Source organism: Oncorhynchus masou, chromosome 18, assembly GCF_036934945.1.
Source record: "Oncorhynchus masou masou isolate Uvic2021 chromosome 18, UVic_Omas_1.1, whole genome shotgun sequence".
In the NCBI taxonomy this organism is placed as follows: Eukaryota; Metazoa; Chordata; class Actinopteri; order Salmoniformes; family Salmonidae; genus Oncorhynchus; species Oncorhynchus masou.
The window spans coordinates 74,314,678-74,386,766 of NC_088229.1; the positions used below are offsets into that span (position 1 = coordinate 74,314,678).

A 72,089-nucleotide genomic window follows, 5' to 3' on the forward strand; every position below is an offset into this window, starting at 1 on the left:
CACTCTAGTTGTTAAGAGTGTAATTGGTTTTATATGGAATAGATTTAACAGTGATAAAAATAATTACGGTAGAGTTATGTAAATACCGTGATTATGGTAGAGGGTAGGGGCAGCAGGGTAGCCTAGTGGTTAGAGCGTTGGACTAGTAACCGGAAGGTTGCAAGTTCATATCCCCGAGCTGACAAGGTACAGATCATCTGTCGTTCTGCCCCTGAACAGGCAGTTAACCCCACTGTTCCTAGGCCATCATTGAAAACTGACTGGCCTAGTTAAATAAAATAAAAAATAAAATGTAAAAACCTGTTAAGGATAGGGTGTTAGGGGAAGGGTGCTAGGTGGAAGGGTGGAAGGGGTAGGGTGCTAGGTGTTAGGGGTAGGGTGCTAGGTGTTAGGGGTAGGGTGTTAGGGGAAGGGTGCTAGGTGGAAGGGTGGAAGGGGTAGGGTGCTAGGTGTTAGGGGTAGGGTGTTAGGGGAAGGGTGCTAGGTGGAAGGGTGGAAGGGGTAGGGTGCTAGGTGTTAGGGGTAGGGTGCTAGGTGTTAGGGGTAGGGTGCTAGGTGGAAGGGGAAGGGTGCTAGGTGGAAGGGTGCTAGGTGGAAGGGGAAGGGTGCTAGGTGGAAGGGTGCTAGGTGGAAGGGGAAGGGTGCTAGGTGTTAGGGGTAGGGTGCTAGGTGGTAGGGGTAGGGTGCTAGGTGGAAGGGGAAGGGTGCTAGGTGGAAGGGGAAGGGTGCTAGGTGGAAGGGGAAGGGTGCTAGGTGGAAGGGGAAGGGTGCTAGGTGGAAGGGGAAGGGTGCTAGGTGGAAGGGGAAGGGTGCTAGGTGGAAGGGTGCTAGGTGGAAGGGGAAGGGTGCTAGGTGGAAGGGTGCTAGGTGGAAGGGTGCTAGGTGGAAGGGGAAGGGTGTTAGGGGTAGGGTGCTAGGTGTTAGGGGTAGGGTGCTAGGTGTTAGGGGTAGGGTGCTAGGTGTTAGGGTAATCTCATTCCCAGACACTTCCGCCTAAATGCGCAATGAGTCTGGTAGACCATTAGCCAATACAGAAAGCCGGGAGACGCTCCCAGTGGATAGACAGTAATTTGCTTAATATACCAACCAATCATCTCCCACAACACCTTCCCCCTAACCCTCCCCACGCCTCATAGTTGTGTGATTTGCTAAAATTAACTAATGACAAATACTTTGATCAGGTCATACACATAGAATTCTATGGTCACTCCCACTAAGGCCAACTTTGAATGGATGAAATCCCATGCTTGAATGGTTGATATCCTACTGTGTGCAATAGCCTGGGGACGAGGTTACGGTTAGGTTGAAATGGGAGACAGAGACAGCAACATCTATCTTAACAAACCAGACCCCCCCACACACAAAGAGATGAATACCTTCAGTCTGTGAGCAGGCTGAGGAGAAATGAGAGAGAGGATTCATGTCTGTAACCAATATGACTTTAGAAACAGGGTTTAGTCTGTTGCATTCAGAACCTTTAGGGCACCACCTTGAAAAATAAGAGATACAGTGGGGTAAAAAAGTATTTAGTCAGCCACCAATTGTGCAAGTTCTCCCACTTAAAAAGATGCGAGAGGTCTGTAATGTTCATCATAGGTACACTTCAACTATGACGGATAAAATGAGAAAAAAAAATCCAGAAAATCACATTGTAGGATTTTTAATGAATTTATTTGCAAATTATGGTGGACAATAAGTATTTGGTCAATAACAAAAGTTTATCTCAATACTTTGTTATATACCCTTTGTTGGCAATGACAGTGGTCGAACGTTTTCTGTAAGTCTTCACAAGGTTTTCACACACTGTTGGTGGTATTTTGGTCCATTCCTCCATGCAGATCTCCTCTAGAGCAGTGATGTTTGGGGGCTGTTGCTGGGCAACACGGACTTTCAACTCCCTCCAAAGATTTTCTATGGGGTTGAGATCTGGAGACTGGCGAGGCCACTCCAGGACCTTGAAATGCTTCTTACGAAGCCACTCCTTCGTTGCCCGGGCGGTGTGTTTGGGATCATTGTCATGCTGAAAGACCGAGCCACGTTTCATCTTCAATGCCCTTGCTGATGGAAGGAGGTTTTCACTCACAATCTCACGATACATGGTCCCATTCATTCTTTCCTTTACACGGATCAGTTGTCCTGGTCCCTTTGCAGAAAAACAGCCCCAAAGCATGATGTTTCCACCCCCATGCTTCACAGTAGGTATGGTGTTCTTTGGATGCAACTCAGCATTCTTTGTCCTCCAAACACGACGAGTTGAGTTTTTACCAAAAAGTTATATTTTCAAGGTTCAAGGTTTTACTGCTAACTTACCGCTAACCTACAAAGCATTACATGAGCTTGCTCCTACCTATCTCTCTGATTTGGTCCTGCCGTACATACCTACACGTACTCTACGGTCACAAGACGCAGGCCTCCTAATTGTCCCTAGAATTTCTAAGCAAACAGCTGGAGGCAGGGCTTTCTCCTATAGAGCTCCATTTTTATGGAACGGTCTGCCTACCCATGTCAGAGACGCAAACTCGGTCTCAACCTTTAAGTCTTTACTGAAGACTCATCTCTTCAGTGGGTCATATGATTGAGTGTTGTCTGGCCCAGGAGTGGGAAGGTGAACGGAAAGGCTCTGGAGTAACGAACCGCCCTTGCTGTCTCTGCCTGGCCGGTTCCCCTCTTTCCACTGGGATTCTCTGCCTCTAACCCTATTACAGGGGCTGAGTCACTGGCTTGCTGGGGCTCTCTCATGTCGTCCCTGGAAGGGGTGCGTCACCTGAGTGGGTTGATTCACTGATGTGGTCATCCTGTCTGGGTTGGCGCCCCCCCTTGGGTTGTGCCATGGCGGAGATCTTTGTGGGCTATACTCAGCCTTGTCTCAGGATGGTAAGTTGGTGGTTGAAGATATCCCTCTAGTGGTGTGGGGGCTGTGCTTTGGCAAAGTGGGGGGGGTTATATCCTTCCTGTTTGGCCCTGTCCGGGGGTGTCCTCGGATGGGGCCACAATGTCTCCTGACCCCTCCTGTCTCAGCCTCCAGTATTTATGCTGCAGTAGTTTATGTGTTGGGGGACTGGGTCAGTTTGTTATATCTGGAGTACTTCTCCTGTCCAATTCTGTGTCCTGTGTGAATCTAAGTGTACGTTCTCTAATTCTCTCTCTCTTTCTCTCTCTCGGAGGACCAGAGCCCTAGGACCATGCCCCAGGATTACCTGACATGATAACTCCTTGCTGTCCCCAGTCCACCTGGCCGTGCTGCTGCTCCAGTTTCAACTGTTCTGCCTTATTATTATTCGACCATGCTGGTAATTTGTGAACATTTGAACATCTTGGCCATGTTCTGTTATAATCTCCACCTGGCACAGCCAGAAGAGGACTGGCCACCCCACATTGCCTGGTTCCTCTCTAGGTTTCTTCCTAGGTTTTGGCCTTTCTAGAGAGTTTTTCCTAACCACCGTGCTTCTACACCTGCATTGCTTGCTGTTTGGGGTTTTAGGCTGGGTTTCTGTACAGCACTTTGAGATATCAGCTGATGTACGAAGGGCTATATAAATAAATTTGATTTGATTTGATTTGATATTTTGGTTTCATCTGACCATATGACATTCTCCCAATCTTCTTCTGGATCATCCAAATACTCTCTACGAAACTTCAGACGGGCCTGGAGATGTACTCGCTTAAGCAGGGGGACACGTCTGCCACTGCAACACCAGGCAGGTCCTCATCAGACATCACAGGCAACAACGTTGCATATGGGCACAAACCCACCATCGCTGGATCAGACAGGACTGGCAAAAAGTGCTCTTCACTGACGAGTCGCGGTTATGTCTCACCAGGGGTGATGGTCAGATTCGCGTTTATCGTCGAAGGAATGAGCGTTACACCGAGGCCTGTACTCTGGAGCGGGATAGATTTGGAGGTGGAGTGTCCGTCATGGTCTGGGGCGGTGTGTCGGACTGAGCTTGTTGTCATTGCAGGCCATCTCAACGCTGTGCGTTACAGGGAAGACTTCCTCCTCTTTCATGTGGTACCCTTCCCACAGGCTCATCCTGTCATGACCCTCCAGCATGACAATGCCACCAGCCATACTGCTCGTTCATGATTTCCTGCAAGACAGGAATATTAGTGTTCTGCCATGGCCAGCGAAGAACCCGGATCTCAATCCCATTGAGCACGTCTGGGACCTGTTGGACCAGAGGGTGAGGGCTAGGGCCATTCCCTCCAGAAATGTCAGGGAACATGCAGGTGCCTTGGTGGAAGAGTGGGGTAACATCTCACAGCAAGAACTGGCAAATCTGGTGCAGTCCATGAGGAGGAGATGCACTGCAGTACTTAATGCAGCTGGTGGCCACACCAGATACTGACTGTTACTTTTGATTTTGACCCCCCCTTTGTTCAGGGACACATTATTCCATTTCTGTTTGTCACGTCTGTGGAACTTGTTGAGTTTGTTTCAGTTGCTGAATCTTGTTATGTTCATACAAATATTTACACATGTTAAGTTTGTTGAAAATAAACGCAGTTGACAGTGAGAGGACATTTCTTTTTTTGCTGAGTTTAGTAGTGAAATGGAACATTTGTCCTGTGTTAAGCAGGTTCATTTGATACCAAAACATTACTGTTAGGGAATGTGAAGTCCTCATTCTGTATGGGAGAAGAACAATGAAGATTCTCTCTCCCCAACGGCTTTATGGGAAACATATGTTTACATGAAATAGATAATAAACCAAATATTAACAGTAAACACTACACTCACAAAAGTTCCAAAAGAATAAAGACATTTCAAATGTCATATTATGTCTATATACAGTGTTGTAACAATGTGCAAATAGTTAAAGTACAAAAGGGAAAATAAATAAACATAAATATGGGTTGTATTTACAATGGTGTTTGTTCTTCACTGGTTGCCCTTTTCTTGTGGCAACAGGTCACAAATATTGCTGCTGTGATGGCACTCTGTGAATTTCACCCAGCCTCAAGTCTTCTTGGGTATGACGTTGTAACGTCTTGGCACACCTGTTGGCTATTATCTTGGCACACCTGTATTTGGGGAGTTTCTCCCATTCTTCTATGCAGATCCTCTAAAGCTCTGCCAGGTTGGTTGGGGAGTATCGCTGCACAGCTATTTTCAGGTCTCTCCAGAAATGTTAGATAGGGTTCAAGTCCGGGCTCTGGCTGGGCCACTCAAGGACATTCAGAGACTTCTCAGGATGGCACTCCTGCACTGTCTTGGCTGTGTGCTTAAGGTCGTTGTCCTGTTGGAAGGTGAACCTTTGTCCCAGTCTGAGGTTCAGAGCGCTCTGGAGCAGGTTTTCATCAAGGATCTCTCTGTACTTTGCTCCGTTCATCTTTTCCTCGATCCTGACTAGTCTCCCAGTCCCTGTCGCTGAAAAACATCCCCACAGCAAGATGCTGCCACCACCACCATGCTTCACCGTAGGGATGGAACCAGGTTTCTTCCAGATGTGACGCTTGGCATTCAGGCAAAAGAGTTCAATCTTGGTTTCTCAGACCAGAGAATCTTGTTTTCATGATATGATAGTCTTTAGGTGCCTTTTGGCAAACACCAAGAGAGCTGTCATGTGCCTTTTACTGAGGAGTGGTTTCATCTGGCCACTCTACCATAAAAGGCCTGATTGGTGGAGCGCTGCAGAGATGCTTGTCCTTCCGGAAGGTTCTCCCATCTCCACAGAGGAACTCTGGAGCTCTGTCAGAGTGACCATCAGGTTCTTGGTCACCTCCCTGACCAAAGCCCTTCTCCCCCGATTTCTCAGTTTGGCTGGGCGACCAGCTCTAGGAAGAGTCTTGGTGGTTCCAAACTTCTTACATTTAATAATAATGGAGGCCACTGTGTTCTTGGGGACCTTCAATACTGCAGAATGTTTTGGTACCCTTCCCCAGATCTGTTCCTCGACACAATTCTGTCTCAGAGCTCTACAGACAATCCCTTCGACCTCATGGCTTGGTTTTTGCTCTGACTGTGGGACCGTATATAGACAGCTGTGTGCCTTTCCAAATTATGTCCAATCAATTGAATTTACCACAGGTTGGACTCCAATCATGTTGTAGAAACATCTCAAGGATGATTGATGGAAACATGATCTACCTGAACTCAATTTGGAGTCTCATAGTAAAGGGTCTGAATATTTATGTAAATGAGGTATTTCTGTTTTTATTTAATTATTTCTAAAAACCTGTCTTAATTTTGTTATTATAGGGTAGCGTGTGTAGATTAATGAGGTAAAAATTGGAATTTACTCAATTTTAGAATAAGGCTGTAATGTAACAAAATGTGGAAAAAGTTAAGGGGTCTGAATACTTTCTGAACTCTCTCTCTCATTCCCCTTAATGGAACATCTAATATAAACATTAACCAACATGGACAACCCAGTAGTGTTTAGTATGCCAAAGCAGTTCTCAAACACTTGACTGGCATTCTAATGAGAGAGAGAGAGAGAGAGAGAGAGAGAGAGAGAGAGAGGACACAGAGAGTGAGAGACACAGAGAGAGAGAGAGACACACACAGACAGACAGACAGACCTAGAGAGAGAGACACACACACAGAGAGAAACAGAAAGCGAGAGAGACACAGAGAGAGACACACACAGAGAGACACAGAGAGAGAGAGACAGACAAAGAGAGAGTGTGAGAGAGAGAGAGAGACACAGAGCGAGAGAGAGACACACACAGACAGACAGACAGACAGACAGACCTAGAGAGAGACACACACACACAGAGAAACAGAGAGCGAGAGAGACACAGAGAGAGACACACACAGAGAGAGACACAGAGAGAGACACAGAGAGAGAGAGACAGACAAAGAGAGAGTGTGAGAGAGAGAGGTTCGCCTGGGAAGCAGCAGGTCATTGGCGTGAATAGACTGAATGCCATAAATCCATGAAGGTGGGGAGGGAATCTGAAAGTGTGCCTCGGAAATGGCACCCTATTCCCTATAGGTCCTGGTCAAAAGTAGTGCACTGTTAAGTGAATGGGGTGGCATTTGGGAGGCAACTGAGTCACATAGAGAGTACTCTGTTCAGTTCTGGAGGGAGGAATCCAACTTATCTACACAACAGCGTCGTAAAATCACTTGTTATACACAGTTACAAGCGGAATCAATGTTGTGTTTGTCACACCCTGACCATAGTTTGCTTTGTATGTTTCTATGTTTTGTTTGGTCAGGGTGTGATCTGAGTGGGCATTCCATGTTGTGTGTCTAGTTTGTCTGTTTCTGTGTTTGGCCTGATATGGTTCTCAATCAGAGGCAGGTGTTAGTCATTGTCTCTGATTGGGAACCATATTTAGGTAGCCTGTTTGGTGTTGGGTTTTGTGGGTGATTGTTCCTGTCTCTGCGTTAGTTTGCACCAGAATAGGCTGTTTCGGTTTTTCCACAGTTGTTGTTTTTGTATTATGTTCATGTTTAATTGTCTTATTAAAAAACATGAATAGTAACCACGCTGTGTTTTGGTCCTCCTCTCCTTCAAGTCAAGAAAACCGTTACAGTGTTAGTGCTCGACTTGGGCTGTAGCTCACTAGAACTGAGTACTGCCCCCTCAAATGTTCTACCGCTTGAGTTCCTGCACCTCTTCTAGAATATTAGCTTAAAAGTGTTCTAGAGTTCCTACAGCTCTTCTAGAATATTAGCTTCAAAGTGTTCTAGAGTTCCTACAGCTCTTCTAGAATATTAGCTTAAAAGTGTTCTAGAGTTCCTACAGCTCTTCTAGAATATTAGCTTAAAAGTGTTCTAGAGTTCCTACAGCTCTTCTAGAATATTAGCTTCAAAGTGTTCTAGAGTTCCTGCAAATATAAACAGTTACGGCAACAAAATGTGTACCGGCACCTATTTCTGTTATGTACTTGAGTGAAGACCCAAAAGCGGTTTTAACAGAAAACAGAGTTCTTTAATGAAAAAACAGGAATGGCATAAATCCTCTTCCAACGTGGTCAATGGAACAAAAAGAACGTTAGTATAATGCAGGATGCACCTGCCAGGCAGACTCCGACAGGATAGGACAAGGTGGAAGCAAACGCGACGACAGCTTGCTTCTGGCATCAAAAAACACAAACAAGAATCAGACCCTGAAAGTAGCAGGAACAGAGAGAGAAATAGAGACCTAATCAGAGGGGGAAGAGAGAACAGGTGTGAAAGAGTGAATGAGCTAGTTAGAGGAGATGTAGAACAGCTGAAGAATGAGAGACAGAGAAGGTAACCTAAAAAGACCAGCAGAGAGAGACAGAGTGAAGAGAAAGGACAGGAACAGACATAACAAGACATGACAGTACCCCCCCACTCACCGAGCGCCTCCTGGCGCACTCGAGGAGGAAACCTGGCGGCAACGGAGGAAATCATCGATCAGCGAACGGTCCAGCACGTCCCGAGAGGGAACCCAACTCCTCTCCTCAGGACCGTACCCCTCCCAATCCACTAGGTACTGATGACCACGGCCCCGAGGGCGCATGTCCAAAATCTTACGAACCCTGTAGATGGGTGCGCCCTCGACAAGGATGGGGGGGGAGGGACGAGCGGGGCGCGAAGAACGGGCTTAACACAGGAGACATGGAAGACCGGGTGAACGCGACGAAGATAGCGCGGGAGAAGAAGTCGCACTGCGACAGGATTAATGACCTGAGAAATACGGAACGGACCAATGAACCGCGGGGCCAACTTGCGAGAAGCTGTCTTAAGGGGAAGGTTCTGAGTGGAGAGCCATACTCTCTGACCGCAACAATATCTAGGACTCTTGGTCCTACGCTTATTAGCGGCCCTCACAGTCTGCGCCCTATTACGGCAAAGTGCCGACCTGACCCCCTTCCAGGTGCGCGCAACGCTGGACAAAAGCCTGAGCGGAGGGGACGCAGGACTCGGCGAGCTGAGATGAGAACAGCGGAGGCTGGTACCCGAGGCTACACTGAAAAGGGGATAGACCGGTAGCAGACGAGGGAAGCGAGTTGTGGGCGTACTCTGCCCAGGGGAGCTGTTCTGACCAAGACGCAGGGTTACGAAAAGAAAGACTGCGTAAAATGCGACCAACAGTCTGATTGGCCCGTTCGGCTTGACCGTTAGACTGGGGATGAAAGCCAGACGAGAGACTGACGGAAGCCCCAATCAAACGGCAAAACTCCCTCCAAAATTGAGACGTGAACTGCGGGCCTCTGTCGGAAACGACGTCAGACGGAAGGCCATGAATTCGGAAAACATTCTCGATAATGATCTGAGCCGTCTCCTTAGCAGAAGGGAGCTTATCGAGAGGAATGAAATGAGCCGCCTTAGAGAATCTATCGACAACCGTAAGAATAACTGTCTTCCCCGCTGATGAAGGCAGTCCGGTGATAAAATCTAAAGCGATGTGAGACCACGGTCGAGAGGGAATGGGAAGCGGTCTGAGACGGCCGGCAGGAGGAGAGTTCCCAGATTTAGTCTGCGCGCAGACCGAACAAGCGGCGACAAATCGACGCGTCACGTTCCCGAGTGGGCCACCAGAAACGCTGGCGAATGGAAGCGAGCGTACCCCGAACGCCGGGGTGGCCGGCTAACTTGGCAGAGTGGGCCCACTGAAGAACGGCCGGACGAGTAGGAACGGGAACGAACAGAAGGTTCCTAGGACAAGCTCGCGGCGACGGAGTGTGAGCGAGTGCTTGCTTTACCTGCCTCTCAATTCCCCAGACAGTCAACCCGACAACACGCCCGTCAGGGAGAATCCCCTCGGGGTCGGTGGAGACCTCAGAAGAACTGAAGAGACGAGATAAAGCATCAGGCTTGGTGTTTTTTGAGCCCGGACGATAAGAAATAACAAACTCGAAACGAGCGAAAAACAGAGCCCAACGAGCCTGACGCGCATTAAGTCGTTTGGCTGAACGGATGTACTCAAGGTTCCTATGGTCAGTCCAAACGACAAAAGGAACGGTCGCCCCCTCCAACCACTGTCGCCATTCGCCTAGTGCTAAGCGGATGGCGAGCAGTTCGCGATTACCAACATCATAGTTACGTTCTGACGGCGATAAGCGATGAGAGAAAAACGCGCAAGGATGGACCTTGCCGTCAGAGAGAGAGCGCTGAGAAAGAATGGCTCCCACGCCCACCTCTGACGCGTCAACCTCAACAACAAACTGTCTAGAGATGTCAGGTGTAACAAGAATAGGAGCGGATGTAAAACGATTCTTAAGAAGATCAAAAGCTCCCTGGGCGGAAACGGACCACTTAAAGCACGTCTTAACAGAAGTAAGGGCTGTGAGGGGAGCTGCCACCTGACCGAAATTACGGATGAAACGACGATAGAAATTAGCGAAGCCCAGAAAGCGCTGCAGCTCGACGCGTGACTTAGGAACGGGCCAATCAATGACAGCCTGGACCTTAGCGGGATCCATCTTAATGCCCTCAGCGGAAATAACGGAACCGAGAAAAGGGACAGGCGGCATGAAAAATGCACTTCTCAGCCTTCACATAAAGACAGTTCTCCAAAAGGCGCTGGAGGACGCGTCGCACGTGCTGAACATGAATCGAGAGAGACGGTGAAAAAATCAGGATATCGTCCATGTAAACGAAAACAAAAATGTTCAGCATGTCTCTTAGGACGTCGTTAACTAGTGCCTGAAAGACAGCTGGAGCGTTAACGAGGCCGAAAGGAAGAACCCGGTATTCAAAGTGCCCTAACGGAGTGTTAAACGCCGTCTTCCACTCGTCCCCCTCCCTGATGCGCACGAGATGGTAGGCGTTACGAAGGTCCAATTTGGTGAAAAACCTGGCTCCCTGCAGGATCTCGAAGGCTGAAGACATAAGAGGAAGCGGATAACGATTCTTAACTGTTATGTCATTCAGCCCTCGATAATCCACGCATGGGCGCAGGGACCCGTCCTTCTTCTGAACAAAAAAAAACCCCGCTCCGGCGGGGAGAGGAGGAGGAGACTATGGTACCGGCGTCGAGCGAAACCGACAAATAATCCTCGAGAGCCTTACGTTCGGGAGCCGACAGAGAGTATAATCTACCCCGGGGGAGTAGTTCCCGGAAGGAGATCAATACTACAGTCATACGACCGGTGTGGAGGGAGAGAAGTGGCCTTGGAACGACTGAACACCGTGCGCAGATCGTGATACTCCTCCGGCACCCCTGTCAAATCGCCAGGCTCCTCCTGTGAAGAAGAGACAGAGGAAACAGGAGGGATAGCAGACATTAAACAGGTCACATGACAAGAAACATTCCAGGATAGGATAGTATTACTAGACCAATTAATAGAAGGGTTATGGCGCACTAGCCAGGGATGACCCAAAACAACAGGTGTAAAAGGTGAACGAAAAATTAAAAAAGAAATGGTTTCGCTATGATTACCAGAGACAGTGAGGGTTAAAGGCAGCGTCTCACGCTGAATCTTGGGGAGAGAACTACCATCTAAAGCGAACAAGGCCGTGGGCTCCCTAACTGTCTGAGAGGAATGTCATGTTCCCGAGCCCAGGTCTCGTCCATAAAACAGCCCTCCGCCCCAGAGTCTATCAAGGCACTGCAGGAAGCAGATGAACCGGGCCAGCGGAGATGGACCGGAAAAGTAGTGCGTGATCCAGAAGGAGAGGCCTGAGTAGTTGCGCTCACCAGTAGCCCTCCTCTTACTGATGAGCTCTGGCTTTTACTGGACATGAGGTGACAAAATGACCAGCGGAGCCGCAGTAGAGACAGAGGCGATTGGTGATTCTCCGTTCCTTCTCCTTGGCCGAGATGCGGATACCCCCAGCTGCATAGGCTCAGCATCCGAGCCGGCGGAGGAGGGTGGCAGTGATGCGGCAGGTGGCAGTGATGTGGAGAGGGAGCAGCGGAGAACGCGAGCTCCTTTCCACGAGCTCGGCGACGAAGATCAAACCGTCGCTCTATGCGAATAGCGAGAGCTATTAAGGAGTCCAGACTGGAAGGAACCTCCCGGGAGAGGATCTCGTCCTTAACCTCGACGAGGAGACCCTCCAGAAAACGAGCGAGCAAAGCCGGCTCGTTCCAGTCACTTGAGGCAGCGAGAGTGCGAAACTCAATAGAATAATCCGTTATGGATCGATTCCCCTGACATAGGGAAGACAGGGCCCTGGAAGCCTCCTCCCCAAAAACAGAACGGTCAAAAACCCGTATCATCTCCTCCTTAAAGTCTTGATACTGGTTAATACACTCAGCCCTCGCCTCCCAGACTGCCGTGCCCCACTCACGCGCCCGTCCGGTAAGGAGAGAAATGACGTAGGCGATGCGGGCTGCGCTCCTGGAGTAAGTGTTGGGCTGGAGAGAGAACACCACATCACACTGAGTGAGGAATGAGCGGCACTCAGTGGGCTCCCCAGAGTAACACGGCGGGTTGTTGATCCTGGGCTCCGGAGACTCGGAAACCCTGGAAGTGGGCGGTGGATCGAGGTGGAGTTGGTGAACCTGTCTTGTGAGGTCGGAGACTTGGACGGCCAGGGTCTCAACGGCATGTCGAGCAGCAGACAATTCCTCCTCGTGTCTGCCTAGCATCGCTCCCTGGATCTCGACGGCGGAGTGAAAAGGGTCCGGAGCCGCTGGGTCCATTCTTGGTCTGATTCTTCTGTTATGTACTTGAGTGAAGACCCAAAAGCGGTTTTAACAGAAAACAGAGTTCTTTAATGAAAAAACAGGAATGGCATAAATCCTCTTCCAACGTGGTCAATGGAACAAAAAGAACGTTAGTATAATGCAGGATGCACCTGCCAGGCAGACTCCGACAGGATAGGACAAGGTGGAAGCAAACGCGACGACAGCTTGCTTCTGGCATCAAAAAACACAAACAAGAATCAGACCCTGAAAGTAGCAGGAACAGAGAGAGAAATAGAGACCTAATCAGAGGGGGAAGAGAGAACAGGTGTGAAAGAGTGAATGAGCTAGTTAGAGGAGATGTAGAACAGCTGAAGAATGAGAGACAGAGAAGGTAACCTAAAAAGACCAACAGAGAGAGACAGAGTGAAGAGAAAGGACAGGAACAGACATAACAAGACATGACAATTTCAGTTAAAGGCAAAAACTGAAATTCTGTTTGTGTCTGAAAGAAACAAATCACATATCCTTCTCCTCAGGGACATAAGGTCAGACTGTGAGAGTGCGACTCAGGCTAGTTTCACTCACTATGAGCCAAAGTCTCTCCATTCTCAGAGAGCAGCTGATTTATGCAGTCCTGGAGTCAAGTCATGCATAGGGCCTTCGTCCTAGTCCCGGACTCAACTTCAACAAACGCTCCAAAACAACTAGACATGAGCCTGTAATCCAACCAGTGGGCTCCTCGGTTCTGTGGGTGTAACAGAGGACTCCTCAGTACTGTGGGTGTAACAGGACTCCTTGGTACTGTGGGTGTAACAGGGGACTTCTCAGTGCTGTGGGTGTAAAAGGACTCCTCAGTGCTGTGGGTGTAACAGGACTCAGTACTGTGGGTGTAACAGGACTCCTCAGTTCTGTGGGTGTAACAGGACGCCTCAGTACTGTGGGTGTAACAGGACTCCTCAGTACTGTGGGTGTAACAGGACTCCTCAGTACTGTGGGTGTAACTGGGGGCTCCTCAGTGTTGTGGGTGTAACAGGACTCAGTACTGCGGGTGTAACAGGACTCAGTACTGTGGGTGTAACAGGACTCCTCAGTACTGTGGGTGTAACAGGACTCAGTACTGTGGGTGTAACAGGACTCAGTACTGTGGGTGTAACAGGACGCCTCAGTACTGTGGGTGTAACTGGGGGCTCCTCAGTACTGTGGGTGTAACTGGGGGCACCTCAGTACTGTGGGTGTAACTGGGGGCTCCTCAGTACTGTGGGTGTAACTGGGGGCTCCTCAGTGCTGTGGGTGTAACAGGACTCAGTACTGCGGGTGTAACAGGACTCAGTACTGTGGGTGTAACTGGGGGCTCCTCAGTACTGTGGGTGTAACTGGGGGCTCCTCAGTGCTGTGGGTGTAACAGGACTCAGTACTGTGGGTGTAACTGGGGGCTCCTCAGTACTGTGGGTGTAACTGGGGGCTCCTCAGTACTGTGGGTGTAACAGGACTCAGTACTGTGGGTGTAACTGGGGGCTCCTCAGTACTGTGGGTGTAACTGGGGGCTCCTCAGTGCTGTGGGTATAACAGGACTCAGTACTGTGGGTGTAACAGGACTCAGTACTGTGGGTGTAACTGGGGGCTCCTCAGTACTGTGGGTGTAACAGGACTCAGTACTGCGGGTGTAACAGGACTCAGTACTGCGGGTGTAACAGGACTCAGTACTGTGGGTGTAACAGGACTCAGTACTGCGGGTGTAACAGGACTCAGTACTGTGGGTGTAACAGGACTCAGTACTGCGGGTGTAACAGGACTCAGTACTGTGGGTGTAACAGGACTCCTCACTCATAACAAACTAGTGTGGAGGTTCAGAGAAACATGACACTGGCTGATTTATGTGTAAAAGTGTCTAATATTACTGCAAAATACACAATGATATATTTATAACTTTTTATAAATTCCTCAGTGTGGTTTTGTTTCAGATTAACAAAATATTATCTCTGAGAGTTTTGGAAATATTTGTATTTTTATTTAATTTAAATTTAAATCATCCTCCTTCAAATTTTACCTGATTAACCCTCCTGTTGTGTTTGTTTCATGTTAATTAATTCTGTGTTCCCGGTCCAAAATGACCATCCCATTATAGCTGATTATAAATCCATAATAATACACATATTATCACCTAATGTTGTGTTAGGTCTTTTTACCAACTTCAGTTCTTGTGAACATTACAAGTTTTGAACTTCTATTTGCTATTCATGGACTGTAGGCCTCATTGACCTGAGTTCACAACTAATTTTTGAGTAAAAATAAATAATGTATGGATTATTTTCACTATAACAAATACCCAGATGAAACATATTGTGCTATTTATCACAGACTACTTTGTGTCAAAGTTGAACAAGGACTCTCTCCTCCTCACCAGTGTCATGATCAAAGATATGATCAAGAGCCTCACATACAGTATATCATTTGGTCAATGTGCTGCCACAGAATGAATTGTGAGCAAGAGCCTCACATACAGTATATCGTTTGGTCAATGTGTATATAAGATTTATATACCAGAGCTGCGAGAAAAGTTCTATATATTATTGAAACAATGTTGCGATTGTTTATGAGAATGCCAATGGGTGTGGTTCCCATGGGGGAAAGATTCTATTGGGTTAAGGTTCCGGTCGGGGTTGCCATGGAAGCCAAGAAGGGGAGTGAGGTGTGTGTGTTTACACGCTCAAACACACATGCATGTGGGGGTCTGGGAGAGGACGTTTGTCCATCTGATGAATGGGCATGTGGCTGAACTCAATTTTATACACTAATTGTAGTCTCACCCATTAATTTCTAATGACCGGTCGGGAACTCCACAGGTGTACAAAAATGAAACACCCAAAATGTCATTAAATTCATCAAAATGTATTTTGTGTGTTCAGATCGCATAAATCTCAGTACTGGGTGTTTAACGTAGAACGTTGCAACGCGGTTGTGGTGCGGCGACAGAAGCGCAAGTTCCGTACGTTCGGTCAATACTACTGCGCCCGGAAAACCCAACCCCGTCCGTCGGGGGAGGGGCGCATGGACCGTCTCAAAGCTGGCCACATGCATGGTGCGCTTATAGGACTAAAAACTATAGATACAAGTTCGAAATAAAACAAGACACTATAATAATAATGGTGTTTATTAGCTTTGAGACATATAGAAAGGATTTTCTTTTCAAAACATGACCAAATGAGCAACACAAATCTGCATAAAAGGATCGGAACTCCGTGATACATTTATCACACAAGTATAATCTGTAAGCAACTTTCAATAGGCCTAGACAGCTAGGCTACATCTAATAAAACAAATAAAGATTTAAAACAGGATGTGATGTAATACCGTGTTTTCAAAATAAACGTCTATAAAAAGGCACTTTGGTTTCATGATTTGCAGAGGGCTCTCTTGCGCTCCTGGCTTCAATTTTTGTAAAAAACAAATTGTGGCACATAAAGTTGACAGATTTACAGACTTCTTTTTATGTCTGCAGTGTTCTAGATCATGGTAAATGACAACCACTGAAAATAGAAAAACAGAACAAAAACAATACATTAGAACTGGAAAAACACCAACAACAACATAAAAGCTGTCTTTATGAGTTGATTATAAAAGTAAGCTGAAGGTTCTCACCTGATGGATATCCAATTCAATAGAGCCAGTATTAGCCGTGTCAATCTTCATGAAGACTTCTGCAGGGTAGAGAGAGAGAGAGAGAGAGAGGTATAGGCATAAGAGAGTCTATAAACACACACTCTACCCTCTCAGAAGAGAGAAGTCTCCACATGACCCCGACACGGTAAGACAGGAAGAGAACACTGATGACTTTGTTGCCTGGATATGGCTATGAATTAAAATATACATTATGACATATTTATATCCCATAAATCCTATCTGTGGAGAGTCAAACTGTCTGCTTGTAAACCTGAGCTGAAATTAAATAGATAAAAGAGAAGAAAAGCATACCCCCCCCCAAAAAATAAGTAACCCACACATTAAAAAAAGGTACAATCTGCAATATTTACTGCTGTTCCACTCCATGGCCATTACTCAGCTTTATTGGAAAACAAAGTGCTGCCGTTTGGGCGAAAAGCATAAATTCAGGATTGTGGCTTTAAAACAGGACGTCGTTGTACTTACTGAACATCATCTCCAGTCGCATGATGCAGGCGACAAAGTTATCAAAGTCGATGGTCATGTCAGCCTCTCCATACCGAACAACCAGAATCTGGTGGATGGCGTTGTTCAGACTGAAACCTGGTGGGAGATAGAATATTACTGTGGGGTCCCAAATGATTGACAGCCTTGATAAAGATGAGTAATAATAACTGAATTAAATTAACTATTCAAATACTAAGCTATATTTTTTATGCTTCAATTTGGGGGGGGCGGGTGCCTTGTTCAGGGGAACAGTGGGTTAACTGCCTTGTTCAGGGGAACAGTGGGTTAACTGCCTTGTTCAGGGGAACAGTGGGTTAACTGCCTTGTTCAGGGGAACAGTGGGTTAACTGCCTTGTTCAGGGGAACAGTGGGTTAACTGCCTTGTTCAGGGGAACAGTGGGTTAACTGCCTTGTTCAGGGGCAGAACGACAGGTTTTTACCTTAGTGCCCCTCAGTGATCCCTGTGGGAATGTAACCCATAGAGCAGTGGTTCCCAAACTTTTTATAGTCTCGTACCCCTTCAAACATTCAACCTCCACCTGTGTACCCCCTCTAGCACCAGGGTCAGCTGTACCCCCTCTAGCACCAGGGTCAGCTGTACCCCCTCTGGCCCCAGGGTCAGCTGTACCCCCTCTGGCCCCAGGGTCAGCTGTACCCCCTCTGGCCCCAGGGTCAGCTGTACCCCCTCTGGCCCCAGGGTCAGCTGTACCCCCTCTGGCCCCAGGGTCAGCTGTACACCCTCTGGCCCCAGGGTCAGCTGTGTACCCCCTCTGGCCCCAGGGTCAGCTGTGTACCCCCTCTGGCCCCAGGGTCAGCTGTGTACCCCCTCTAGCACCAGGGTCAGCTGTGTACCCCCTCTAGCACCAGAGTCAGCTGTGTACCCCCTCTAGCACCAGAGTCAGCTGTACCACATCTAGCCCCAGGGTCAACTGTACCCCATCTAGCACCAGGGTCAGCTGTGTACCCCCTCTAGCACCAGGGTCAGCTGTGTACCCCATCTAGCCCCAGGGTCAGCTGTACCCCCTCTAGCCCCAGGGTCAGCTGTACCCCAACTAGCACCAGGGTCAGCTGTACCCCCTCTAGCCCCAGGGTCAGCTGTACCCCCTCTAGCCCCAGGGTCAGCTGTGTACCCCATCTAGCCCCAGGGTCAGCTGTACCCCCTCTAGCCCCAGGGTCAGCTGTACCCCAACTAGCACCAGGGTCAGCACACTCTCTAATGTTGTTTTTTGCTAACATTGTAAGCCTTCCACACACACACTATACGATACATTTATTAAACATAAGAATCCGTTGTGAGTTTTTGTCACAACCCGACTCGTGGGAAGTGACAAAGAGCTCTTATGTGACCAGGGCACAAATGATAATAATCAATACTTTTGCTCTTTATTTAACCATCTTACATATAAAACCTTATTTGTTCATCTATAATGGTGAATAACTCACCACAGGTTAATGAGATGGGTGTGTTTGAAAGGATGCACATAACTCTGCAGGGTTGGGTTGTATTGGAGAGAGTCTCAGTCTTAAATCATTTTCCACACACAGTCTGTGCCTGTATTTAGTTTTCATGCTAGTGAGGGTCGAAACTCCACTCTCACATAGGTACGTGGTTGCAAAGGGCATCAGTGTCTTAACAGCGTGATTTGCCAAGGCAGGATACTCTGAGCGCAGCCCAATCCAGAAATCTGACAGTGGCTTCTGATTAAATTCCATTTTCACAGAACCGCTTGTTGCAATTTGTGCAATTTCTATGAGGCTCTCTTGTGCAGATATGGGTAAGTGGACTGGAGGCATGAAAGGGATAACGAATCCAGTTGTTTGTGTCGTCCGTTTCGGGAAAGTACCTGCGTAATTGTGCAGCCAACTCACTTAGGTGCTTCGCTATATCACATTTGACATTGTCCGTAAGCTCGAGTTCATTTGCACACAAATCATACAATGATGGAAAGACGTGTGTTGTCCTTGTTAAATGCAGACAGAGAAGGGCTCCAACTTTTTAATCATAGCATCAATTTGGTCCCGCACATAGAATATAGTTGCGGAGAGTCCCATGTAATCCTAGATTCAGATCATTAAGGCGAGAAAAAACTTCACTCAGACAGGCCAGTCGTGTGAGAAACTGGTCATCATGCAAGCGGTCAGACAAGTGAAAATGATGGTCAGTAAAGAAAACATGAAGCTTTGCCCGTTGATAACCAGCGCACTTCTGAATGTTGTAAAAGCGTTTCATGGTTGATGCCTACATCATTGCATAGTGCAGAAAATACACGAGAGTTCAGGGGCCTTGCTTTAACAAAGTTAATTATTTTCACTGTAGTGTCCAAAACGTCTTTCAAGCTGTCAGGCATTCCCTTGGCAGCAAGAGCCTCTCGGTGGATGCTGCAGTGTACCCAAGTGGTGTCGGGAGCAACTGCTTGAATGGGCGTTACCACTCCACTATGTCTCCCTGTCATGGCTTTTGCACCATCAGTACAGATACCAACACATCCTGACCACCAAAGTCCATTTGATGTCACAAAGCTGTCCAGTACTTTAACAATATCCTCTTCTGTTGTCCTGGTTTCCAGTGGTTTGCAGAAGAGGATGTCTTCCTTAATTGACCCACCATAAACGTAACGGACATATACCAGGAGCTGTGCCAGGCCCGCCACGTCTGTTGACTCATCCAGCTGTAAAAGACATATACCAGGAGCTGTGCCAGGCCTGTTGACTCATCCAGCTGTAACAGACATATACCAGGAGCTGTGCCAGGCCCGCCACGTCTGTTGACTCATCCAGCTGTAACAGACATATACCAGGAGCTGTGCCAGGCCCGCCACGTCTTTTGACTCATCCAGCTGTAACAGACATATACCAGGATCTGTGCCAGGCCCTCCACGTCTGTTGACTCCTCCAGCTGTAACAGACATATACCAGGAGCTGTGCCAGGCCCGCCACGTCTGTTGACTCATCCAGCTGTAACAGACATATACCAGGAGCTGTGCCAGGCCACGTCTGTTGACTCATCCAACTGTAACAGACATATACCAGGAGCTGTGCCAGGCCATGTCTGTTGACTGATGCATCGTGAAACAGTGTTATTTGATGCAGGCATTGTCTGTATAGTTTTCTGGGCCTTTACCACCCAGTATTGTCCCAGCCATATCTGTGGCAGCAGGAAGAATGAAGTCCTCCCCAATAGTAAGGGGCTTGTCTGTCCTAGCCACTCGGTAGCTCACCATATAGGACTCTTCTAGGCCCTTCTTATTAATGGTATCTGTTGCTTTTATACATGTCTTACTACTCGAAATCAGTCTTAATTCTCACTCAACATTCTCCTGTGGATTATTTTTCAAATTGGCATGTTTTGTTTCTAAATGACTGTGCAGGAGTGAAGGTTTCATCGAGTTGTGAGGTGATACTTTTGCACATATAACACACTGTGGTTGAGGAAAGGCACTACTCCCAATATAAGTGAACCCCAAAATCAATGTAATTCTCATCATATTTGCGCCGCTTTGATGGTCCAACGTCCCTGTCTGTTGTTCGGTGCTTTCTCTGGTAAGGGGGCAGTAGCTCTTCGGCTGCATCAGATTCACAACTGTCAGTGTCCATGCTAGCTGGGCAAACAACAAATGTAGAATTACTGATGCTAGCATTGGATGTGCTCATGGAAGCAGAACAGCTCGTGTCGTCGACAGGTGCAGGTGTAGAACTGCTGGTAGTAGCAGTACTACCAGTAGAGATGGTATGTGTCTCTATGGACGTGGGCCTTACTAAATGGACTCTTTGAAAATGCGAAGAACGTATGTTTTTTTGTATTTTTTTATATATATTTTTTTAAATAATATTTTTTTTTTATGGCAGTTATGGAATATCTTCATAGATTAGTTATTTTAAAAAATGATGTTTTACCCCTTTTTCTCCCCAATTTCGTGGTATCCAATTGTTAGTAGCTACTATCTTGTCTCATCGCTACAACTCCCATATGGGCTCGGGAGAGACGAAGGTTGAAAGTCATGCGTCCTCCGATACACAACCCAACCAACCCGCAAGCCAGCCGCACCACTGTGTCGGAGGAAACACCGTACACCTGGCAACCTTGGTTAGTGCGCACTGCGCCCGGCCCGCCACAGGAGTCGCTGGTGCGCGATGAGACAAGGATATCCCTACCGGCCAAACCCTCCCTAACCCGGACGACGCTAGGCCAATTGTGCGTCGCCCCACGGACCTCCCGGTCGCGGCCGGTTACGACAGAGCCTGGGGCGTGAACCCAGAGTCTCTGGTTGCACAAAATTCAGTTTATTTTATGTCCACAAACCTGCATCCTTCAAGGCCATCCTCATTTCTGGGGTACTCATGATGCCAGAGTTATCCATGTCATTCTTCTTATAAATGCACTAGAGGAAGGAAGGGATGGAGAGAGGGATGGAGGGTCAATAAGGAAGGGATGGATGACGGGATGGAGGGGAATAAGGAAGGGATGGATGATGGGATGGAGGGGGAATAAGGAAGGGATGGATGACGAGATAGAGGGGGAATAAGGAAGGGATGGATGACGGGATGGAGGGGGAATAAGGAAGGGATGGATGACGAGATAGAGGGGGAATAAGGAAGGGATGGATGACGGGATGGAGGGGGAATAAGGAAGGGATGGAGGGGGAAAAGGAAGGGATGGATGACAGGATGGAGGGGGAATAAGGAAGGGATGGAGGGGGAAAAGGAAGGGATGGATGACGGGATGGAGGGGGAATAAGGAAGGGTAAAGCACACACAACACTGTAAAACACACTACACTGAACACTGTAAAATACACACACACACACACACACTACACTGTAAAGCACACACGACACTGAACACTGTAAAACACACACTACACTGAAACACACACACTACACTGAAAAATACACACTACAATGTGAACACTGTAAACACTGTAAAACACACACTATACTGAACACTAAAACACACACTGTGAACTCTGTAAAACACACTACACTGTAAAACACACACTACACTGCAAAACACACACACACACACACACACTGCAAAACACACACTACACTGACGAGATAGATGGGGAATAAGGAAGGGTTATAATCAGATTGCACTGTGTAAAACACACACTACACTGTAAAACACACTACACTGAACACTGTAACACACACACAACTCTCTGTAAAGTAAACACTCGTATATAGGCTGTCCATTCTTACACAACACAAATAATACAGAATTAGCTCTGGTCCAAGGGGTTACGTGCAGCTTGCGGACGCTGAAGTTGTACGTAACACCATGGACCAGAGCTACCACAGCAGTAACACAAACACTAGAACCTCACCAAGTATCTCTGGATCTTCTTCCACAGTGTCGCAAATTCTCCCAGCCCCAGTTGTCCGTTACCATTGTCCTGTAGGGCGGTTAAGGCTCAACAAGTATCCGGACATCAGGAAGCCCAAGAAACCAGAACATTCCAAACTAAAAACTTTCATGTGTCAAGTTATGCACAGTGTGCAGATCTCAAGCTAGAATACCATTCTAGATCTAGAACACCATTCTAGAATACCATTCTAGATCTAGAATACCATTCTTTATATAGACACAGACACAGTATATAAATCACTGTGATGTAGCCATACCTGGGTTCAAATACATGTGTATTTGAGAATCTGGTACTTAAAATACCATTTTTTGAGGGTGTATTTGTGTATTTTCAGAAAACACAGCCCAAAACAAGTAATTTTATTTGAGTATTTTAACGGTTATTTCTAAAAAAAAAAAATAATAGTTGACCAAATTGTATTTACAATTATTTTCTCAAACTTTTTTCACATACCATTTTGAAATACCAGGGTTAAACACACAGGAGTGTGTTTGAGTCACTGTATTTTCCAAATACAATTTCAAATATTAAACTACTTGTCTTTTCAAATAAAATACATCTGGATACTAACTTTCTGAAAGTAACTGAGACATTGTAAATAGTATTTAAACCCAGGTCTGAATCTAGTGGCGCTGTGAATTTATTTATATTTTACCTTTATTTAACTCGGCAAGTCAGTTAAGAACAAATTATTATTTTCAATGACGGCCTGGGAACAGTGGGTTAACTGCCTGTTCAGAGGCAGAAGGACAGATTTTTACCTTGTCAGCTCGGGGGTTTGAACTTGCAACCTTCCGGTTACTAGTCCAACGCTCTAACCACTAGGCTACGCTGCCGCCTCTACACTCTAACCACTAGGCTACGCTGCCGCCTCTACACTCTAACCACTAGGCTACCCTGCTGTATAGGATACGTCCATGAGGTTGACCATGACTCTGGCTGTTTCCAGGCTGAAACCGTCCGTCTTTATGTCCGTTCCTGTAGAGGAGACAAAGAGTTAGGACTTCTGCAGACTTCCACTCTACATAAAACAGTGTGCAGTATATGTACGGTACAAATACGAATCATGACGGGAAAGAAAGCATATATATATGCACTTCACTCACGTTTAGCTATGATTTTGTTGAGAATCGACTGGAGCTCAGCTGCTGAAATCTCCATGTCCTAGAAACAAGTGACAGTCACAAAAATTACAACTCTTATGTAAGGTTTCCCTCACACGGGAAAAGAGACATTTTCAACAAAATAACGGAAGCCAATCTTTCCCCGTTGAAAGCATTTCAGCCAAGCTTGAATTGAACAACAACAAAATATTAACGAATATAATAAACGAACAACAACAAAATATTTTTATTTTTTATTTTTATTAAAGATGGATTATCGCTCCTGATCAAAATGTCGTGAATGATAGATATTCATGTCGTAGTCACGAGTCAACTGCATTACCCTCAAAAGTTACTTCAACCAGTGAATGCTAGCAACAGCTAGCTATTCAGCCTGTCTTAATTAATGAGTGTTAGCATGCTAATAGCTAACCCCGCACACAAACGTTTATATTTTTATTAAGGGGTAGGTAGTAAGTTGATAACGATATCACCAAAGTATGTTGTATTGGACATTTCAAAAAATCATTCCAAGCTAATGTGAAAACAGTCATGGTATTTAGTTTAACAAGGCAACCTTGCGGCTAATTTGAAATGGCCGTCAACGGTAGATTTTTGGGGGGGATTTATGCGTCCGTACCCCAGTAAGACCCACATGGCCGCAGTGACGAGGTTTATGTCACAGGGTGGAACTGTTGAGTTGTGAACACAGAGCTTCTTTCTCGTTGCCAGGTGTAGTTGATTGTAAATTAAGGGTGTGGCTTTCTGTATTTAACCTGTCTGTTTGCTCCTCTTCAGCAGATTCCCATTACTGTGTGTAGGTTGGCGTGCACAGGGAGAACAAGAACGGTGAGAGAAGCAGCTGTGTGATTGTAAAGTACAGTATGTTGTTTCTGTGGTGTCAGTGTCATTGACCTGCTCCACTTCTCCCTGGTCACGCCCTTCTATATATATATATAAAAAAAACTAGTGTTGCACAATACCTCTATAAATGAGTTACATTTGTTCGACGTATTGAATTGTTGATCTGTTTCCAATGTTTTGAAATCGGTCCAGTGATAAAGATATGTACGAGAGCTGCTGGGGATTCAAGTAACAGGAGCACCGAAGGCAACATATTGTTGTTGTGAATTATGTAACTCAGCCGGGAAAATAAACTGTTGATGATATGTGTGTATTTTATTTCCATGCTCCGCCCCTTTAAGAACATGTTTTATTTTAGTCCTGTATTTAAAAAGGTGGTAATTGTACGGCGACAGAAATGAGGTGTGTGTAAACACCCCACGTGACATACACTCACTACTGAAGCCTTTTTCCCCCTCAGTGATAACGGTGAGTACAACTCACTTTTCCAGCCAGCTTTGCGAAGAGACCTCTGAACCCAGCATCAACCTCCGCTTCAGACACAGTGTCCTGGGGAAATAGGAGTGAAAAACACTTATAGCACATTGATAAGTCACAGGGTATAGTAGTGATAGGATAAGTCATAGGCTATAGTAGTGATAAGATAAGTCACAGGCTATAGTAGTGGTAGGAAGGTATAGTAGTCACAGGGTATAGTAATGATAGGATAAGTCACAGGGTATAGTAGTGATAGGATAAGTCACAGGGTATAGTAGTGATAGGATAAGTCACAGGGTATAGTAGTGATAGGATAAGTCACAGGGTATGCTATAGTAGTGATAGGAAAAGTCACAGGGTATAGTAGTGATAGGATAAGTCACAGGGTATAGTAGTGATAGGATAAGTCACAGGGTATGCTATAGTAGTGATAGGAAAAGTCACAGGGTATAGTAATGATAGGATAAGTCACAGGGTATAGTAGTGATAGGATAAGTCACAGGGTATAGTAGTGATAGGATAAGTCATAGGCTATAGTAGTGATAAGATAAGTCACAGGCTATAGTAGTGGTAGGAAGGTATAGTAGTCACAGGGTATAGTAATGATAGGATAAGTCACAGGGTATAGTAGTGATAGGATAAGTCACAGGGTATAGTAGTGATAGGATAAGTCACAGGGTATAGTAGTGATAGGATAAGTCACAGGGTATAGTAGTGATAGGATAAGTCACAGGGTATAGTAGTGATAGGATAAGTCACAGGGTATAGTAGTGATAGGATAAGTCACAGGGTATAGTAGTGATAGGATAAGTCACAGGGTATAGTAGTGATAGGATAAGTCACAGGGTATAGTAGTGATAGGATAAGTCACAGGGTATAGTAGTGATAGGATAAGTCACAGGGTATAGTAGTGATAGGATAAGTCACAGGGTATAGTAGTGATAGGATAAGTCACAGGGTATAGTAGTGATAGGATAAGTCACAGGGTATAGTAGTGATAGGATAAGTCATAGGGTATAGTAGTGATAGGATAAGTCACAGGGTGTAGTAGTGATAGGATAAGTCACAGGGTATAGTAGTGATAGGATAAGTCACAGGGTATAGAAGTGGTAGGATAAGTCACAGGGTATAGTAGTGATAGGATAAGTCACAGGGTATAGAAGTGGTAGGATAAGTCACAGGGTATAGTAGTGATAGGATAAGTCACAGGGTATAGTAGTGATAGGATAAGTCACAGGGTATAGGAGTGGTAGGATAAGTCACAGGGTATAGTAGTGATAGGATAAGTCACAGGGTATGTTATAGCAGTAATAGGATAAGTCACAGGGTATAGTAGTGATAGGATAAGTCACAGGGTATAGAAGTGGTAGGATAAGTCACAGGGTATAGTAGTGATAGGATAAGTCACAGGGTATAGTAGTGATAGGATAAGTCACAGGGTATAGTAGTGATAGGATAAGTCACAGGGTATAGTAGTGATAGGATAAGTCACAGGGTATAGGAGTGGTAAGATAAGTCACAGGCTATAGTAGTGGTAGGAAGGTATAGTAGTCACAGGGTATAGTAATGATAGGATAATCACAGGGTATAGTAGTGATAGGATAAGTCACAGGGTATGCTATAGCAGTAATAGGATAATTCACAGGGTATGCTATAGTAGTGATAGGATAAGTCACAGGGTATAGTAGTGATAGGATAAGTCACAGGGTATGCTATAGCAGTAATAGGATAAGTCACAGGGTATGCTATAGTAGTGATAGGATAAGTCACAGGGTATGCTATAGTAGTGATAGGATAAGTCACAGGGTATGCTATAGTAGTGATAGGATAAGTCACAGGGTATAGTAGTGATAGGATAAGTCACAGGGCATAGAAGTGGTAGGATAAGTCACAGGGTATGCTGTAGTAGTGATAGGATAAGTCACAGGGTATAGAAGTGGTAGGATAAGTCACAGGGTATAGTAGTGGTAGGATAAGTCACAGGGTATAGTAGTGGTAGGATAAGTCACAGGGTATAGAAGTGGTAGGATAAGTCACAGGGTATGCTATAGTAGTGATAGGATAAGTCACAGGGTATAGAAGTGGTAGGATAAGTCACAGGGTATAGTAGTGGTAGGATAAGTCACAGGGTATAGTAGTGATAGGATAAGTCACAGGGTATAGTAGTGATATGATAAGTCACAGGGTATGCTATAGCAGTAATAGGATAAGTCACAGGGTATGCTATAGTAGTGATAGGATAAGTCACAGGGTATAGAAGTGGTAGGATAAGTCACAGGGTATAGTAGTGATAGGATAAGTCACAGGGTATGCTGTAGTAGTGATAGGATAAGTCACATGGTATAGTAGTGATAGGATAAGTCACAGGGTATAGATGTGGTAGGATAAGTCACAGGGTATGCTGTAGTAGTGATAGGATAAGTCACATGGTATAGTAGTGATAGTGTGATTTGGTTCCTTACATTGTCTAGTTTAGCCTCTACACGGTCTTCACAGTGGCTGTGGAACAGAGAAATAAATACATTAAACACATATGTACACACATACAATTGTTGCTCAACTACATTTTGGGATTATTCTGCGGGATTTAGAGGTAATATGTGGTTTAGTACGGTACTCTGCGTCACTGCTGCATTGCTCCAGACCACCACAAGGGGGAGTTAGAGCACTGGTTATGCTTTTGGGTCCCAAGGCGCTAACTGACAACGAATGAATGGGCGACATAAACCAAATAGAAACTGATAATTGTGCACGACTTCAAAATTGAAAATCAATTAATTGAAGGATGAGGATGAAGAAGGTGATTGAATTTAGAACAATAGTGTGAGAATTGGTCTTCCTCTGTCCTGCACGCGCACACACCCGGAAAAACACTTATTTATACTCGTCAGTATTACTCACTAAAACTGTTGTTCCACTAAGGTTTTTATTCTAAGAGAAAGGAAAATGGTAAATTATATTCCATAATATTCTTACGATATATGTGTTGACTAAATATTTGCAAGTGATGTCTGCTAAATAATCAAGTTGATGGCGCAGTCATATAGCCTCGGCAGCTAGATAAAGCTGAGTGACTCAGTCAAATAGCCTCGGCACCTACATAAAGCTGAGTGACTCAGTCAAATAGCCTCGGCACCTACATAAAGCTGAGTGACTCAGTCAAATAGCCTCGGCACCTACATAAAGCTGAGTGACTCAGTCATATAGCCTCAGCACCTACATAAAGCTGAGTGACTCAGTCATATAGCCTCACCTACATAAAGCTGAGTGACTCAGTCATATAGCCTCAGCACCTACATAAAGCTGAGTGACTCAGCAATATAGCCTCATCACCTACATAAAGCTGAGTGACTCAGTCATATAGCCTCATCACCTACATAAAGCTGAGTGACTCAGTCATATAGCCTCGACACCTACATAAAGCTGAGTGACTCAGTCATATAGCCTCATCACCTACATAAAGCTGAGTGACTCAGTCATATAGCCTCAGCACCTACATAAAGCTGAGTGACTCAGCAATATAGCCTCATCACCTACATAAAGCTGAGTGACTCAGTCATATAGCCTCATCACCTACATAAAGCTGAGTGACTCAGCAATATAGCCTCATCACCTACATAAAGCTGAGTGACTCAGTCATATAGCCTCAACACCTACATAAAGCTGAGTGACTCAGTCATATAGCCTCAGCACCTACATAAAGCTGAGTGACTCAGTCATATAGCCTCGACACCTACATAAAGCTGAGTGACTCAGTCAAATAGCCTCGACACCTACATAAAGCTGAGTGACTCAGTCATATAGCCTCGACACCTACATAAAGCTGAGTGACTCAGTCAAATAGCCTCGACACCTACATAAAGCTGAGTGACTCAGTCAAATAGCCTCGACACCTACATAAAGCTGAGTGACTCAGTCAAATAGCCTCGGCACCTACATAAAGCTGAGTGACTCAGTCAAATAGCCTCGACACCTACATAAAGCTGAGTGACTCAGTCATATAGCCTCTGTACCTACATAAAGCTGAGTGACTCAGTCAAATAGCCTCGGCACCTACATAAAGCTGAGTGACTCAGTCATATAGCCTCACCTACATAAAGCTGAGTGACTCAGTCATATATATATATATATTTTTTTTTGGGGGGGGGGACCTTTAATTGTGCTAATATTATATACTTATTATGGTCTGGCCCCCGTCATCCAATTGTTATAATAGGGTTTGAAGCAATAGCCTACCTGGGTGTCAACTATTTCAGCACCATTTCACGCTGCTCTGAGACGAGCATGGGGACTGATCTTGATAAATCAATGAGATTTTTATTTCCCCTTAATCTCCGTTTGGGTATTGGTTAGACTACAATTAGGGTGTGGAAACGGTCACGTTGTACAGCACCATATTTTCCTAAAAGAAACCCTGAGGGTTTTGTTTTTCTTGGAATAGAAACACCATAATATTAATCAAATTAATTAAGATACATTTCTTAAAATCAATCCAATATACCATGTCCTGACAAAAAATAAAATGGTTTTAAATTCTCTAGTACAGCCAATATTACAAAAATTCAAATGCTTCTCAAAGATGCCCTCTGGTGGTCAAACTAGCAATAACTAACATTAATGGCAACAATGGCGGACACTTAAACAACGTGCCATAGAATTCTGTGGCAGCCCGCAAGGTGGGCTGTAGTATGACGCAACTTTTACAGGAAGAATCACTGAACACACACACGTACACGTACACACACACACACACACACACACACACACACACACACACACACACACACACACACACACACACACACACACACACACACACACACACACACACACACACACACACACACACACACACACTCCTTACTGAAATTGGGCCTGTTTCTCTGAGAACACTCTAAGGCAGAAGTCAGCATTCAGGTCGGCCTCGAAGGTGGAGGGGACGATGAGGTATTCTCCAGGGGGCAGTTTGAAGCGGGTGCTGACCTCTCTCAGGTTGATGAAGGTCTCAGAGCGGGCCTTCTGGGCATGGGTCAGGAAATAGTTCTTATCCAGGTGGACCTCCCTCTGGCCGTGGAACTGTTGTGGTACCTGGGAGTAGAAACACATAATGTTACATCAGCAGGTAGAGTGGTTGGAGTGTAGGGACGGCAGGTAGCCTAGTGGTTAGAGTGTAGGGACGGCAGGTAGCCTAGTGTTTAGAGTGTAGGGAAGGCAGGTAGCCTAGTGGTTAGAGTGTAGGGACGGCAGGTAGTCTAGTGGTTAGAGTGTAGGGACGGCAGGTAGCCTAGTGGTTAGAGTGTAGGGACGGCAGGTAGCCTAGTGGTTAGAGTGTAGGGACGGCAGGTAGACTAGTGGTTAGAGTGTAGGGACGGCAGGTAGTCTAGTGGTTAGAGTGTAGAGACGGCAGGTAGCCTAGTGGTTAGAGTGTAGGGAAGGCAGGTAGCCTAGTGGTTAGAGTGTCGGGACGGCAGATAGCCTAGTGGTTAGAGCGTAGGGACGGCAGGTAGCCTAGTGGTTAGAGCGTATGGACGGCAGGTAGCCTAGTGGTTAGAGAGTAGGGACGGCAGGTAGCCTAGTGGTTAGAGAGTAGGGACGGCAGGTAGCCTAGTGGTTAGAGAGTAGGGACGGCAGGTAACCTAGTGGTCAGTGTAGGGACGGCAGGTAGCCTAGTGGTTAGAGAGTAGGGACGGCAGGTAACCTAGTGGTCAGTGTAGGGACGGCAGGTAGCCTAGTGGTTAGAGAGTAGGGACGGCAGGTAACCTAGTGGTCAGAGCGATGGACTAGTAACTGAAAGGTTGCAAGATCGAATCCCCGAGCTGACAAGGTAAAAATCTTTCGTTCTGCCCCTGAACAAGGCAGTTAACCCACTTTTCCTAGGCCATCATTGTAAATAAGAATTTGTTCTTAACTGACTTGCCTCGTTAAATAAAAAAACGTCACATAATGTTAATGTTACATCAGCCACAGCCAGAGGGGAATCTTCTGCAGCTCAGTTGGAAGAGCGTGGTGCTCGCAACGGCAGAAATGTGAGTTTGATTACCGGGGACCACCGATTCTTAAAATGCATGCGCACGTCACTAAGACACTTTGGATAGAGGTGTCTGCTAAATGTCACATTTTAATATAGTATACTGTAAATCACATTAAAGTAACAGACAGGACTGGTTATCAATTATGGATTTATCTGACAGCAGTGGGTTTAATATAGCCCGAGTGCTGGACTGTTTATCCTGCCAACTCAATGGCTTGACATGGATAGCAATGGAGTTTTATCTTCTGCCTCTGCATTGCTCCTTGGGGTTTTAGGCTGGGTATCTGGAAAGCACTTTTTGGTGTGACAACTGCTGACTATGTAAACAGGGAATCATAAAACATAAGTGATGGAATGATTGATTGGCGAGAGCACAAACAGATCTTAATATATTATATTATTAATAAATTAGTATTATAATGATGCCCCCCCCCCTCTACAAGCCCCACCTCATAGATGGCGAATCCGATGGTATGCATGTCCTCTCCAACTTTCCTCATCCGTCTTCTGTTCTTCTGGATGAGTCCCACCACAAAGCTACAGCCCACCTCATTATCCCCCGGGTCGTCATCCTCTTCTTCCAGATTGATCTTGAACTGGGGATTCATCCAGAACGTGTCTGTGGGGGGGAGGCGGGGGGGAGGCGGGGGCCCACGGTTATTATGAAAGAGAGCACTGTTATAAAGAATGACTTGTAGTGTACGGTTGAGGTGTGTTTGTGGTAAAAAAACAAACAACATTTTTAGGTGTCTGTGGAAGGATTTGTGGAAGGATCTGTGGGAGTAGAGATTGACCAGGGTCAATATGAGGGTTGGGTTGATGGAGACAATAGAACAGAAGGTGTTTTATTTATACTCGTGGGCCATTTCCACTGCATGGATTTAGCCTGACGTTTGACCTAAAGACTCCACTTCTATGGCTGAGGAAACTGTCTGTGTGAGTCACAGGAGGTTGGTGACACCTCAATTGGGGAGGACAGTCTCATAGTAATGGCTGGGACTGAATTAATGGAATGGTATGGAACTCAAAATACATATGGTTTCCAGATGTATGATACCATTCCGTTTACTCCCATTCCGTTTACTCCCATTCCGTTTACTCCCATTCCGTTTACTCCCATTCCGTTTACTCCCATTCCGTTTACTCCCATTCCGTTTACTCCCATTCCATTTACTCCCATTCCATTTACTCCCATTCCATTTACTCCCATTCCATTTACTCCCATTCCATTTACTCCCATTCCATTTACTCCCATTCCGTTTACCCCCATTCCATTTACTCCCATTCCATTTACTCACATTCCGTTTACTCCCATTCCATTTACTCCCATTCCATTTACTCCCATTCCATTTACTCCCATTCCATTTACCCCCATTCCATTTACCCCCATTCCATTTACTCCCATTCCATTTACTCCCATTCCGTTTACTCCCATTCCGTTTACTCCCATTCCATTCACTCCATTCCATTTACTCCCATTCCATTTACTCCCATTCCATTAACACCATTCCATTAACACCATTCCATTTACTCCATTCCATTTACTCAATTCCAGTGATTATTATGAGCTGCCCTCCCGTAAACAGCCTCCTGTGGTGTGTGTGCCTGTGTGTATGGGGCGTGCTTTACGGGCATTATTCCTGCATCCTCCTGCGGTCGATCCTTTCCTCCAGGCCCCGTCGTAGTTGGTCACACTCCATTGTTTTGTATCATCGGAGGTCAGGGTGTCAGGGGTCAGAGTGCAGATCTCCAGACGATGGTAATTCTTCATGAAGTCCGTGTACGACATCCTGTGAAGACACGTAGCAACACCAAGTCAGAGAGAGACATCCAGTAAAGACACGTAGCAACACCAAGTCAGAGAGAGACATCCAGTAAAGACACGTAGCAACACCAAGTCAGAGAGAGACATCCTGTAGAGACACGTAGCAACACCAAGTCAGAGAGAGACAACCTGTGAAGACACGTAGCAACACCAAGTCAGAGAGAGACATCCAGTAAAGACACGTAGCAACACCAAGTCAGAGAGAGACAACCTGTAAAGACACGTAGCAACACCAAGTCAGAGAGAGACATCCTGTAGAGACACGTAGCAACACCAAGTCAGAGAGAGACAACCTGTAAAGACACGTAGCAACACCAAGTCAGAGAGAGACATCCTGTAGAGACACGTAGCAACACCAAGTCAGAGAGAGACAACCTGTAAAGACACGTAGCAACACCAAGTCAGAGAGAGACAACCTGTAAAGACACGTAGCAACACCAGGTCAGAGAGAGACAACCTGTAAAGACACGTAGCAACACCAAGTCAGAGAGAGACAACCTGTAAAGACACGTAGCAACACCAAGTCAGAGAGACAACCTGTAAAGACACGTAGCAACACCAAGTCAGAGAGAGACAACCTGTAAAGACACGTAGCAACACCAAGTCAGAGAGAGACATCCAGTAAAGACACGTAGCAACACCAAGTCAGAGAGAGACAACCTGTAAAGACACGTAGCAACACCAAGTCAGAGAGAGACAACCTGTAAAGACACGTAGCAACACCAAGTCAGAGAGAGAGACAACCTGTAAAGACACGTAGCAACACCAAGTCAGAGAGAGACATCCAGTAAAGACACGTAGCAACACCAAGTCAGAGAGAGACAACCTGTAAAGACACGTAGCAACACCAAGTCAGAGAGAGACATCCTGTAGAGACACGTAGCAACACCAAGTCAGAGAGAGACAACCTGTAAAGACACGTAGCAACACCAAGTCAGAGAGAGACAACCTGTAAAGACACGTAGCAACACCAAGTCAGAGAGAGACAACCTGTAAAGACACGTAGCAACACCAAGTCAGAGAGAGACAACCTGTAAAGACACGTAGCAACACCAAGTCAGAGAGAGACAACCTGTAAAGACACGTAGCAACACCAAGTCAGAGAGAGACAACCTGTAAAGACACGTAGCAACACCAAGTCAGAGAGAGACAACCTGTAAAGACACGTAGCAACACCAAGTCAGAGAGACATCCAGTAAAGACACGTAGCAACACCAAGTCAGAGAGACATCCTGTAGAGACACGTAGCAACACCAAGTCAGAGAGAGACAACCTGTAAAGACACGTAGCAACACCAAGTCAGAGAGAGACAACCTGTAAAGACACGTAGCAACACCAAGTCAGAGAGAGAGACAACCTGTAAAGACACGTAGCAACACCAAGTCAGAGAGAGACATCCAGTAAAGACACGTAGCAACACCAAGTCAGAGAGAGACAACCTGTAAAGACACGTAGCAACACCAAGTCAGAGAGAGACATCCTGTAAGACACGTAGCAACACCAAGTCAGAGAGAGACAACCTGTAAAGACACGTAGCAACACCAAGTCAGAGAGAGACAACCTGTAGAGACACGTAGCAACACCAAGTCAGAGAGAGACAACCTGTAAAGACACGTAGCAACACCAAGTCAGAGAGAGACAACCTGTAAAGATCAAGTCGGGAAACTATTATTCTTTAACACACAAATCAAATCACGGAACTTGTAAGAACAGGACAGTGGGTTTGATTCCAATGGGGTGGCAGGGTGGCCTAGTGGTTAGAGTGTAGGGACGGCAGGGTGGCCTAGTGGTTAGAGTGTAGGGACGGCAGGGTGGCCTAGTGGTTAGAGTGTAGGGACGGCAGGTAGCCTAGTGGTTAGAGTGTAGAGGTGGCAGGTAGCCTAGTGGTTAGAGTGTAGGGACGGCAGGGAGCCTAGTGGTTAGAGTGTAGGGACGGCAGGGTGGCCTAGTGGTTAGAGTGTAGGGACGGCAGGGAGCCTAGTGGTTAGAGTGTAGGGACGGCAGGGAGCCTAGTGGTTAGAGTGTAGGGACGGCAGGTAGCCTAGTGGTTAGAGTGTAGGGACGGCAGGTAGCCTAGTGGTTAGAGTGTAGGGACGGCAGGGAGCCTAGTGGTTAGAGTGTAGGGACGGCAGGGAGCCTAGTGGTTAGAGTGTAGGGACGGTAGGTAGCCTAGTAGTTAGAGTGTAGGGACGGCAGGTAGCCTAGTGGTTAGAGTGTAGGGACGGTAGGTAGCCTAGTGGTTAGAGTGTAGGGACGGCAGGTAGCCTAGTGGTTAGAGTGTAGGGACGGCAGGGTAGCCTAGTGGTTAGAGTGTAGGGACGGCAGGGTAGCCTAGTGGTTAGAGTGTAGGGACGGCAGGGTCGCCTAGTGGTTAGAGTGTAGGGGTGGCAGGGTGGCCTAGTGGTTAGAGTGTAGGGACGGCAGGTAGCCTAGTGGTTAGAGTGTAGGGGTGGCAGGTAGCCTAGTGGTTAGAGTGTAGGGGTGGCAGGGTGGCCTAGTGGTTAGAGTGTAGGGGTGGCAGGTAGCCTAGTGGTTAGAGTGTAGGGGTGGCAGGGTGGCCTAGTGGTTAGAGTGTAGGGGCGGCAGGGTGGCCTAGTGGTTAGAGTGTAGGGACGGCAGGTAGCCTAGTGGTTAGAGTGTAGGGACGGCAGGGTGGCCTAGTGGTTAGAGTGTAGGGACGGCAGGTAGCCTAGTGGTTAGAGTGTAGGGACGGCAGGTAGCCTAGTGGTTAGAGTGTAGGGACGGCAGGTAGCCTAGTGGTTAGAGTGTAGGGACGGCAGGTAGACTAGTGGTTAGAGTGTAGGGACGGCAGGTAGCCTAGTGGTTAGAGTGTAGGGACGGCAGGTAGCCTAGTGGTTAGAGTGTAGGGACGGCAGGTAGCCTAGTGGTTAGAGTGTAGGGACGGCAGGTAGCCTAGTGGTTAGAGTGTAGAGGTGGCAGGGTAGCCTAGTGGTTAGAGCGTTGGACTAGTAACCGGAAGGTTGCAAGTTCAAATCCCCAAGCTGACAAGGTACGAATCTGTCGTTCTGCCCCTGAACAGGCAGTTAACCCACTGTTCCGAGGCTGTCATTGAAAATAAGAATTTGTTCTTAACTGACTTGCCTAGTTAAATAAAGGTAAAATTTAAAAAATCAATATAAGTTTCTTTCAATAAAAGTATCTCATTATCTCATTGTGCTTCTACACCTGCATTGTTTGGGGTTTTCAGCTGGGTTTCTGAACAGCACTTTGAGATATCAGCTGATATACGAAGGGCTATATAAAAAAAATTGTTTTGATGTACGAAGAGCCTGGTGGGTCAAACCACACACACTACATATGCTCCCACACATATAACGTGCATCCACACACACATCATATATGCTGTTGCTACTCTGTTATCTGCAACGTTGATGGGAAAGAGCTCGGAAGTAAGCACTTCAATGGTATTTACATTTTAAACTTGGCGTTCGTTAGGAGAAACTTCCAGCTGTCTCAATCAGCTTCATCTACCAACCAATCATCTTCCCCCATACATGTTGGGTCTCGCCTCTATTTGTAGCATCGCCATGGGAGTCGCGTGATTCGCTAAAATGAAACGGATGACTAATACTTTCCTCAGTAAGTTGGGCGTGACCACAGAATTCCACGGTAGAATTCTTTAGTCACTCCCACTGAGGCCTCTGTGCTCAATAGCCTGGGGACACATTAGATAAATGGCCTTTATATTATATATACAGTATTAACACAGACTGTGAAATCCAACCTGTGGAACAGAACACAGATCACAAAAACACCACAAAACAGAAATGACATTTGCCAGTTCAATATTCTCCAAGCAATAACCTGATTTGCCTGTCTGTAAAAAAAATACTAATATATATATATATACACACACACAATTCACAATACAAAGCAACACAGCTAATTTGATCAGACACAAGCCATGACACGACACTCACGGTTAAACCCAGGCACACCTTGGCAAAGACCCACACAACTTTAATCATAACAGATACTTAGGATAATGAGATTATAACATGTTGCTTAAGTGGCCGTAAGGGAGCTAAAAAATAAGAAAATAAATAATTAAAATAACAGATCCTTGGGATATAATTATGGGCTGGCCCGTTGAGTGCTGTAGAAAAACACTTTACCAGAACTCTCCATCGTCTGCTTTCACAACGTCACGCTCAGAAAAATCTACGCTGTTCCACTCCGAGGAGCTAGAGAGAGAGAGAGAGAGAGAGAGAGAGAGAGAGAGAGAGAGAGAGAGAGAAAGAGACAGAGAGAAAGAGACAGAGAGAAAAAACTGTTTCTTTAACAAGTGTGTGGTAACCATCAGGGTTGATTCAATTCAGAAAGCAAGTTGAAATTCCAATAACATTTCTCAGTTTACTTCCTAAATTAACTGAACTGGAATTGAACCCACCCAGTTTGAATTGAACTCACCCAGTTTGAATTGAACCCACCCAGTTTGAATTGAACCCACCCAGTTTGAATTGAACCCACCCAGTTTGAATTGAACCCACCCAGTTTGAATTGAACCCACCCAGTTTGAATTGAACCCACCCAGTTTGAATTGAACCCACCCAGTTTGAATTGAACTCACCCAGTTTGAATTGAACCCACCCAGTTTGAATTGAACCCACCCAGTTTGAATTGAACCCACCCAGTTTGAATTGAACCCACCCAGTTTGAATTGAACTCACCCAGTTTGAATTGAACCCACCCAGTTTGAATTGAACCCACCCAGTTTGAATTGAACCCACCCAGTTTGAATTGAACTCACCCAGTTTGAATTGAACCCACCCAGTTTGAATTGAACTCACCCAGTTTGAATTGAACCCACCCAGTTTGAATTGAACCCACCCAGTTTGAATTGAACCCACCCAGTTTGAATTGAACCCACCCAGTTTGAATTGAACCCACCCAGTTTGAATTGAACCCACCCAGTTTGAATTGAACCAACCCAGTTTGAATTGAACCCACCCAGTTTGAATTGAACCCACCCAGTTTGAATTGAACCCACCCAGTTTGAATTGAACTCACCCAGTTTGAATTGAACCCACCCAGTTTGAATTGAACCCACCCAGTTTGAATTGAACCCACCCAGTTTGAATTGAACCCACCCAGGATGAATTGAACCCACCCAGTTTGAATTGAACACCCTACTCTGAGGTTCTCTCTTACTTGTCACTCCAGGCCCCAGTCCACTCCACTGTTCCCCAGGGGTTACGTACTCTGACCAGCTTCTCTTTGCGGCCACGGTAGTTCACCTGGTTTAGTAAGGTCATCATACAGTAGTTAGGTCCTGCTTTGGGTTCAGACAGATCTCACACATCAGTCGTCACCAACAATTTCTGAGTCAAGATCAACTTTCGCAGTCAAAAAGTAAGTTCAGATCTACCGCTCAGATTTATAAAATTAACAGAATAAAAACAGTTATGTATGAATGAGGTGTACAGTAGCCCTAATACATTATCACATCATATTGGCTATATGCCTGGTCTAATACATTATCACAGCATAGTGGCTATATGCCTGGTCTAATACATTATCACATCATATTGGCTATATGCCTGGTCTAATACATTATCACATCATATTGGCTATATGCCTGGTCCAATACATTATCACAGCATATTGGCCATATGCCTGGTCTAATACATTATCACAGCATATTGGCTATATGCCTGGTCTTATACATTATCACAGCATATTGGCTATATGCCTGGTCTAATACATTATCACAGCATATTGGCTATATGCCTGGTCTAATACATTATCACAGCATATTGGCTATATGCCTGGTCTAATACATTATCACAGCATATTGGCTATATGCCTGGTCTAATACATTATCACAGCATATTGGCTGTATGCCTGGTCTAATACATTATCACAGCATATTGGCTGTATGCCTGGTCTAATACATTATCACAGCATATTGGCTGTATGCCTGGTCTAATACATTATCACAGCATATTGGCTGTATGCCTGGTCTAATACATTATCACAGCATATTGGCTATATGCCTGGTCTAATACATTATCACAGCATATTGGCTATATGCCTGGTCTAATACATTATCACAGCATATTGGCTATATGCCTGGTCTAATACATTATCACAGCATATTGGCTATATGCCTGGTCTAATACATTATCACAGCATATTGGCTATATGCCTGGTCTAATACATTATCACAGCATATTGGCTATATGCCTGATCTAATACATTATCACAGCATATTGGCTATATGCCTGGTCTAATACATTATCACAGCATATTGGCTATATGCCTGGTCTAATACATTATCACAGCATATTGGCTATATGCCTGGTCTAATACATTATCACAGCATATTGGCTATATGACTGGTCTAATACATTATCACAGCATATTGGCTATATGCCTGGTCTAATACATTATCACAGCATATTGGCTATATGCCTGGTCTAATACATTATCACAGCATATTGGCTATATGCCTGGTCTAATACATTATCACAGCATATTGGCTATATGCCTGGTCTAATACATTATCACAGCATATTGGCTATATGCCTGGTCTAATACATTATCACAGCATATTGGCTATATGCCTGGTCCAATACATTATCACAGCATATTGGCTATATGCCTGGTCTAATACATTATCACAGCATATTGGCTATATGCCTGGTCTAATACATTATCACAGCATATTGGCTATATGCCTGGTCTAATACATTATCACAGCATATTGGCTATATGCCTGGTCTAATACATTATCACAGCATATTGGCTATATGCCTGGTCTAATACATTATCACAGCATATTGGCTATATGCCTGGTCTAATACATTATCACAGCATATTGGCTATATGCCTGGTCTAATACATTATCACAGCATAATGGCTATATGCCTGGTCTAATACATTATCACAGCATATTGGCTATATGCCTGGTCTAATACATTATCACAGCATATTGGCTATATGCCTGGTCTAATACATTATCACAGCATATTGGCTATATGCCTGGTCTAATACATTATCACAGCATATTGGCTATATGCCTGGTCTAATACATTATCACAGCATATTGGCTATATGCCTGGTCTAATACATTATCACAGCATATTGGCTATATGCCTGGTCTAATACATTATCACAGCATATTGGCTATATGCCAGATCTCAGTCAGATCTCGTTTTTTTCCCCCGAGTTCCCAGTTGTCTGGAACGCATTGAATTCGGAAGTCGGAGATTACGACTTCCCAGTTGATTTGAACACGGTATTAGTCTCGTCTCAGCGGAGGGAGGGAGAGAGCTGCAGAAGGTCCGCCTCTCACAGTCCCTGCTCGCTCTCGCCTTCCTGTCCTCCGGTGAGACTGATCAGAGGGACCAGTCTTCCACCTGGTGGCGTAACGCTTCGCATCTGCCTCATGAACAAATTAAATGTTGTTCCTATGAACAGAGAATGTCAAATATCCATCAATATTAAAATGGACACGACGAGCTGCTAATAATAATTAAAACGCAGAGCTATCGATATAATCGGCTACTCATTCATTGCAGCTGCAGCGCAAGTGGAATTACAGAGAAGAGCTTTTATGTTTTGTGCTGAATAAAAACAGAAAAATGAACTCAGTCAAAAACTGCAGCTCTTTGACAGTTTCTCTGTAGTCATGGCTTTAAGTTAGTTCATTTTACGTAGGTTAGTATCAAACGTTGCTGTGTCCGTCGAAGCTCTGTTCGCGCAGTGATTTTGAGCTATCTGATTGGCCAGCCCAGCAGGCGAACTCGATTTACCCACAGATCTCCCGGTCCGCCGGGTAGGCGGAGTTTGTTTTTTCAGACAAATTGAATGGTTCAAGATGGGAACACTGCTTATCCGGTGCGCAGGACTTCTGAATCAAGTGCACCGGAAGTCAACAGCGCAACACACAAAAAAGTGCTTTTATCCTTGAATTTTCAACAGAAATATTTGGTGATAGACTCGTAATGCATTGAACAACGACCAGTAGATCGCGATCGATCGGTTGGCGACTACTGTCATATACTATGAGGAACTTTGATAGACTGAATCTGTTGGTGTTGTATAGCCAACTCATATATATATGGTCGTTGTCAAGATTAACTTGTGTCAGTCACACAGTACTGCTGTATGCAACATAGACACATGACACACTCAACATAATGCATACATCATATATAAAAGTTGCCTATAAAGCACAAACAGACCTGCGACCAGGCTTGGACTTTGTGGATATATTGTATGACAGGGATCGACAACTAGATTCAGCCGATGGACATTGTTGTTGTTGTAGTTGTTCATGACACACTCAACATAATGCATACATCATATATAAAAGTTGCCTATAAAGCACAAACAGACCTGCGACCAGGCTTGGACTTTGTGGATATATTGTATGACAGGGATCGACAACTAGATTCAGCCGATGGACATTGTTGTTGTTGTTGTTGTAGTTGTTGTTGCAGTTGTTGTTGTTGAGTAGACTGCAAATTGACCGGAAGAAGCCCAAAGTAGATAATGTTTGACTAAAACTTTATAATTTCAAACTTTGCTTACATTTGAATATGATCAAAGGTCTCTCTCTTATGCTTTGGAATACTTGGGAGCAGATTTCTTAAATTAAAATCACCAGGAGATGATTTCCTGGTGTTTTACCATCTTTTTTTTGTGTTGGGGGGTTGCTCCGAAAACTTGGGGGGCCAAATGAAACCAACAGCGGGCCAAATTCTGCCCTCCAGTCGGGGGCCCTCCCGTGCTGTATGACATAGTGAGTCTGTCTAACGTTACCTCCATAGCCCCGGTCAGAGAGTAGGCGTGTCCTTTCACCAGCTTCTGATAGGTGACGGCCTCCGAGTCTGCTTGACTGGTGATCTGGAGAGACAGGGAACCGAACCGTAAACTGAATCATAACCACACCATGGAAAAACTCAACCAAACCGCACATAGAACCTGCACTAAAATAATTATCCACGGACACAGTTCGTTCAGCTTGCTTTTTAGTCTAGGATTAGGCTTAATCTGTGCCCAGGAAACCACCCCCAAATGTTTACTGCATTTAAAAAGGTGATGTTTTTATCTAGAGCGACTTATGTTTCGTGACACAGTGCAGTGAAGAACCCCCCCCCCCCCCACCAAGTCTCATGCTATTAAAACCAAATCTTAGATATTATCATGTCCTTCACTGCATGTAACAGTCTCCATTATGTTTTTTTTTATATAGAAGATGGTCTTATCCCGTAAAACAACTACATATCACAATCATGTTTTCATTACACACGGCAAATTAAACCTGAAACCTTCCAAACTGGATGATGATGATAATAGTAATATAAATGTTATATTCTGAAGATGTACACACGTCGATGGAGCAGCCCAGCAGAGCTCCAGAGGCCAGGGCTTTCCTGATGATCTGGAACAGGTCGGAGGGAGCCTTCTTCAGGTCGTAGTTCTCCGCTATCCCTCCTGTGAAGTCCTCAAAGCCCTCAGTGGTGGAGCCACCGGAGAGAGCCTCATAGCATCCATTCACCCTGAGAGAGACAGAGAGACAGACAATATATTCAGCCTCATAGCATCCATTCACCCTGAGAGAGAGAGACAGACAATATATTCAGCCTCATAGCATCCATTCACCCTGAGAGAGACAGAGAGACAGACAATGTATTCAGACTCATAGCATCCATTCACCCTGAGAGAGACAGACAATATATTCAGCCTCGTAGCATCCATTCACCCTGAGACAGAGAGACAGACAATATATTCAGCCTCATAGCATCCATTCACCCTGAGACAGAGAGACAGGCAATGTATTCAGACTCATAGCATCCATTCACCCTGAGAGAGACAGACAATATATTCAGCCTCATAGCATCCATTCACCCTGAGAGAGACAGACAATATATTCAGACTCATAGCATCCATTCACCCTGAGAGAGACAGACAATATATTCAGCCTCATAGCATCCATTCACCCTGAGAGAGACAGACAATATATTCAGCCTCATAGCATCCATTCACCCTGAGAGAGACAGAGAGACAGACAATATATTCAAATATATCTTAGCACAAACCACGTACTGTATGCATTACGTTGCTGTATCTTAGCATAAACCACCTACTGTATGCATTACGTTGCTGTATCTTAGCACAAACCACATATGTATTATGGTGCTGTATCTTAGCATAAACCATGTATGTGCTATGGTGCTGTGTCTTAGCATAAACCATGTATGTACTATGGTGCTGTGTCTTAGCATAAACCATGTATGTACTATGGTGCTGTATCTTAGCATAAACCATGTATGTATTATGGTGCTGTATCTTAGCATAAACCATGTATGTACTATGGTGCTGTATCTTAGCATGAACCATGTATGTACTATGGTGCTGTATCTTAGCATAAACCATGTATGTATTATGGTGCTGTATCTTAGCATAAACCATGTATGTATTATGGTGCTGTATCTTAGCATAAACCATGTATGTATTATGGTGCTGTATCTTAGCATAAACCATGTATGTATTATGGTGCTGTATCTTAGCATAAACCATGTATGTATTATGGTGCTGTATCTTAGCATAAACCATGTATGTATTATGGTGCTGTATCTTAGCATAAACCATGTATGTATTATGGTGCTGTATCTTAGCATAAACCATGTATGTGTAACAGTATAACTTTAGACCGTCCCCTTGCCCATACCCGGGCGCGAACCAGGGACCCTCTGCACACATCACCAACAGTCACCCACGAAGCATCGTTACCCATCGCTCCAAAAAAGCCACGGCCCTTGCAGAGCAAAGGGGAACCACTACTTCAAGGTCTCAGAGTAAGTGACGTCACCGATTGAAACACTATTCAGCGTGCACTGCTAACTAAGCTAGCCGTTTCACATCCGTTACATATGTATTATGGTGCTGTATCTTAGCATAAACCATGTATGTATTACAGTACTGTATCTTAGCATAAACCATGTATGTACTATGGTGCTGTATCTTAGCATAAACCATGTATATATTATGGTGCTGTGTCTTAGCATAAACCATGTATGTACTATGGTGCTGTATCTTACTTGGCGTAGGCCTTCTCCAGCAGGGCGCTCCAGAACTCAGAGCCCTCGGCTGAGTGAACAAACAGCAGCTTTCCATCCTTCGTTGGCAGCCGGTCGTCAATCACCACGTCCACCCACTCACCAAACTGCCAGAACTGAAGAGGACCACAACAGACAACATTCTACATTTCCACTTCAACAAATGAGAAGGATCCGCATTGCATTCCAGAACGAAAGAATGGTTTACAGAGAATTGCAGAGAATGGTGCCCGGACAAACATTCCAGAACTCTTTGCAGAGAATGGTGCCGGACAAACATTCCAGAACTCTTTGCAGAGAATGTTGCCGGACAAACATTCCAGAACTCTTTGCAGAGAATGTTGCCGGACAAATATTCCAGAACTCTTTGCAGAGAATGTTGCCGGACAAACATTCCAGAACTCTTTGCAGAGAATGTTGCCGGACAAATATTCCAGAACTCTTTGCAGAGAATGTTGCCGGACAAACATTCCAGAACTCTTTGCAGACAATGGTGCTGGAGGGAATAGCGGCAGTTTTATAGGCTCCTGACCATTTGTTCTATTTTGTATATTTTCTTGTACCGATCGTGACTTTGTTTGGTACATAATGTTTCCGCCATCGTTTCCTATGACCGCAAAGAGCTTCTGGACATCAGAACAGCTATCATTACCCTCGATTTGGGCCAGGACTACCTCAATGAGTCAGAGGTGAAAGACATGGATTATCCCGGACCAGACCCAAATCCCAGACACTTGAAGAAGGAGAAGATGGCTTTGTGTTTTTCGTAGCTGTCTATTTACCACCACAAACCAATGCTTTCAATAGCGCCACACAATTGTATAGGGCCGTAAGTAAACAACACCGAGAGGCGGAAACTTTAATGCAGGAAAAATGAAATCCGTTTTATCTCATTTCTACCAGCATGTCACCTGTGCAACTAGAGGTGAAAAAAACTCTAGGTCACCTTTACTCCACACAGAGACGCATACAAAGCTCTCCCCTGTCCTCCACTTGGCAAATCTGACCATAACTCTATCCTCCTGATTCCTGTTTACAAGCAAAAACTCAAAACAGGAAGTACCAGTGACGCACTCAATACGGAAGTGGTCAGATGACGCAGATGCGAAGCTATTGTTTTGTTAGCACAGACTGGACTATGTTCCGGGATTCATCCGATGGCACTACCTAGGATAGGATAAAGTAATCCTTCTCACCCCCCCCCCCTTAAATGATTTAGATGCACTATTGTAAAGTGGCTGTTCCACTGATGTCAGAAGGTGAATTCACCAATTTGTAAGTCGCTCTGGATAAGAGCGTCTGCTAAATGACTTAAATGTAAATGTAAATGTAATGTACCACGTCGCTCAACAGCTCCGTTAAAAAGTGCATCGCACGTACATATCGCAAATAGAAGCCATGGGTTACAGGCAACATCCACACCGAGCTAATGACTAGAGCTGCCGCTTTCAAGGAGCAGAACACTAATTTGGCCGCTTATAAAAAAATCCCGCTATGCCCTCTGACGAACCATCAAACAGGCAAAGCGTCAATACAGAACCAAGATCAAATCCTACTACACCGGCTCTGATGCTTGCCGGGTGTGGTACGGGCTTGCAAACTATCACGGATTACAAAGGGAAACCCAGCCATGAGCTGCCGAGTGACGCAAGCCTACCAGACGAGCTAAATACCTTCTATCCTCGCTTTAAGGCTAGCAACACTGAACCATGCATGAGAGCACCAGCTGTTCCCGGACGACTGTGCGATTACGCTCTCCACAGTCGCTGTGAGTATACATCACTGGGGCCGAGCTCCCTGCCATCCAGGACCTCCATACCAGGCGGTGTCAGAGGAAGGCCCTAAAAATTGTCAAAGAATCCAGCCACCCAAGTCATAGACTTTTCTCTCTGCTACCACACGGCAAGTGGTACCAATGCACCAGGTTTGGAATCAACAGGACCCTGAACAGCTTCTACCCCCAACCCATAAGACTACTAAATAGTTAGTTCAATTGTTAAAGCTGCAATTTATAACTTTTCATGCGACCCAACCAAATTCACATAGAAATGTTAGTTATAGATCTGTCATTCGCATTGAAATAAAGTCTAAAAAGCAGTTGATCTGTTCTATGTGCACTATTTCTATGCTTCCCAAGTTTCATTTTTGCGCCTTTTACTTTTCGGTTTTGTACACCAGCTTCAAATTGCTGACAATACACTATGTTCGGGTTATGGAAAATATATTTCACAGCAGTTTAGATGGTACAATGATTTTCTATACTAGACTTGCTTGTTTTGTCACATAAAGTGAAATTAGGGCGAAATATTAGAATTTTACCAACCAAGAAATGGTGGAGTGATTTCTGCATTGTGCATCTTTAACCAATAGACACCTCAACTATCTGCATTGACCCTTTTTGCACTAACTCTTTTGACTCATCACATACGCTGCCATTACTACTGTTTATTATCTATCCTGTTGCCTAGTCACTTTATCCCAACCTGTATGTACATATCTAACTCAATTACCTCATACCCTGCACAAGGACTCGGTACTGGCACCCCCATGTATATATATCCAAGTTATCATTACTCGCTGTGGATTTATTCCTCATTATTATTGTTCTATTTATCTTTGCATTGTCGGGAAGGGCCCATAAGCAAAATGTGCTCCCTGTCAGCAATTAGTGTAAGAATTGGCTGGAGGGGGTTTCTGTTAGATCCATGACGGGGAATGTGCGATTGCATAAAACCTCATTCTGACTGACTGAGGTGTCCTCTGCGCTAAACACAACGTTTCCCACACCACACCTCTCATTAGGTGAGTGAGTGTTTCTAGTGTCTAGGGTGGTAGGGGTTAAGGGATTGTGTCTAGGGTGGTAGGGGTTAAGGGATTGTTTCTAATGTCTAGGGTGGTAGGGGTTAAGGGATTGTGTCTAGGGTGGTAGGGGTTAAGGGATTGTTTCTAGGGTGGTAGGGGTTAAGGGATTGTTTCTAGTGTCTAGGGTGGTAGGGGTTAAGGGAATGTTTCTAGTGTCTAGGGTGGTAGAGGTAAAGGGATTGTTTCTAGTGTCTAGGGTGGTAGGGGGGGATTGTTTATAGTGTCTAGGGTGGTAGGGGTTAAGGGATTGTTTCTAGTGTCTAGGGTGGTAGGGGTTAAGGGATTGTTTCTAGTGTCTAGGGTGGTAGGGGGGGATTGTTTCTAGTGTCGAGGGTGGTAGGGATAAAGGGATTGTTTCTAGGGTGGTAGAGGTAAAGGGATTGTTTCTAGGGTGGTAGAGGAAAAGGGATTGTTTCTATGGTGGTAGGGGTTAAGGGATTGTTTCTATGGTGTTAGGGGTAAAGGGATTGTTTCTAGGGTGATAGGGGTAAAGGGATTGTTTCTAGGGTGGTAGGGTGGTAGAGGTAAAGGGATTGTTTCTAGGGTGGTAGGGGTTAAGGGATTGTTTCTAGGGTCTAGGGTGGTAGAGGTAAAGGGATTGTTTCTAGGGTGGTTCCGACTTTGAATATTTGGACACCTATAAGTACCTAGGTGTCTGGCTAGATTGTAAACTCTCCTTCCAGACTCATATCAAACATCTCCAATCGAAAATCAAATCAAGAGTCGGCTTTCTATTCCGCAACAAAGCCTCCTTCACTCACGCCGCCAAACTTACCCTAGTAAAACTGACTATCTTACCGATCCTCGACTTCGGCGATGTCATCTACAAAATTGCTTCCAACACTCTACTCAGCAAACTGGATGCAGTTTATCACGGTGCCATCCGTTTTGTCACTAAAGCAACTTATACCACCCACCACTGCGACTTGTATGCTCTAGTCGGCTGGCCCTCGCTACATATTCGTCGCCAGACCCACTGGCTCCAGGTCATCTACAAGTCCATGCTAGGTAAAGCTCCGCCTTATCTCAGTTCACTGGTCACGATGGCAACACCCATCCGTAGCACGCGCTCCAGCAGGTGTATCTCACTGATCATCCCTGAAGCCAACACCTCATTTGGCCACCTTTCGTTCCAGTACTCTGCTGCCTGTGACTGGAACGAATTGCAAAAATCCCTGAAGTTGGAGACTTTTATCTCCCTCACCAACTTCAAACATGTGCTATCCGAGCAGCTAACCGATCGCTGCAGCTGTACATAGTCTATTGGTAAATAGCCCACCCACCCATTTTCACCTACCTCACCCCCCACACTGTTTTTATTTATTTACTTTTCTGCTCTTTTGCACACCAGTATCTCTACCTGTACATGACCATCTGATCATTTATCACTCCAGTGCTAATCTGCAAAATTGTAATTATTCGCCTACCTCCTCATGCCTTTTGCACACAATGTATATAGACTCGCCTTTTTTTGTACTGTGTTATTGACTTGTTAATTGTTTACTCCATGTGTAACTCTGTGTTGTCTGTTCACACTGCTAAGCTTTATCTTGGCCAGGTCGCAGTTGCAAATGAGAACTTGTTCTCAACTAGCCTACCTGGTTAAATAAAGGTGAAATAAAAATAAATAAATAAATAAAGAGGTAAAGAGATTGTTTCTAGTGTCTAGGGTGGTAGAGGTAAAGGGATTGTTTCTAGGGTCTAGGGTGGTAGAGGTAAAGGGATTGTTTCTATAGTGGAAGAGGTAAAGGGATTGTTTCTAGTGTCTAGGGTGGTAGAGGTAAAGGGATTGTTTCTATAGTGGAAGAGTTAAAGGGATTGTTTCTATAGTGGAAGAGGTAAAGGGATTGTTTCTAGTGTCTAGGGTGGTAGAGGTAAAGGGATTGTTTCTATAGTGGTAGAGGTAAAGGGATTGTTTCTATAGTGGAAGAGGTAAAGGGATTGTTTCTAGTGTCTAGGGTGGTAGAGGTAAAGGGATTGTTTCTATAGTGGTAGAGGTAAAGGGATTGTTTCTATAGTGGAAGAGGTAAAGGGATTGTTTCTAGTGTCTAGGGTGGTAGAGGTAAAGGGATTGTTTCTATAGTGGTAGAGGTAAAGGGATTGTTTCTATAGTGGTAGAGGTAAAGGGATTGTTTCTATAGTGGAAGAGGTAAAGGGATTGTTTCTATAGTGGAAGAGGTAAAGGGATTGTTTCTATAGTGGAAGAGGTAAAGGGATTGTTTCTAGTGTCTAGGGTGGTAGAGGTAAAGGGATTGTTTCTATAGTGGTAGAGGTAAAGGGATTGTTTCTATAGTGGAAGAGGTAAAGGGATTGTTTCTAGTGTCTAGAGTGGTAGAGGTAAAGGGATTGTTTCTAGTGTCTAGGGTGGTAGAGGTAAAGGGATTGTTTCTATAATGGTAGAGGTAAAGGGATTGTTTCTATAGTGGAAGAGGTAAAGGGATTGTTTCTAGTGTCTAGGGTGGTAGAGGTAAAGGGATTGTTTCTATAGTGGTAGAGGTAAAGGGATTGTTTCTATAGTGGAAGAGGTAAAGGGATTGTTTCTAGTGTCTAGGGTGGTAGAGGTAAAGGGATTGTTTCTATAGTGGTAGAGGTAAAGGGATTGTTTCTATAGTGGAAGAGGTAAAGGGATTGTTTCTAGTGTCTAGGGTGGTAGAGGTAAAGGGATTGTTTCTATAGTGGTAGAGGTAAAGGGATTGTTTCTATAGTGGTAGAGGTAAAGGGATTGTTTCTATAGTGGAAGAGGTAAAGGGATTGTTTCTATAGTGGAAGAGGTAAAGGGATTGTTTCTATAGTGGAAGAGGTAAAGGGATTGTTTCTAGGGTCTAGGGTGGTAGAGGTAAAGGGATTGTTTCTATAGTGGAAGAGGTAAAGGGATTGTTTCTAGTGTCTAGGGTGGTAGAGGTAAAGGGATTGTTTCTATAGTGGTAGAGGTAAAGGGATTGTTTCTATAGTGGTAGAGGTAAAGGGATTGTTTCTATAGTGGAAGAGGTAAAGGGATTGTTTCTAGGGTCTAGGGTGGTAGAGGTAAAGGGATTGTTTCTAGGGTGGTAGAGGTAAAGGAATTGTTTCTAGGGTCTATGGTGGTAGAGGTAAAGGGATTGTTTCTAGGGTGGTATGGCAGTAGAGGTAAAGGGACTGTTTCTAGGGTGGTAGAGGTAAAGGGATTGTTTCTAGTGTCTAGGGTGGTAGAGGTAAAGGGATTGTTTCTATAGTGGAAGAGGTAAAGGGATTGTTTCTAGGGTCTAGGGTGGTAGAGGTAAAGGGATTGTTTCTAGGGTGGTAGAGGTAAAGGGATTGTTTCTAGGGTCTATGGTGGTAGAGGTAAAGGGATTGTTTCTAGGTTGGTAGGGTGGTAGAGGTAAAGGGACTGTTTCTAGGGCGGTAGAGGTAAAGGGATTGTTTCTAGGGTCTAGGGTGGAAGAGGTAAAGGGATTGTTTCTAGGGTCTTGGGTGATAGAGGTAAAGGGATTGTTTCTCGGATGGTAGAGGTAAAGTGATTGTTTCTAGACATGGCTGATATGTGTAGGAGAGCAGCGTCTCCTAGTGGCAGTGGTGTAAACTTTACATGGTTTGTTTAATATAAGGAATTTTAAATTATTTATACTTTTACTTTTGATACTTAATTACATTTTAGCATATATTACATTTAAAAACAAATACTTTTAGACTATTACTTAAGTACTATTTTACTGGGTGACTTTCACGATTACTTGAGTCATTTTCTATTAAGGAATCTTTAATTTTACTCAAGTATGACAATTTAGTACTTTCTCCACAAATCAAATCAAATCAAATTTATTTATATAGCCCTTCGTACATCAGCTGATATCTCAAAGTGCTGTACAGAAACCCAGCCTAAAACCCCAAACAGCAAGCAATGCAGGTGTAGAAGCACGGTGGCTAGGAAAAACTCCCTAGAAAAGCCAAAACCTAGGAAGAAACCTAGAGAGGAACCAGGCTATGTGGGGTGGCCAGTCCTCTTCTGGCTGTGCCGGGTAGAGATTATAACCGAACATGGCCAAGATGTTCAAATGTTCATAAATGACCAGCATGGTCGAATAATAATAAGGCAGAACAGTTGAAACTGCCTAGTGGTAGTGTTGACAGACAGCAAACTCTACAAATGGTAGTGTTGACAGACAGCAGCCTCTCCTAGTGGTAGTGTTGACAGACAGCAGCCTCTCCTAGTGGTAGTGTTGACAGACAGCAGCCTCTCCTAGTGGTAGTGTTGACAGACAGCAGCCTCTCCTAGTGGTAGTGTTGACTGACAGCAGCCTCTCCTAGTGGTAGTGTTGACAGACAGCAAACTCTCCTAGTGGTAGTGTTGACAGACAGCAGCCTCTCCTAGTGGCAGTGTTGACTGACAGCAGCCTCTCCTAGTGGTAGTGTTGACAGACAGCAGCCTCTCCTAGTGGTAGTGTTGACAGACAGCAGCCTCTCCTAGTGGTAGTGTTGACAGACAGCAGCCTCTCCTAGTGGTAGTGTTGACAGACAGCAGCCTCTCCTAGTGGTAGTGTTGACAGACAGCAGCCTCTCCTAGTGGTAGTGTTGACAGACAGCAGCCTCTCCTAGTGGTAGTGTTGACAGACAGCAAACTCTCCTAGTGGTAGTGTTGACAGACAGCAGCCTCTCCTAGTGGTAGTGTTGACAGACAGCAGCCTCTCCTAGTGGTAGTGTTGACAGACAGCAGCCTCTCCTAGTGGTAGTGTTGACAGCAGCCTCTCCTAGTGGTAGTGTTGACAGACAGCAGCCTCTCCTAGTGGTAGTGTTGACAGACAGCAGCCTCTCCTAGTGGTAGTGTTGACAGACAGCAGCCTCTCCTAGTGGTAGTGTTGACAGACAGCAGCCTCTCCTAGTGGTAGTGTTGACAGACAGCAGCCTCTCCTAGTGGTAGTGTTGACAGACAGCAGCCTCTCCTAGTGGTAGTGTTGACTGACAGCAGCCTCTCCTAGTGGTAGTGTTGACAGACAGCAGCCTCTCCTAGTGGTAGTGTTGACAGCAGCCTCTCCTAGTGGTAGTGTTGACAGACAGCAGCCTCTCCTAGTGGTAGTGTTGACAGACAGCAGCCTCTCCTAGTGGTAGTGTTGACAGACAGCAAACTCTCCTAGTGGTAGTGTTGACAGACAGCAGCCTCTCCTAGTGGTAGTGTTGACAGACAGCAGCCTCTCCTAGTGGTAGTGTTGACAAACAGCAGCGTCTCCTAGTGGTAGCGTTGACAGACAGCAGCCTCTCCTAGTGGTAGTGTTGACAGACAGCAGCCTCTCCTAGTGGTAGTGTTGACAGACAGCAGCCTCTCCTAGTGGTAGTGTTGACAGACAGCAGCCTCTCCTAGTGGTAGTGTTGACAGACAGCAGCCTCTCCTAGTGGTAGCGTTGACAGACAGTAGCCTCTCCTAGTGGTAGTGTTGACAGACAGCAGCCTCTCCTAGTGGTAGTGTTGACAGACAGCAGCCTCTCCTAGTGGTAGTGTTGACAGCAGCCTCTCCTAGTGGTAGTGTTGACAGACAGTAGCCTCTCCTAGTGGTAGTGTTGACAGACAGCAGCCTCTCCTAGTGGTAGTGTTGACAGACAGCAGCCTCTCCTAGTGGTAGTGTTGACAGACAGTAGCCTCTCCTAGTGGTAGTGTTGACAGACAGCAGCCTCTCCTAGTGGTAGTGTTGACAGACAGTAGCCTCTCCTAGTGGTAGTGTTGACAAACAGCAGCCTCTCCTAGTGGTAGTATTGACAGACAGCAGCCTCTCCTAGTGGTAGTGTTGACAGACAGCAGCCTCTCCTAGTGGTAGTGTTGACAGACAGTAGCCTCTCCTAGTGGTAGTGTTGACAGACAGCAGCCTCTCCTAGTGGTAGTGTTGACAGACAGTAGCCTCTCCTAGTGGTAGTGTTGACAAACAGCAGCCTCTCCTAGTGGTAGTATTGACAGACAGCAAACTCTCCTAGTGGTAGTGTTGACAGACAGCAGCCTCTCCTAGTGGTAGTGTTGACAGACAGCAGCCTCTCCTAGTGGTAGTGTTGACAGACAGCAGCCTCTCCTAGTGGTAGTGTTGACAGACAGCAGCCTCTCCTAGTGGTAGTGTTGACAGACAGCAGCCTCTCCTAGTGGTAGTGTTGACAGACAGCAGCCTCTCCTAGTGGTAGTGTTGACAGACAGCAGCCTCTCCTAGTGGTAGTGTTGACAGACAGCAAACTCTCCTAGTGGTAGTGTTGACAGACAGCAGCCTCTCCTAGTGGTAGTGTTGACTGACAGCAGCCTCTCCTAATAATATGTTAATCCTCTCAGACAAAATGGTCCAAACTAGGCTACATCCCGCCCCTACACTCTAACCACGAGGCTACCTGCCGTCCCTACACTGTAACCACTAGGCTATCTGCCGTCCCTACACTCTAACCACTAGGCTACCTGCCGTCCCTACACTCTAACCACTAGGCTACCTACCGTCCCTACACTCTAACCACTAGGCTACCTGCCGCCTCAACACTCTAACCACTAGGCTACCTGCCGTCCCTACACTCTAACCACTAGGCTACCTGCCGCCCCTACACTCTAACCACTAGGCTACCTGCCATCCCTACACTCTAACCACTAGGCTACCTGCCATCCCTACACTCTAACCACTAGGCTACCTGCCATCCCTACACTCTAACCACTAGGCTACCTGCCACCTCTACACTCTAACCACTAGGCTACCTGCCGCCTCTACACTTTTGGTGGAATTGTTGGATATTCATTAAGTTATTCAATTATTGTATCTGAGCTCCTAGAGCGTTCGGCTGTCATATAATTTTTAACTATTTTTTTTGGTGGTGAACATTATCCTGGGTTAATTCTGAGGCGAAGGATGTTCAATTTATCTTACAATACAAGGGGAGGGTCATGTGGAAACATTTTTAATGTTGGGGAGGGGGTGGGGTGCATTTTTGTTAACGACACATTGAGTTGAACCAGCCCCTCTCCCCTAGTTAATTTAAATCTGTCCCTTAGGTTATGAAATCCTACGTTTTTTTCTTCTTTCCCCCAGATATAAATGTTAATGAAATGTTAGAGAAAAAAATATATAAATGTTAATGAAATGTTAGAGAAAAAAAGCCACTGAACAATACAGAACATGAAGAATTATATTGGTCTTGGTAAAAAAAAAGAAGTATTTTAATAACAAAAGGAAGTTACATTTCATCCCCAAAAGCAGCTCGTTTTTTTCACCCGGGCAGAGTAGGTGGACACCCTCGTCTCAGGTTAACACAATGACCCATCTGGATAGGGAGGGAAACTTCCAGAACGGTTCATCTTTTATACAAGGTTGCTGGTAAACGTAGCTTGTAAGTCAGTTAGATGTAATATGATTACAAAAAAAAAGAAACAAAAAAAGTAGTTAGTTATGTTACCAGCAACAATACAGATACTTTAATCGAAAGTAACTGAAGGTAGTCACATTACTGAGTTTAGGGAGTCCAAAAGTAACTGAAGGTAATCACATTACTGAGTTTAGGGAATCCAAAAGTAACTGAAGGTAATCACATTACTGAGTTTAGGGAATCCACAAGTGACTTAACCGATTGTCCCATCTCCAGGGTGTAATGCACGTCTGACAGAGGATACGCCCTACCTAACTGAGGCTTTGACAAAGGTACTGTATAGTGCTGCGGGCAAACCAGGGCCTCTTCATGTGGGTGTTGTTCATACTGTGTCACATAGTTATTCTCATGCCACATATATGAGACAACATAAGACAGGGCTTGACTTATGGTCGTCTCATCCCTAGCCGTTCTTGCGTTCTCCAGAATGAGAATAAGGTGTGACGTCTGGCAGGGTTAATTTAAGCTGTATAGTCACATTAAATACTGAATACTTGAACTATATACACAATATAGCACTGTTTCTTTCATGGCAGTGGTATTCGAAGTCGGGGACCGGGGGGGGGGAAACAGAAAATTCAGGAGTACAAATTATTGTCTGGGAAAGATAATTTTGAGAAAGATAATAATAATGAATAAAACTATTGAGTAAATGTATTAATTGATTTATTTTTGTTTTGATAAAGAGATGAAAATGTACTAAATGAATTGAAGGTAATTTGTTGAGGTAAAAATGTAGGGGTTATAAGGTTGAGTCATTAAACTGTATTTACACTCACTATTTAGCGTCTGCTAAATGACGTAAATGTTAATTAGATCTGGGGTCAGGGTTCGAGAGAAGGTCATGGGGAAAATACTAGTAATTCTGGTGGAAAGAAATTTGACCCCCTTGCTGAAAAAGTTTGAATAGGACTGATTTATAGTGTACTTTGTGCCAGAGCCTAATAACAAGTAATGCATAGGCTGGCATTTTGTGATCCAGCCTGTTTAACTCTAGAATGTGACACTGCCTCTACCTGGAAGTGGAAGATCCCAGCGTACTCTCCACGTCCAAAGCCTTGTCCTTCAGGAACGACCCGGGCCATCACATCTTCATTCAGGGTCAGAGAGGCGATGGCCGCCAGGAGCCAGCAGTCACCTGGAGAGAACAGAGAGGAGACACATGTTTGGTGTGTGGGTGTGGGTGTGTGTGTATGTGTGTGTGTGTGTGTGTAAAGATGAATTATGCATAATGAGTCAAATTATCAACACATTTCCCTCTGGGCGGGCCCCATCCCTACCCTGGTTAAACCTGGCTTAACTACCGTGTTTACGGTGAGTGAGGCATTCATTCTAGTTTAACTGGTTTAGTCGACCACGGCCATTGCTCTCTCAAACTCTCACGCTATAGAATATGCTATCTGACAGACTGTCAACTAACACGACTGGTTAGAGCACAGTGTACTAGTTTACTCTGGGCAACTGTTTACTTTGTAACAGCCACACCTTCACAGCTCACGCACTCCTGTGGGGACTGACAAATCTGAAGCGATCTGTGAATAAAAGTGTCCTTTATCCTCTGTCTTAAAAGGAAACAGAGGATGATATAGCCTACACACACACACACACACACACACACAGACACACACACACACACACACACACACACACACACACACACACACGGACACACACACACGCTCACACACACACGCTCACACAGACACGCTCACACACACACACACACACAGACACAGACACAGACACAGACACGCACACGCACACGCACACACACGCACACGCACACACACACACAGACACACACACACACACACAGAAACACACACACACGCACACACAGACACAGACACACACACACACACACACACACACACACACACACACACACACACAGAAGAGAAGATGATTTAACGGTTGAGGACGAGGCTACACTATCTGGTGCGTCAGGAAGCCTAGTGGTTAGAGCGTTGGACTAGTAACCGAAAGGTTGCAAGATCGAATCCCTGAGCTGACAAGGTAAAAATCTGTCGTTCTGCCCCCGAACAAGGCCGTTAACCCACTGTTCCTAGGCCATCATTGTAAATAAGAATTTGTTCTTAATTTAACTGACTTGCCTAGTTAAATAAAGATAAAATAAATCAACTTAACATGAAGACTAAATGGACATTTTCAAAGGAACTGCTGAGCTTTCCAGTAACTGGTTTAATTAGGGCTTCAGTTAACCCCTTTGGATAGACATTATAGCATCTACAGATGGACTATCTATCTATAGACATTTTCACTATCTACTAACTCTAACCCTAGCCCTTACCCTTACCCTAACCTTAGCCCTCACCCTAACCCTAGCCCTCACCCTAACCCTAGACCTCACCCTAACCCTAGACCTCACCCTAACCCTAGACCTCACCCTAGACCTCACCCTAATCCTAGACCTCACCCTAACCCTAGACCTCACCCTAACCCTAGACCTCACCCTAACCCTAGCCCTCACCCTAACCCTAGCCCTCACCCTAACCCTAGACCTCACCCTCACCTTAGCCCTCACCCTAACCCTAGACCTCACCCTCACCCTAGCCCTCACCTTAGCCCTCACTCTAACCTTAGCCCTCACCTTAGCCCTCACCCTAACCTTAGCCCTCACCTTAGCCCTCACCCTAACCTTAGCCCTCACCTTAACCCTCACCTTAGCCCTCACCCTAACCTTAGCCCTCACCTCAGCCCTCATCCTAACCTTAGCCCTCACCTTAGCCCTCACCCTAACCTTAGCCCTAACCTTAGCCCTCACCCTAACCTTAACCCTCACCCTAGCCTTCACCCTAACCTTAGCCCTCACCCTAACCTTAGCCCTCACCCTAACCTTAACCCTCACCCTAGCCTTCACCCTAACCTTAGCCCTCACCCTAACCTTAGCCCTCACCCTAACCTTAGCCCTCACCCTAACCTTAGCCCTTAGCCCTCACCTTAGCCCTCACCTTAGCCCTCACCTTAGCCCTCACCTTAGCCCTCACCCTAACCTTAGCCCTCACCCTAACCTTAGCCCTCACCTTAGCCCTCACCCTAACCTTAGCCCTCACCCTAACCTTAGCCCTCACCCTAACCTTAGCCCTCACCCTAACCTTAACCCTCACCCTAGCCTTCACCCTAACCTTAGCCCTAACCTTAACCTTAACCCTCACCCTAACCTTAACCCTCACCCTAGCCTTCACCCTAACCTTAGCCCTCACCCTAACCTTAGCCCTCACCCTAACCTTAGCCCTCACCCTAACCTTAGCCCTTAGCCCTCACCTTAGCCCTCACCTTAGCCCTCACCTTAGCCCTCACCCTAACCTTAGCCCTCACCCTAACCTTAGCCCTCACCTTAGCCCTCACCCTAACCTTAGCCCTCACCCTAACCTTAGCCCTCACCCTAACCTTAGCCCTCACCCTAACCTTAGCCCTCACCCTAACCCTAGACCTCACCCTAACCTTAGCCCTTACCCTAACCCTAGACCTCACCCTAACCTTAGCCCTTACCCTAACCCTAGACCTCACCCTAACCTTAGCCCTTACCCTAACCCTAGACCTCACCCTAACCTTAGCCCTCACCCTAACCTTAGCCCTCACCCTAACCTTAGCCCTCACCCTAACCTTAGCCCTCACCCTAACCCTAGCCCTCACCCTAACCTTAGCCCTCACCCTAACCTTAGCCCTCACCCTAACCTTAGCCCTCACCTTAGCCCTCACCCTAACCTTAGCCCTTACCCTCACCCTAACCTTAGCCCTTACCCTCACCCTAACCTTAGCCCTTACCCTAACCCTAGACCTCACCCTAACCTTAGCCCTTACCCTAACCCTCACCCTAACCTTAGCCCTCACCCTAACCCTAGACCTCACCCTAACCTTAGCCCTTACCCTAACCCTAACCCTCACCCTAACCTTAGCCCTCACCCTAACCCTAGACCTCACCCTAACCTTAGCCCTTACCTTAACCCTCACCCTAACCTTAGCCCTTACCCTAACCCTCACCCTAACCTTAGCCCTCACCCTAACCCTCACCCTAACCTTATCAAGCAGCTGGTTACCAACAGAGAGATTGTTGATAGTATGACCATCTGTAGATCATCTATATGGGACGATCCCCATAAAGAGTGACCGGACTTCCCCCCCCAGCAGGCTTACTGAATTGGTTTCCATATAAATATATCTCTGTGGTCGATGCTTTATTCAACCTTCATTTAAACCAGGTAAGTCGGTCAGTTATGAACAAATTCTTATTTACAATGACGGCATACTCCGGCCTACTCCGGCCTAACCCGGACGACGCTGGGGCCAATTGTGTGCCGCCCCCATGGGACTCCCAATTACGGCCGGATGTGATACAGCCTGGATTCGAACCAGGTACTATAGTGACACCTTTTGCACTGAAATGCAGTGCCTCAGACCGCTGAGTCCTTATTATACCTTGTGAGAGAGAGAACCACCTGAGATGGAGGCTAGTCATTGGTTAGTCTAGGAAAACAAATCACCTCATTGGTTAAAGCAATAACTGGTTGTGCTATTACATCAATCACATTCACTTTGACTACTATACCATGTCTTCCTCTAAGATGAAAACATGGACACTGTTGGCAAACCGGCCCTGTGGTTTTGGTATGGTTCCTGTTTTGGTTCCTATTATAAACGTAGACTTACCCAGACCTCCTAATGTAAAGGTAGACTTACCCAGACCTCCAAATGTAAAGCGTAGACTTACCCAGACCTCCTAATGTAAAGGTAGACTTACCCAGCCCTCCTAATGTAAAGGTAGACTTACCCAGACTTCCTAATGTAAAGGTAGACTTACCCAGACCTCCTAATGTAAAGGTAGACTTACCCAGACCTCCTTGGCAGATGTCGGTTCTCGTGGCGCCACCAATGATGAATTCTGGGTTGGACACCAGTTCCTATTCAGGGAGGGATCAAAACACGAGTAAGACTGTGAAAGATATACTGAGGGCCAATGTTTAACAGCCCTATTTACAGTCAAACTCAGGGATATAATGTCTGTACACATGAGTTAGCCTAGACATGGAGTGTCAACACTACCACAGCCCAAACCCTGTAGGATCAGATCACAGATCAGATCTACCACAGCCCAAACCCTGTAGGATCAGATCACAGATCAGATCTACCACAGCCCAAACCCTGTAGGATCAGATCAGATATACCACAGCCCAAACCCTGTAGGATCAGATCACAGATCAGATCTACCACAGCCAAAACCCTGTAGGATCAGATCACAGATCAGATCTACCACAGCCCAAACCCTGTAGGATCAGATCACAGATCAGATCTACCACAGCCCAAACCCTGTAGGATCAGATCACATATACCACAGCCCAAACCCTGTAGGATCAGATCACAGATCAGATCTACCACAGCCAAAACCCTGTAGGATCAGATCACAGATCAGATCTACCACAGCCCAAACCCTGTAGGATCAGATCACAGATCAGATCTACCACAGCCAAAACCCTGTAGGATCAGATCACAGATCACATATACCACAGCCAAAACCCTGTAGGATCAGATCACAGATCAGATCTACCACAGCCAAAACCCTGTAGGATCAGATCACAGATCACATATACCACAGCCAAAACCCTGTAGGATCAGATCACAGATCAGATCTACCACAGCCAAAACCCTGTAGGATCAGATCACAGATCACATATACCACAGCCAAAACCCTGTAGGATCAGATCACAGATCAGATCTACCACAGCCAAAACCCTGTAGGATCAGATCACAGATCACATATACCACAGCCAAAACCCTGTAGGATGAGATCACAGATCAGATCTACCACAGCCAAAACCCTGTAGGATCAGATCACAGATCACATATACCACAGCCAAAACCCTGTAGGATCAGATCAGATGTGTAACTAAAGTTTAGTTTAAATAGCTGGATGAGTCATTCTGACCGGTCATTGATTTAACCCAAGACATGAGTGGCTTCAGTTAGAAAATAATATTGTAATGTGAATGGATTTACACCGATTAGCCATCGGGTATCAAAAAGGACACGCATCCGGACTCGCCCATCTAAAAACAACTGACACATGTTCAGGCGTTTTTTTTCTTCCAGTGATAGGAAATGCAATTTTTAATAACACTTTGGTCTATTTGTGTATATATATATATATATATTAAGTGCAGGGAACTTCTAGTCATAGAGCAGACACTTCAATCATGCGTAAATGCAGTGAGTATAAGAGGCGCAGTAATTTACCCCAGGTCGCTTCCATTGCACACCTCTGGTTTTGGAAGTATTCGGGCCAAGCTCTTTGAATCCGAGCGACTCAGGTGCAGCTGGAAAAGTGCAATCGGTAAATATTGAACCTGTTCTCAGACACTCGCTCCTGAGAGATTGGAAGTCTTGGTTTAGGTACTTTGACGCGTTGGCATTCGTGCCAAACCCAGCGGCCAATGCCCTCTTCTTGGCCAACGTAGATGCCACTCCAGCCATTGTGGAAGTCTGCGTTGACAGTGAAGAGGAAAACAGTTGGGCTGGTGGAATAGTCAAATTCTTCTCCTCCGCCCCTGGAGTTTCAGGCGTGGTTTGCAAGTCCGTGCAAGGTATAATTTTTTTTTCTTTTTTTTTTACAATGTTTACATAGATTTCTATGACCGGAACTAATCAGGAACTGTTCATTTCGTCAACGTTTACCAGTTCAAAAGTATTTATTGTGAAAATGAACACTGAAGATCAACTACTCCGGATGTACACTCATCTGGAATTTAAATAATATTTTTGAACATCTTATGGATGGAATAATATAAAGTCCGAGTCAATTCTCTACTCTATTCCCTGCTATGAACATACAGGTAGAAAGCCACAGGTGTGTGCGTTTGATGGCCGAAAGATGGCGCTCTACCCTAAGACTTGTGGACGTTCATGCCACATCTGGCCAACGTGTTGCAGTAATAATGTCTACCAGCAGGGGGCATTAGCCATCAGCCGTTACTAGACCTCAATGACAGCCAGGCGTTACAGTAGTGACCACCACCAAGTGGCTTGCACTTCCGAACAGTAAAATATTGTCACAATAGCTAACTCGACAAATAGAACCACATTACATGCCTGATAAAGAAAGGAACAACTTCCATAAATGAAAAGTTATGCTGCCCTTATAGAGTACCACAGTATGAGTCATAATACCCATAAAACCTAGCGGTCAAATACAGAAATGGTTCCAATCGTTTTTCCACCATTACTTTTTCCTATAGGGGATTTAAGTAACACTTTAAATAAGGTGTTTCACGCTTACCCAGGTGTGCCGTTTTGATAACCATAAATCTTTCTCAGACAACTTTTATCAATATTAGCTGCTAATGGGCCATGAAGATGTGGATGAGACTGCTGAATCCTGGCAAAGGTAAGAATCTCTGGATTAAACATCTGTTAGCGAAATTTAGTCAAGAATAAATTGGAAAAAATGGTTTAAATTGACATCTGTGAACTGTCTTGGGAAAGTTTTTTAATTTACAGAATACCTGTGATCTAGCTAGCTCATGGTTAGCTAGATAAACTCAGCACAAAAAAAATGACCCTGTCTTTCAAAGAACTTCACATATCTTCATTGTAAAGGGTTTAAACACTGTTTCCCATGCTTGTTCAATGAACCATAAACAATTAATGAACGTGCACCTGTGGCACGGTCGTTAAGACACTAACAGCTTACAGACAGTAGGCAATTAAGGTCACAGTTATGAAAACTTAGGACACTAAAGAGGCCTTTCAACTGACTCTGAAATACAATATCAGAAAGATGCCCAGGGTGATGCCCCTGCTCATCTGCGTGAACGTGCCTTAGGCATGCTGCAAGGAGGCATGAGGACTGCAGATGTGGCCAGGGCAATAAATTGCAATGTCCGTACTGTGAGACGCCTAAGACAGCGCTACAGGGAGACAGGACGGACAGCTGATTGTCCTCGCAGTTGCAGACCACGTTTAACAACACCTGCACAGGATCGGTGCATCCAAACATCACACCTGCGGGACAGGTACAGGATGGCAACAACAGCTGCCCGAGTTACATCAGGAATGCACAATCCCTCCATCAGTGCTCAGCCTGTCCGCAATTGGCTGAGAGAGGCTGGACTGAGTGCTTGTAGGGCTGTTGTAAAGACATGTCCTCATCAGACATCACCGGCAACAATGTCGCCTATGGGCACAAACCCACCATCGCTGGACCAGTGCTCTTCGCTGACGAGTTCACGCTTATGTCTCACCAGGGGTGATGGTCGATTGGCATTTATTGTCAAAGGAATGAGCGTTACACCGAGGCCTGTACTCTGGAGTGGGATCGATTTGGAGGTGGAGAGTCCGTCATGGTCTGGGGCGGTGTGTCACAGTATCATCGGACTGAGCTTGTTGTCATTGCAGGCAATCTCAACGCTGTGCGTTACAGGGAAGACATCCTCCTCCCTCATGTGGTACCCTTCCTGCAGACTCATCCTGACATGACACTCCAGCATGACAATGCCACCAGCCATACTGCTCGTTCTGTGCGTGATTTTCTGCAAGACAGGAATGCCAGTGTTCTGCCATGGCGAAGAGAAGAGCCCGGATCTCAATCCCATTGAGCACGTCTGGGACCTGTTGGATCAGAGGTTGAGGGCTAGGGCCATTCCCCCCAGAAATGTCCGGGAACTTGCAGGTGCCTTGGTGGAAGAGTGAGTTAACATCTCACAGCAAGAACTGGCAAATTTGGTGCAGTCCATGAGGAGGAGATGCACTACAGTACTTAATGCAGCTGGTGGCCACACCAGATACTGACTATTACTTTTTGATTTTGACCCCTCCCCCGTTGTTCAGGGACACATTATTCCATTTCTGTTAATCACATGTCTGTGGAACTTGTTCAGTTTATGTCTCAGTTGTTGAATCTTATGTTCCTTCAAATATTTACACACGTTAAGTTGTCTGAAAATAAACGCAGCTGACAGGGAGAGGACGTTTCTTTTTTTGCTGAGTTTAGTTAGCAACATTAGACTGGCTAGATGAGTCGTCTATTTGTCTTTCCGTTTAAATGCATGAATCTTGCAGTTTTATGATACTATTATAGAAATATTGACATACATGATTATAGACATACATGATTCATACATGATTATAGACATACATGATTCATACATGATTATAGACATACATGATTCATACATGATTATAGACATACATGATTCATACATGATTATAGACATACATGATTATAGACATACACGATTCATACATGATTATAGACATACATGATTCATACATGATTATAGACATACACGATTCATACATGATTATAGACAAACATGATTCATACATGATTATAGACATACATGATTCATACATGATTATAGACATACTTTGCCTTGCGAAAGTATTCGGCCCCCTTGAACTTTGCGACCTTTTGCCACATTTCAGGCTTCAAACATAAAGATATAAAACTGTATTTTTTTGTGAAGAATCAATAACAAGTGGGACACAATCATGAAGTGGAACGACATTTATTGGATATTTCAAACTTTTTTAACAAATCAAAAACTGAAAAATTGGGCGTGCAAAATTATTCAGCCCCCTTAAGTTAATACTTTGTAGCGCCACCTTTTGCTGCGATTACAGCTGTAAGTCGCTTGGGGTATGTCTCTATCAGTTTTGCACATCGAGAGACTGAATTCTTTCCCCATTCCTCCTTGCAAAACAGCTCGAGCTCAGTGAGGTTGGATGGAGAGCATTTGTGAACAGCAGTTTTCAGCAGTTTTCTGGTTAGTAATCATAGTTACTATGGTGATCTTCGGTGTCCCTGGTTAGTAATCATAGTTACTATGGTGATCTTCAGTGTCCCAGGTTAGTAATCATAGTTACTATGGTGATCTTCGGTGTCCCTGGTTAGTGATCATAGTTACTATGGTGATCTTCGGTGTCCCTGGTTAGTAATCATAGTTACTATGGTGATCTATGTCCCAGGTTAGCAATCATAGTTACCATGGTGATCTTCAATGTCCCAGGTTAGTAATCATAGTAACTATGGTGATCTATGTCCCAGGTTTGTGGCATTGATGAATGAATGGTTTAATCTTCACTTCAAGTCAGATGTTTAAGTTATGTCTGTAAGGCATATTTGACTATTTTTCATTCTTTCAAATAATATAATGGTTGGAGTTCAGGTGTTGGATGTGATTGATGGGTGACTTGGTGCATTCCTGTCCAATAAATCTGATTATTCATACATTCTGCAATGAGTTAATCTGTCATTGAATCTGCAACAGAACATGTCAACAAGTCAGTTCTGAGTTGCTTAAATACAGCAGTGCATTCTGACACCATGAATTTAAATGGATTTCACCCACAGGAGGTTGGTGGCATCTTAGTTGAGGATTGAATGGTAATTGGCTGGAACAGAATAAGTGGAATGGTAATAAAAGATTCCATTCCATTGGCTCCGTTCCAGCCATTATTACGAGCCGTCCTCCCTTCAACAGCCTCCAGTGATTTCGCCTGGTTCAGGAAGTTAGCAGAAATGAAAAGGGATTAAATACAAACATCCACTGGCTGAAGGAGAAGAGGAACTGCAAAATAAGGGTATGTTGCTAATATCCTCAATTTATTTTTATTTAACTAGGCAAGTCAGTTAAAGAACAAGTTCTTATTTACAATGACAGTCTACCGGGGAGCAGTGGGTTAACTGGGGAAGAAGAACAGATTTTTTTCCTTGTCATCGTGGGGATTCAATCCAGAAACCTTTTGGTTACTGGCCCATTCGCTCTAACCACTAAGCTACCTGCTGTCCCTACACTCTAACCACTAAGCTACCTGCTGTCCCTACACTCTAACCACTAGGCTACCTGCTGTCCCTACACTCTAACCACTAGGCTACCTGCTGTCCCTACACTCTAACCACCAAGCTACCTGCTGTCCTTACACTCTAACAACTAAGCTACCTGCCGTCCCTACACTCTAACAACTAGGCTACCTGCTGTCCCTACTCCCTAACCACTAAGCTACCTGCTGTCCCTACACTCTAACCACTAAGCTACCTGCCGTCCCTACACTCTAACCACTAAGCTACCTTCCTTCCCTACACTCTAACCACTAAGCTACCTTCCTTCCCTACACTCTAACCACTAGGCTACCTGCCATCCCTACACTCTAATCACTAGGCTACCTGCCGTCCCTACACTCTAACCACTAGGTTACCTGCCGTCCCTACACTCTAACCACTAGGCAACCTGCCGTCCCTACAATCTAACCACTAGGCTACCTGCCGTCCCTACACTCTAACCACTAAGCAACCTGCCTTCCCTACACTCTAACCACTAGGTTACCTGCTGTCCCTACACTCTAACCACTAGGCTACCTGCCGTCTCTACACTCTAACCACTAGGTTACCTGCTGTCCCTACACTCTAACCACTAGGCTACCTGCCGTCCCTACACTCTAACCACTAAGCAACCTGCCTTCCCTACACTCTAACCACTAGGTTACCTGCTGTCCCTACACTCTAACCACTAAGCTAGCTAGCTTCTTTGCAAAAAAAATAAAAAAATAAAGAACTAGCCTAGTATTCATGGCACATTGTAAATATCTGACTGCTACTTTTTAATTTAACCTTTTTATTTAACTGGGGAAGTCAGTTAACACTTGTCACTTGTACATAACTGGCGTGTTCTCTCTCTACTTCCTGTCGCAAGGCATTCTGGAACTTGCAGTCAAAAGCGTAATCCAATACGAACCAATACAACAGATATGTATGTAGTTCTCTCAATCTCCAACACACAAATTCTAATACAATTACATATGTAAGTAACTCTAAGGAAAATATCTTTAGATGCAGCTCAATGAATTAACTATAAACATTAACTTTGTAACCCATTTAAGTTACAACATCATTTGATATTGGGTGGAGATTTCAATTGTGTATTGCAGCAAAAGTCTAGACAGATCCAGACCGAAGCCCAACAACGTCATTTCAAAATCAGACGCAGTAATCAAGTCATTTCTAGAATCCTATAATTTGTCTGATCCATGGAGGAGGAGCAATCCCAATGATAAACAGTGCTCCTTTTATTTCTCCAGTACCACAGCTCATACTCGAGGATTTACGTTTTCATGCAGGACAATAGAATTCTTCCTTTTGTAACTAATAGCCAATATCACAGCATCTTTATCTCAGACCGTAGCCCCGTCCTATCTCAGACCGTAGCCCTGTCCTATCTCAGACCGTAGCCCTGTCCTATCTCAGACCGTAGCCCTGTCCTATCTCAGACCGTAGCCCTGTCCTATCACAGACCGTAGCCCTGTCCTATCTCAGACCGTAGCCCTGTCCTGTCTCAGACCGTAGCCCTGTCCTGTCTCAGACCGTAGCCCTGTCCTATCTCAGACCGTAGCCCTGTCCTATCTCAGACCGTAGCCCTGTCCTATCTCAGACCGTAGCCCTGTCCTATCTCAGACCGTAGCCCTGTCCTATCTCAGACCGTAGCCCTGTCCTATCTCAGACCGTAGCCCTGTCCTATCTCAGACCGTAGCCCTGTCCTATCTCAGACCGTAGCCCTGTCCTATCTCAGACCGTAGCCCTGTCCTATCTCAGACCGTAGCCCTGTCCTATCTCAGACCGTAGCCCCGTCCTATCTCAGACCGTAGCCCTGTCCTATCTCAGACCGTAGCCCTGTCCTATCTCAGACCGTAGCCCTGTCCTATCTCAGACCGTAGCCCTGTCCTATCTCAGACCGTAGCCCTGTCCTATCTCAGACCGTAGCCCTGTCCTATCTCAGACCGTAGCCCTGTCCTATCTCAGACCGTAGCCCCGTCCTATCTCAGACCGTAGCCCCGTCCTATCTCAGACCGTAGCCCTGTCCTGTCTCAGACCGTAGCCCCGTCCTATCTCAGACCGTAGCCCCGTCCTGTCTCAGACCGTAGCCCTGTCCTGTCTCAGACCGTAGCCCTGTCCTGTCTCAGACCGTAGCCCCGTCCTATCTCAGACCATAGCCCTGTCCTATCTCAGACCGTAGCCCTGTCCTGTCTCAGACCGTAGCCCCGTTCTGTCTCAGACCGTAGCCCCGTCCTATCTCAGACCGTAGCCCTGTCCTATCTCAGACCGTAGCCCTGTCCTATCTCAGACCATAGCCCTGTCCTATCTCAGACCGTAGCCCTGTCCTGTCTCAGACCGTAGCCCCGTTCTGTCTCAGACCGTAGCCCCGTCCTGTCTCAGACCGTAGCCCCGTTCTGTCTCAGACCGTAGCCCCGTCCTGTCTCAGACCGTAGCCCCGTCCTGTCTCAGACCGTAGCCCTGTCCTGTCTCAGACCATAGCCCCGTCCTATCTCAGACCGTAGCCCTGTCCTGTCTCAGACCGTAGCCCTGTCCTGTCTCAGACCGTAGCCCCGTCCTATCTCAGACCATAGCCCTGTCCTATCTCAGACCGTAGCCCTGTCCTGTCTCAGACCGTAGCCCCGTTCTGTCTCAGACCGTAGCCCCGTCCTGTCTCAGACCGTAGCCCCGTCCTATCTCAGACCGTAGCCCTGTCCTATCTCAGACCGTAGCCCTGTCCTATCTCAGACCGTAGCCCTGTCCTATCTCAGACCGTAGCCCTGTCCTGTCTCAGACCGTAGCCCCGTTCTGTCTCAGACCGTAGCCCCGTCCTGTCTCAGACCGTAGCCCGTTCTGTCTCAGACCGTAGCCCCGTCCTGTCTCAGACCGTAGCCCCGTCCTGTCTCAGACCGTAGCCCTGTCCTGTCTCAGACCGTAGCCCCGTCCTATCTCAGACCGTAGCCCTGTCCTGTCTCAGACCGTAGCCCTGTCCTGTCTCAGACCGTAGCCCCGTCCTGTCTCAGACCGTAGCCCCGTCCTGTCTCAGACCGTAGCCCCGTCCTATCTCAGACCGTAGCCCTGTCCTATCTCAGACCGTAGCCCTGTCCTATCTCAGACCGTAGCCCCGTCCTATCTCAGACCGTAGCCCCGTCCTATCTCAGACCGTAGCCCTGTCCTATCTCAGACCGTAGCCCTGTCCTATCTCAGACCGTAGCCCTGTCCTATCTCAGACCGTAGCCCTGTCCTATCTCAGACCGTAGCCCTGTCCTATCTCAGACCGTAGCCCTGTCCTATCTCAGACCGTAGCCCTGTCCTATCTCAGACCGTAGCCCTGTCCTATCTCAGACCGTAGCCCCGTCCTATCTCAGACCGTAGCCCCGTCCTGTCTCAGACCGTAGCCCCGTCCTGTCTCAGACCGTAGCTCCGTCCTGTCTCAGACCGTAGCCCCGTCCTATCTCAGACCGTAGCCCCGTCCTATCTCAGACCGTAGCCCCGTCCTATCTCAGACCGTAGCCCCGTCCTATCTCAGACCGTAGCCCCGTCCTGTCTCAGACCGTAGCCCTGTCCTGTCTCAGACCGTAGCCCCGTCCTATCTCAGACCGTAGCCCCGTCCTATCTCAGACCGTAGCCCCGTCCTGTCTCAGACCGTAGCCCTGTCCTGTCTCAGACCGTAGCCCCGTCCTGTCTCAGACCGTAGCCCCGTCCTATCTCAGACCGTAGCCCCGTCCTATCTCAGACCGTAGCCCCGTCCTATCTCAGACCGTAGCCCTGTCCTATCTCAGACCGTAGCCCTGTCCTATCTCAGACCGTAGCCCTGTCCAGGTAGATATCCGCTTTCCGGACAGTACTGTGTCACAACGCGTGTGGCGACTTTGACCCACTACTATCCTGTAGTGCCTTTAAAAAACACATATCAACTCACATTGACGTCTTTTTACAGATCAACTGCACACCTGACATGTCTCATTCTACTGTGTGGGAGACATTAAAAGCATATCTAAGGAGGCCAAAATATTTCATACACAGCGTATGAAACAACAAACAGCGCACCAAGCGCTTATTGGAGCTATCTCAACTCATTCTAGATGTGGACAACAGATGTGCCTCTTCTCCGACTCCTGAACTCTACAAAGAGAGACTTGCTGTCCCTACACTCTAACCACTAGGCTACCTGCCGTCCCTACACTCTAACGACGAGGCTACCTGCCGTGGAATTGGAATTTGACAATCTTTCCACCAAACAAACGGAGCAGCTTCTGTCGAGACAAAAAATTCTATGAACACGGAGAGGAAGCTGGCAAGTTGTTATCTCACCAGCTTCTGCTGCGAGCAGCACCATACCTGAAATCTGTGTTGCAGCTGATTTTAACTTCTACCAATCCCAAATAAAGCAACTATCAATTTAAGCGATTCTATTCCCAAATAAATCAACTATCAATTTAAGCAATTCTATTCTGTTCTTTACTCGTCAGAAGGCTCTTCCTGACTTCTCACATGCGTTTCTAGACAATCTGGACATCCCCTGTCTCAATTCAGATGAACAAACCAACATGGTTGCCCCAATAAGTGATGATGAAGCTACTCTGGCCATCCAGAGAGAGTGGTAAAGCCCCTGGGCCTGATGGCTTCCCTATTGAATGTTTTATAAAGCATTCTCCTCTAAACTATCCCCTGTCCTCAAATCAATGTACAATGAAATCCTTTCTAGTCAGAAACGGCCACAGACACTTACTCTGTCACGTCTAGTCAAGGTGGGTGGAATCAGGCGCAGAGAGCAGAATGCGATAATAACGTTTATTCTCCGGTGAACAAAAAACAAATAACAGTCAACCCAAAATACAGACAGGGTGAAAATATCCAAAACAGGATAAAGACTAACCGGAGAAAAAACAAACAGCAAACACCGACAGACAAAACGAAATGACAAAATAAACAATCCCGCACAAAACAAGGGCGGGACAACCTACATTAAATACAGACACTAATTAACTAAACAACACACAGGTGAAACCAATTAGACAAAACCAACAGAAACACGAAAAAGGGATCAGTAGTGGCTAATAGGACGGTGACGACGACCGCCGAGCACCGCCCGAATGGGCAGGAGAACCAACCTCGGCGGAAGTCGTGACATACTCAGGTGGCTATTTAGTTTTTTTCTTGAAAAAGACAAGAATCCCATAGACTGTGGCTCATAACGTCCTATAAGCCTTTTGTGTTTTATAAAATTCTCACTTCTCGTGTCGTTTAGAGACAGTGATGCTGTCACGCCCTGACCTTAGAGATCCTTTCAATTCTCTATTTGGTTAGGTCAGGGTGTGACTAGGGTGGGCAATCTATTTTTTCTATTTCTTTGTTGGTCGGGTGTGGTTCCCAATCAGAGGCAGCTATCTATCGTTTTCTCTGATTGGGGATCATACTTAGGCAGCTTTTTTTCTACCTGTAGTTTGTGGGATCTTGTTTTGGTACTGTGCTGTTTAGCCCTACTAAACTTTACGTTTTGTAGTTTTTATTATTTTCAGGGTTCATTGAAATAAAGGAAGATGTACGCCTACCACGCTGCCCCTTGGTCCACTCATTCCAACAACGAGCGTAACAGATGCCTAATATAATTAACTCTGACCAAACCGGATTTATCTCAGGAGGGCAATCTTCCTGTCACTCCACATGTTTGGTGTGTCTCCCAGGTGGCTTGTGGCAAACTTTAAACAACACTTTTTATGGATATCTTTAAGAAATGGCTTTCTTCTTGCCACTCTTCCATAAAGGCCAGATTTGTGCAATATACGACTGATTGTTGTCCTATGGACAGAGTCTCCCACCTCAGCTGTAGATCTCTGCAGTTCATCCAGAGTGATCATGGGCCTCTTGGCTGCAACTCTGATCAGTCTTCTCCTTGTATGAGCTGAAAGTTTAGAGGGACGGCCAGGTCTTGGTAGATTTGCAGTGGTCTGATACTCCTTCCATTTCAATATTATCGCTTGGACAGTGCTCCCTGGGATGTTTAAAGCTTGGGAAATCTTTTTGTATCCAAATCCGGCTTTAAACTTCTTCACAATAGTATCTCGGACCTGCCTGGTGTGTTCCTTGTTCTTCATGATGCTCTCTGTGCATTTAACGGACCTCTGAGACTATCACAGTGCAGGTGCATTTATACGGAGACTTGATTACACACAGGTGGATTGTATTTATCATCATTAGTCATTTAGGTCCACATTGGATCATTCAGAGATCCTCACTGAACTTCTGGAGAGAGTTTGCTGCACTGAAAGTAAAGGGGCTGAATAATTTTGCACGCCCAATTTTTCAGTTTTTGATTTATTAAAAAAGTTTGAAATATCCAATAAATGTCGTTCCACTTCATGATTGTGTCCCACTTGTTGTTGATTCTTCACAAAAAAATACAGTTTTATATCTTTATGTTTAAAGCCTGAAATGTGGCAAAAGGTTGCAAAGTTCAAGGGGGCCGAATACTTTCGCAAGGCACTGTAAACTACTGCAGCATAAATACTGGAGGCTGAGACAGGAGGGGTCAGGAGACACTGGCCCCATCCGATGACACCTCCGGACAGGGCCAAACAGGAAGGATATATCCCCACCCACTTTGCCAAAGCACAGCCCCCACACCACGAGAGGGATATCTTCAACCACCAACTTACCATCCTGAGACAGGGCCGAGTATAGCCCACAAAGATCTCCGCCATGGCACAACCCAAGGGGGAGCGCCAACCCAGACAGGAAGATCACATCAGTGACTCAACCCACTCAAGTGACGCACCCCTCCAAGGGACGGTATGAAAGAGCCCTAGTAAGCCAGTGACTCAGCCCCTGTAATAGGGTTAGAGGCAGAGAATCCCAGTGGAAAGAGGGGAACCGGCCAGGCAGAGACAGCAAGTGCGGTTCGTTGCTCCAGAGCCTTTCCGTTCACCTTCACACTCCTGGGCCAGACTACACTCAATCGACCCACTGATGAGATGAGTCTTCAGTAAAGACCTGAAAGACCTTATGACCTGAAAGACCTTACGACCTGAGGAAGAGAGGTAGAGACTCTCCTTATGACCTGAGGAAGAGAGGTAGAGACTCTCCTTATGACCTGAGGAAGAGAGGTAGAGACTCTCCTTATGACCTGAGGCAGAGACTTTCCTTATGACCTGAGGCAGAGACTATCCTTATGACCTGAGGAAGAGGTAGAGACTTTCCTTATGACTTGAGGAAGAGAGGTAGAGACTCTCCTTATGACCTGAGGAAGAGAGGTAGAGACTCTCCTTATGACCTGAGGCAGAGACTTTCCTTATGACCTGAGGCAGAGACTTTCCTTATGACCTGAGGCAGAGAGGTAGAGACTTTCCTTATGACCTGAGGCAGAGACTTTCCTTATGACCTGAGGAAGAGAGGTAGAGACTCTCCTTATGACCTGAGGAAGAGAGGTAGAGACTCTCCTTATGACCTGAGGAAGAGGGGTAGAGACTCTCCTTATGACCTGAGGCAGAGACTATCCTTATGACCTGAGGCAGAGATTTTCCTTATGACCTGAGGCAGAGAGGTAGAGACTTTCCTTATGACCTGAGGAAGAGAGGCAGAGACTCTCCTTATGACCTGAGGCAGAGACTATCCTTATGACCTGAGGCAGAGAC

General features: G+C 45.7%; 1 protein-coding gene across 1 annotated transcript; it reads right to left on the reverse strand.

Moving 5' to 3' along the window:
- Positions 1-15,638: 15,638 nt before the first annotated feature.
- On the reverse strand, positions 15,639-60,196 carry LOC135505262 (calpain-2 catalytic subunit-like). Its single transcript, XM_064924471.1, has 20 exons — positions 59,889-60,196; positions 58,489-58,558; positions 54,653-54,774; positions 43,408-43,541; positions 41,697-41,865; positions 41,126-41,209; positions 37,508-37,593; positions 36,472-36,540; positions 32,140-32,300; positions 30,960-31,129; positions 29,344-29,567; positions 26,942-26,978; positions 24,486-24,551; positions 23,142-23,199; positions 22,949-23,013; positions 21,994-22,062; positions 20,971-21,049; positions 16,650-16,766; positions 16,143-16,201; positions 15,639-16,030 (listed from the first exon to the last, which is right to left on the reverse strand). The coding sequence occupies exons 1-20, from the start codon at positions 60,123-60,125 to the stop codon at positions 16,007-16,009; spliced, it is 2,100 nt and encodes a 699-aa protein (XP_064780543.1). The 5' UTR covers positions 60,126-60,196; the 3' UTR covers positions 15,639-16,006.
- Positions 60,197-72,089: the final 11,893 nt, after the last annotated feature.

What these genes read in the sequence shown, in the direction of transcription:
- LOC135505262 (XM_064924471.1), bottom strand. Translation starts at nt 60,125, where the DNA reads ATGGCTGGAGTGGCATCTACGTTGGCCAAGAAGAGGGCATTGGCCGCT. An exon ending in GCAGACGATGGAGAGTTCTG is followed by an intron (nt 32,301 to 36,471) that starts GTAAAGTGTTTT and finishes GTGTCTTCACAG; the next exon opens with GATGTCGTACACGGACTTCA. An exon ending in AGGATGCAGGAATAATGCCC is followed by an intron (nt 31,130 to 32,139) that starts GTAAAGCACGCC and finishes TCCCCCCCACAG; the next exon opens with ACACGTTCTGGATGAATCCC.